This window comes from Schistocerca piceifrons, chromosome 2 (genome assembly GCF_021461385.2).
Source record: "Schistocerca piceifrons isolate TAMUIC-IGC-003096 chromosome 2, iqSchPice1.1, whole genome shotgun sequence".
Lineage (NCBI taxonomy): Eukaryota > Metazoa > Arthropoda > Insecta > Orthoptera > Acrididae > Schistocerca > Schistocerca piceifrons.
This window is the reverse complement of record NC_060139.1, coordinates 998,943,686-999,015,774: the sequence shown is the minus strand read 5'-3', so window position 1 is coordinate 999,015,774 and position 72,089 is coordinate 998,943,686. Positions and strand designations below refer to the sequence as shown.

The following is a 72,089-nucleotide window of genomic DNA, read 5'->3' as shown; positions in this document are numbered from 1 at the left end:
GCCTGACATTACACAATGCAGAGACAGGAATAATGATGGCCGGCCGAAGTGGCCGTGCGGTTAAAGGCGCTGCAGTCTGGAACCGCAAGACCGCTACGGTCGCAGGTTCGAATCCTGCCTCGGGCGTGGATGTTTGTGATGTCCTTAGGTTAGTTAGGTTTAACTAGTTCTAAGTTCTAGGGGACTGATGACCTCAGCAGTTGAGTCCCATAGTGCTCAGAGCCATTTTTTTTTAATAATGATGTCATCACAGCGACGCTGGTTACTAAAATTAATAAATCCACCAAGAACCCTGAGAGGGAACTTTTTTTATAGAGAAAGTAGATACGCAATTGTTAGTATCAATGAAAAAAAGGAAATATGTACTAGTTAGCTCCAGTATAACGGACATAGATAAATTGTGAGCAAAGTTTCAACGGGTTGTAAATCGCTCTCTGGAGAAGAACGTGTCGAGTAGGTAGATTACAAACGAGAGAGGCCCACCGTAGTTTAATAACAAAATTAGGAAAGTGATGAGGAAACAGAAACTATTGCTCTAGGCTGAAAAAAAAATGCGCAAATGAAGACATGTAAAACTTAGCAGACATTCGCGCATCTGTGGAAACATCAATGAACGCTTACAATAACTACCATCGTCGTACCTCAGCAAAATATCTTGCCAAGAACCAGAGAAAATTCTGGTCCTACGTAAAACCGGTAAGCGCTTCAAATGTTATGTTCTTTCTCTCGTTGACTGGTCTGATATAGCAACAGAAGAGGGGAAAGGGAAAGCCGAAGTTTTAAACTTGGCGTGTAACAAATCATGTATGCAGGATGATAGAAACATATTGTCGTTTGGACTTCGTGTGAACTCCCGTAAGGAGGACATAGTAATAGGTTTCCAGAGAAACAACTAAAACACGGGGGCAGCCTTGCGAACCGTGACAAGACGCCTGAGACCACGCGGCTACCCCTCGCGGGCGGCTGTTTGCTGATGATGCTGTGGTATGCTGGAAGGTGCCGTCGTCGGGTGATTGTATGGGGATAAAAGATGACTCAGACAATATTTATAGTTGATGTGATGAAAGGCAGCTTGCTCTAAATGTAGAAAAATGGAAGTTTCCGCAGATGAATAGGGAAAACGTCCCGAAATGTTCGTATACGGCACAGTAATGCAGCTGTAACGTTGTAAAGCAATGTCAGATGAAACGAGCACTTAACAATTGTAGTAGAAAGGGCGAAAGGTCGACTTCGGCATATTTTGAGAATTTTAGGAAAGTATGGATCATCTGTAAAGGAAACCGCGTTTAGAGCACTGGTGTGAACCGTCATTGAGTTCTACCCGAGTGTGGGATCCCCAAGCGTGGCGGATTAAAGGAAGACATCGAAGCAAAGCAGAGGCGAGCTGATACCTTTGTCACGGGTAAGTTGGATTACTACGCGAGTATTATGGAGATGCTTTGTGAACTGAAATGGAAATTCCTGAAGGTAAGTCGACGTTCTTTTCGTGGAACAGTACTGAGAAAATTTACAAAACTGGCATTTGAGGTTGACTGCATAGAGAGACCACGTTTCCGTAAGCACCACCAAGATAAAATGATATAAATGAGGGCTCGTTGACAGGCATGTAGTCAGTAGTTTTTTCTTTCCTCGCTCTGTTTGCGAATAGAACAGGAAAGGAAGTGGTTAAGAGAGGTAGATTGTACACTCCGCCACGCACCATTCAGCGACTTGCAGAGTGTATCCACTAGGTAATCAAATGTATCCGGACACCTGGCTGAAAATGAGTTAGCAGTTCGTGGTGTCCTCCATCGGTAATGCTGAAATTCAATATGGTGTTGGCCCACCCTTAGCCTGGATGACAGCTTGCATTCTCGTAGGCATACGTTCATTCAGCTGCTGGAAGGTTTCTTGGCGAATGGCAGCCCGTTCTTCGCGGAGTGCTGCACTGAGGAGAGGTGTCGATGTCGGTCGGTGAGACCTGGCACGAAATCGGAGTTCCAAAACATCCCAAAGTTGTTCTGTAGGATTCAAGTCAGGGGTCTGTGCAGGCCAGTCCATTACAGGGATGTTATTGTCGTGTAACCACTCCGCCATAGGCCGTGCAATATGAACTGGTGCTCGATCGTGTTCAAATATGCAATCACCATCCCCGAATTGCTCTTCAACAGTGGAAAGCAAGAAGGTGCTTAAAACGTCAGAGACGCCGCGGTGGCCGTGCGGTTCTAGGCACTGCAGTCCGGAACCGCGGGACTGCTGCGGTCGCAGGTTTGAATCCTGCCTCGGGCATGGATGTGTGTGATGTCCTTAGGTTGGTTAGGTTTAAGTAGTTCTAAGTTCTAGGGGACTGATGACCTAAGATGTTAAGTCCCATAGTGCTCAGAGCCATTTGAACCAGCCAAAACGTCAGAGTAGGCCTGTGCCACGCAAAACAACAAGGGGTGCAAGCCCCCCTCCATGAAAAACACGACCATACCATAACACCACCACTTCCGAATTTTTCTGTTGGCACTACACACGTTGGCACTACACACGTTGGAAGATGACGTTCACCGGGCATTCGCAATACGTACATCCTGTCATCGAATCGCCATATTGTGTACCATGAGTCGTCTCTACACAACGTTTTTCCACTGTTCAATTGTCCAATGTTTACGCTTCTTACACCAAGCAAGGCGTCGTTTGTTATTTACCGGCGGGATGTGTAGCTTATGAGTAGCCGCTCGACCATAAAATCCAAGTTTTCTCACCATCGCCTAACTGTCATAGTACTTACAGTGGATCCTGATGCAGTTTGGAATTCTTGTGTGGTCTGGGTAGATATCTGCTTATTACACATAACGACCCTCTTCAACTGTGGGCGGTCTCTGTCAGTGAACAAACGAGATCGACCTGTACGCTTTTGTGCTGTACGTGACCCTTCACGTTTCCATTTTACCATCACATCGGAAACAGTGGACCTAGGGAATATGGAAATCTCGCGTACAGACGTATGACACAAGCTACACCCAATCATATGACCACGTTCGAAGTACGCAGAGCGCCCCATTCTGTTCTCTCACGATGTCTAATGACTACTGAGTTCGCTGACATGGAGTACCTGGGAGTAGGTGGCAGTACAATGCACTTAATATGAAAAAGCATGCTTTCGGGGTTGTGTGGATACTTTTGATCACATAGTGCAAGTGGCTATAGATATAGGTTTGTTTGATGTGAAAATGTCAGACGTTTTCTACTAACTCTGTAATAAGGTTCTACGCGTTTCTTTCCCTTTTATGAACATTATCTTGCGTTTATTCGACTTGCTCGTACAGCGTTACGCGCAGCACGGTACCTTGCGGGATAAGGTTAGTGAAACCTCGTTGTTACCCGCGCGGCGGATAAGCGAGCGTGTTTCGTGTACTGGCGAGCCCACATTCGTTTAGATAAATACCTGTCTGGTCCCTAATTTTCGCCTCAGAAAATACGCTACACAAAGAGCTAAAATACTGTGGCACAGAACAAAGTTTATACAATTCACTGATGGGTGGCGCGCACGACTTTCCTCCCTTTTTCACAGAGAAAGGACGGTAGTTTTATTTCCGACTCCACAAAAACAGCACAACTGACAACTGCGGAGACTGAATAGGCTTCTGGCCACAATGTTAAATAAAATATTTCTGCCAGATCTGGAGTTCAGCAGACCCCGAACTAGACAAGAATATTGCTAAGAAGCGAATAATGCATTTTTCCGTATTTAAAAAGAGCTGACGTGCATTTCATAGTGTTGATATACCGTCGGTTTAGTCTCACATTTCACTAGTATTAACCATGAACGAAAATCTTGATCAGAGAATCTGAGAGTGTTGCGGACTTTATGTGATAAATCGTGTATTTGTAATGAAAATATTGGTGATCACATTTTTTTCCTACGACACCCTTTACAATATACTATATTCCATCATTCAAAAATTCTTCGACCCGATCACGTAACTGAGAATGTACCTCCATTAGTGAGTACAGTGCCTTTTAGTCACGAGTTCTTCACACGAATTCATGCTGCTGCTTTGTAGAAATACTTCTTATCTTCGATCTGTACTGTGCATACGGCTTTTTGAGCCCGTCTGTCACTATCCGGTTGTGAAATATGTAGAACAAATGTAGATTAGCATTTACACCTCATCCATGTTAATCTCTAATGTACTGCGTTGTGGTCATCTGCTGGAATTCCAAATCTTCTTTGTCTCATGCTAAAGACTTCTATTACAAGAACTGACCCTCATCCTACCAATAACATTTTCAAAGAACCCTGAGGAGCGGACAGTGTTTAAGGGCAACGTCTTGCTCTTTGTGTGGTAAACTTTCCCTAAAAGACAGAACTAGCAATGATAAACGCCATGATTTTGCAGAAAGCAATGGAATTTATTGGATTAAAGACACTCAATAGGTATCCACAGTACTTGTGGCTTACAATGTCACGGTGATTTCTCAACTGCAAAAGGATTTCGAATTATTTCTCCATTCGGATCTTCAGGAAAGGACTGCCAAGGGGGTGGTGACCACGAGAAAAATATTAAATTAGCAAAGAAAGGCTAGCATACTATGATATCTCGAAAATAAGATCTTTGCACCAAAATGAAATTAGTCTCCTGTGTTAAGTACGGAACATATGCAGGTCGCTTGAAATATGCAAGCTAAGATCGTAAGAAAAATTCAGACTTTATGCGGAAATAAAATTCTGTTATTTTTCAAAATACAGTAAGCAAGAATTCGGGCACAAAACAGATGACGCACTACTATCGTTAATTAATTTTTGTCTTAGTTTTTTTTAAACACACATGGCTTATATATTTGCATTACTGATAAAATAGATGTGGAGCAGGACTTATTGATGACGAAAATACTGATATCCACACCACACTTTGCAAGCACAATCGACCTTCAAATCAAATATTTCTGCGCCTAAATTGCCTGCATTTTTTAAAATTAAAATACATGAGGTTATCTTTTTGTAATTACTTAAATAAATTACAGATTACTACATAAGTATGGTCCTATCGTTGTACCACGCTTTATATTCATCAGATTACGAGAAATAATTGGTTCTATAACGCTAAAAAAACACACTTGAACACTACAACACTAAGTGAATTCGTCGATCAGAATTACCAAAGTAAACAATGTCATTCCAACGGCGTTGCCACTGACGACATCTTACACCCACAAAAGGTAGTTTCAGCTAGTTCACTATTTATCCATACGTCTTGTCATGCTTGGAATGCATTTAGCACAACAGTGTGATCAGAATTTTTGCTGATAAATCAAACAGCAATTGTCAAAGAAAAACATTTGGGAAGGCGGAGCTGCTGAGACATGTTTCTCGCAGTATCGTCATCTTACCAACATTGCTTCAATCAGCTACTTGGCAGGGATCCTCCTCAACGGAGTAAGTTCATAAGCACTCCATTTCTCCAGGTGAGAGTTAAAGTTCACACATCCAACTTACCGTTCTATAACAGAATTTTTCACGTTATTTTATGCAGCCATTTTAAACTTGAAGCAGTAATCGCTGCTTCTAGAAGTTCCGTATTAGTTGATACTATTTCATTATCATGTGACTTACTGCCTACCACTTGTGCAGGTAGTAAGAAAACTAATCCCTGTACCAATCCATCGTATTGGACATGTTCGGCATCTGCTGCCGATTCATTGGAGACCATCTTTCAGTCGGGAACTTCATCTTCCTCAACCTAATCACCCTATACTTTCTTACTTTTTTCCTCAACCTCGTTATCCTGATCATTATCATCTTCTTCCTCATTGTAATCATCCTCCACCTCCACCATCACCTCCTCGTCATCATCAGTTTATTCGTCATTATCATCTCATCTACTTCTTTTCCAATTCCACCAGTTTTACGCTCTCATAAATGCATTTTCTTCTTTGACTTTAACGTCTTCATCATCTTCATCTTGGTCTGTCTTCTTCTCCTTTCGGAACAGCTGTCCCAGTCTCTGTAGCGGTTGAGAAATGAGTTGAAGAGCATACTTCTCGAATCGCCTCTTCAAGCATACTGAGGTGTCAGGTGTTTTAAGCTGCTACCTCCATCTTGTTGCACCATTATCTTCGACAGTGTTTCTTTCCTTTTTCCACCACCAACGTCTTTGGCGGAGTTGGATGAATGTAAGCAATTCGTATTATGTAGTTTCCCATGTGTATTGCGAAAATATGCAGTTTATGCTATGAATTGCGTTAAAGATTTCGAAAAACACCTTTGTCCACATTTCTGAAATCGTTTGTATTTAAGCTATGTTGTGGTTAAGTGTATGTATTACACCAGGTACTTTGATTAGATTTTCTTGTTATTAAGTAGTTCATTGTTGGAAAAACGGTCTGTAAACGTTTTAGACTGCCTTCGCACCATAGTTCCAATTGGCCAATGTTGCAGCATTCCTTGAATGTTCGTTTTGTACTTCACCTGCAGTACGTTTAGTTCAGATTCAATTAAAAAGAAACACTGGCCCACTAATAACATCGATTATATTTTTTATTGCACGACCTGATGTACAATAGTTATCTCTGCTCCCCCTCCCCCGGCCCCCAACCAACCCCACCTCCTAAAGTGGTACTTCCGAAGGCGAAATATTACTGAAAAACTTGCAGAAATAACAGGTGATGACAGTATGACAGTTTGTTCTATGAACCAGCAAGAATATTTTCTCAGCTTAAAATGACAACAAAATGGTTCAAATGGCTCTGAGCACTATGGGACTTAACATCTATGGTCATCAGTCCCCTAGAACTTAGAACTACTTAAACCTAACTAACCTAAGGACAGCACACAACACCCAGCCATCACGAGGCAGAGAAAATCCCTGACCCCGCCGTGAATCGAACCCGGGAACCTGGTAAAATGACAACACCCTTTACATATCTTTGAGATGGAGGTACCACTGTCATACTTAATAAGAATCATACAACAATGTAGATTCAGAAATATTAAATTTTAGGTTGCATCGTGTATTTCATCAAGTGCATTACTGCAAGTTGTATCTTAAAATTTTTTTTGATAAATAGGTTGTATGTTTGTACGCCGACAAAAAAAATTCAGATCGTTCACATACTTTTGAGCAAGGCCAAGATGGTGGCTCTCGGAGGAACATAATTGGCTGTTTCTTTACAATGACTGATAAAACACTACACTGCGATTACTCGTTTTAATTGACACTGCCGTTCCAAGACATGAGGTTCTTCTTCTTAGTCTATGGATGTCGTCATAGATACGGAGGGTGTGTTCTGTTACGTTATCATAATGACGTCACTGCTAAAGAGAATGTGGTTTGTGACGCTGTAGTGTTTCACCTTCGAAGCTGCTTCGCTACAAATTTTGCCGTCCACAAAACACATGGTGCGCTATGTTTTATTATGTTAAACATATTTTGCAAAAGCTACAAAGTATGAATGTTTTTTATGTTTGTTTCATGTACCCCACGGAGCCTTGACGTCATTGGATGGGTCATCTGATACTTTGTTGCCGAGTTTGAGATGCCAGACCAACATGGAGCTGATTCGACAGCCACAAAGAACAACAAGATGCTTCCAGGTGTGTCAGTCCGCTGTTGACAACTGTTACAAAAATGCAGATAAATGAGTAGGTCTTGTGTAGCAAATTTATGTTATCAGTTATGTTTAGAACGTCATCAGCTACGACAAACACATGTTATTTAAGGTTACTTTATGATTAGTGTGCATATAGCGAATAAGGAATAAATCTTTGCGAAGTGTAAAAACTTATTCAGTGCTTATACATTAAGTTATTGCTGAAGACCTTTTTACTAAGTAGCTAATGACAATATAATCATTGAAGCATTGCTGGCTGGAAATTAAAATCAAAGTCTAAATACGACAATCTCTGCTGTTGTGAATTTTCGATGAACAAAATTGGTGAAAGGATATTTAATACAATTCCAACTAAGTGCATTCATAATACCATGTATCATAGTAAGAACGACGGTAATACATCAGTAATTAAGATGGGAAGAAGCGTAACTGCCAGAGGAAACATTAATTTAATTAATTAATAATAATTTCCAGTCTTAGAGATTATTGCCAGTTGCGACGCAGTAATTAGCAACATAGCAACGAACAATATATAAACGCAGTCATCAACAGGATGAAAATCTTAGGCAAATCTGACAAAAATATTAACTATATACATACAATACACAGTATCTGAGAAACATTTTATCAGTACGACCGTGTCGTAGCGTAAAATCTTCGGAGAAACATTGCTTCACTCGTCCTTGGAAATCATAATAAATTACGAAACTAAGATGCGAAGAAGACACAGCATTTTGCTTGCACTTTCAACTACAATATGTAAAAATTTATGTGTATGGCACTGACCTAGGTCACATGACGTCACAAATGTAAAAAAAAAAGTGATGTAGAAGCCCGTTCGGTATGAAGTCTAATTAAGTTCTGCAGTAGATTTCAGTTAGATGCAGTGAATACACTGTTCAGATATCACATGAGGGGGAGGTATATATGGAAAAGGCCTGGAGACACGATGACATTTCAGCATTACGTCATGCCCAGACAGAGATTCCGAAGTTAGACACTGGTTTGTTAGTCCGGACCCAGATGTAACAATAGACTCCGCTCACCACTTAGTAATCATAAAGTGTAGAATGAACTTTAATAAGAGTATCGTGCCGAAGAATCCATGTCGAAAGAAGTGGTATTCTGAAATAATGAGAAAACTGGATTGTGACATGGCTGGAGTGATGAAAAAACAGCATCATTAATATGTGGCTTAGTAGTATTTCTTGTAGTTTTCCATTACAGTACTTGTCGTGGCAATCAAATTCTGTGGTGTAAAGGTATGTTGATAGAGGAAGATATACTTTTATGAATATGCTACTGCAAAAGCGAAAAATCTGTTGGAATAATCAGACGGTCTGTAGCTTTGCTTCTTTCTTTTAGGTTTCGATCGATAGCTGCTTCTCGCCGGTAATTGGTGTTATCCATTGTTCAATTGTCCTGGCATACTAAACCATCTCAAAGTGTATCACTTGAAAATGACCATATGACCGAAGATCCAAAGTAATGACGAAAGAACAGACGAACTTATTCTGGAATAAAGTATCGTAGAGGAAAGATTTAATGCTTTCAACCATTACAAGCTTTTCTTTTGATTCACTTTTCGTGGAACGACCAACTAATTACAGTGTCGAGAGCTGAGAGAGTAGTCCATGTTTCCACTATATCCCTGCAGCTTCTCCATTTACTCTCCAACTAGCTATGCACATCAGCTATCTTGGGATATGCTTAGACGAAATTTCCAGTTGTGTAATGAATGGCAGCCGGCCCTAAATGTGGAAAAAATGTGATTAATGCGGATGATTAGGACTATCAAACCTGTAATGTTCGGATACAGTATTACTAGAATCCTTCTTGACGCACTCAAGTCGTTTAAATATCTGGGAGTAACTTTTTAAAGCGGTATGAGATGCAATGAGCATGTGAGAACTTCGGTATGGAAGGTGAACGTTCGACTTCTACATCTACAGCTACATTTATACTCCGCAAGCCATCCAACGGTGTGTGGCGGAGGGCACTTTACGTGCCACTGTCATTACCTCCCTTTTCCGTTCCAGTCGCGTATGGTTCGCGGGAAGAACGACTGTCTGAAAGCCTCCATGCGCGCTCGAATCTCTCTAATTTTACATTCGTGATCTCCTCGGGAGGTATAAGTGGGGGAAGCAATATATTCGATACCTCAGCCACATACGCACCCTCTCGAAACCTGGCGAGCAAGGTACACCGCGATGCAGAGCGCCTCTCTTGCAGAGTCTGCCATTTGAGTTTGCTAAACATCTCCGTAACGCTATCACGGTTACCAAATAACCCTGTGACGAAACGCGCCGCTCTTCTTTGGATCTTCTCTATCTCCTCCGTCAACCCGATCTGGTACGGATCCCACACTGATGAGCAATACTCAAGTATAGGTCGAACGAGTGTTTTGTAAGCCACCTCCTTTGTTGATGGACTACATTTTCTAGGGACTCTCCCAATGAATCTCAACCTGGTACCCGCCTTACCAACAATTAATTTTATATGATCATTCCACTTCAAATCGTTCCGCACGCAAACTCCCAGATATTGTACAGAAGTAACTCCGACCAGTGTTTGTTCCGCTATCATATAATCATACAATAAAGGATCCTTCTTTCTATGTATTCGCAATACATTACATTTGTTTATGTTAAGGGTCAGTTGCCACTCACTGCACCAAGTGCCTATCCGCTGCAGATCTTCCTGCATCTCGCTACAGTTTTCTGATGCTGCAGCTTCTCTGTATACTACAGCATCATCCGCGAAAAGCCGCATGGAACTTCCGACACTATCTACTAGGTCATTTATATATATTGTGAAAAGCAATGGTCCCATAACACTCCCCTGCAGCACGCCAGAGGTTACTTTAACGTCTGTAGACGTCTCTCCATTGATAACAACATGCTGTGTTCTGTTTGCTAAAAACTCTTCAATCCAGCCACGCAGGTGGTCTGACATTCCGTAGGCTCTTACTTTGTTTATCAGGCGACAGTGCGGAACTGTATCGAATACCTTCCGGAAGTCAAGGAAAATAGCATCTACCTGGGAGCCTGTATCTAATATTTTCTGGATCACATGAACAAATAAAGCGAGTTGGGTCTCACACGATCGCTGTTTCCGGAATCCATGTTGATTCCTACAGAGTAGATTCTGGGATTCCAAAAACGACATGATACGCGAGCAAAAAACATGTTCTAAAATTCTACAACAGATCGACGTCAGAGATATAGGTCTATAGTTTTGCGCATCTGCTCGACGACCCTTCTTGAAGACTGGGACTACCTGTGCTGTTTTCCAATCATTTGGAACCTTCCGTTCCTCTAGAGACTTGCGGTACACGGCTGTTAGAAGGGGGGCAAGTTCTTTCGCGTACTCTGTGTAGAATCGGATTGGTATCCCGTCAGGTCCAGTGGACGTTCCTCTGTTGAGTGATTCCAGGTGCTTTTCTATTCCTTGGACACTTATTTCGATGTCAGCCTTTTTTTTCGTTTGTGCGAGGATTTAGAGAAGGAACTGCAGTGCCGTTCCCTCTGTGAAACAGCTTTGGAAAAAGGTGTTTAGTATTTCAGCTTTACGCGTGTCATCCTCTGTTTCAATGCCATCATCATCCCGGAGTGTCTGGATATGCTGTTTCGAGCCACTTACTGATTTAACGCAAGACCAGAACTTTCTGGGATTTTCTGTCAAGTCGGTACATAGAATTTTACTTTCGAATTCACTGACCGCTTCACGCATAGCCCTCCTTACGCTAACTTTGACATCGTTTAGCTTCTGTTTGTCTGAGAGGTTTTGGCTGCGTTTACATTTGGAGTGAAGCTCTCTTTGCTTTCGGTTTATTGGGAGAATTTTAGGAAAGTCAATAGTTTTAAGTGTGTTGACTGGTGCTATGTTCGTCAAGTCACACTTTAGCTTTAAACATAATTCCGTTGTCATTCCCTAAGTTCAATGGCAGTGGTCACCAGGCCCGCATTATGATGGGAGTGTTCCACACACAGTTGGTACAGTATGTATGTGGATCACCTCTGCCGGCCGAAGTGGCCGTGCGGTTAAAGGCGCTGCAGTCTGGAACCGCAAGACCGCTACGGTCGCAGGTTCGAATCCTGCCTCGGGCATGGATGTTTGTGATGTCCTTAGGTTAGTTAGGTTTAACTAGTTCTAAGTTCTAGGGGACTAATGACCTCAGCAGTTGGGTCCCATAGTGCTCAGAGTCATTTTCATTTGATCACCTCCATGAAGGCGAATTGAGTACCCCGTTGCCGCCACATTATCCCCTACTTCAGTGTTTTCTGTAACTCATAACCGTACCTTCGTCATGAAGCTAAATCAGGCACGTACATTAGTTTTTGACTTGATTTTAAACCATTTCAGGTCGAATATACTAATCATGAATAACGACCATCTATTTTATATGGCCCGTATTGCCGGATGTTACAGATTAGATATAGACTTGTTCGTAAGTTCCATCATGACCATTTGTGTGCTAAGTCAATAGGATGTTCATGCGTTGTAACCATAGCCAAGCAAGTGCTTAAAATTTACGTCTCAAAAATTTTTTGGAACTAGTCATAATAATGACGATGTTGGCTTTATATTATCCTTCCCACTCCTAAGGTCTTTTTAGGTGATTAAACTTCGTGCTTCAGCACAAAATTTTCCTAGACAGGCCATACGTTGAAAGCACGAGATGTCTTCACCATACCATGACCAACGAATACTTCATAAACGTTAAGACAGTCGATCTAAGTACGTTCTGCACAGAATAACATACACGCCCTTTTCCTCAGCTGTACCTTTTATTTCACTTTACTATTTAGGAATTAGGTTCGCGTCTTGTGGCAAGAAGTAACTATCACGCAGTTTATGGGCAGCCGTAAGGTATTGTGTCCTCCTAGGCGGGCTTCATGACGCTACGGTCAGTTCTATTACAGCTCTCGTGGCTGCCGCATCACGGTCGAGAAGTGGGGCCGAGGCAGTTTCAAATAGGTTTTTACAGTCTGACGATAATTTATAGATCTGTAGTTTTAGCTTGACGATGTCCGCTATGGACAAACGGTAGTTACTTTTATTCTGAAGAATATTGGGTTATCCCGACTGAAACCTAGGTAAATCTAGGTAAACATTGTAACTGAGGCTGTTCGTTATTGGAATTAAAGTTAATATTTATACAGTTGCTGACAGGGCCGCGAAATGTTGAAAATATTATAGGAAAGAGTGGTTCACCTGTAAAGGAGACCGCCTACGTGGTACACTGGTGCGACCTATTACTCAAATGGCTCTAAGCATTATGGGACGTGACATCAGCCTCTTGACTTAGTGCTTCTTAAATCTAACTAACCTAAGCGCATCACACACATCCATGCCTGAGGCAGTATTCGAACCTGCTACCGCAACAGCAGCGCGGTTCCGGACAGAAGCGCCTAGAACCGCTCGGTCATATAGGTCGGCGCGACATATTCTTGAACACTGTTCGAGTGTTTGGGACCCGTACCAAGTCGGATTGAAGGAGGACATCGAAGCAATTCAGAGACGGGCGGCTAGATTTGTTACCGGTAGGCTCGAACAACACATACATCTTATAGTGACGCTTTTGGAACTCAAATGGAAATCCCTAGACGGAAAGCGACGTTCGTTTTGATAGATGCTATTGAGAAAATTTAGAGAACCGGCATCTGAAGATGACTGCCACTCGATTATGCTGCCTCCAACATACACTGCACATAAGGACCACGAATCCTACCCCCATGACCCATGGACCTTGCCGTTGGTGGGGAGGCTTGCGTGCCTCAACGATACAGATGGCCGTACCGTAGGTGCAACCGCAACGGAGGGGTATCTGTTGAGAGGCCAGACAAACGTGTGGTTCCTGAAGAGGGGCAGCAGCTTTTTAAGTAGTTGCAGGGCCAACAGTCTGGATGATTGACTGATCTGGCCTTGTAACACTAACCAAAACGGCCTTGCTGTGTTGGTACTGCGATCGGCTGAAAGCAAGGGGAAACTACAGCCGTAATTTTTCCCGAGGGCATCCAGCTTTGCTGTATGGTTAAATTATGATGGCGTCCTCTTGGGTAAAATATTCCGGAGGTAAAATAGTCCCCCATTCCGATCTCCGGGTGGGGACTACTCAGGAGGACGTCGTCATCAGGGGAAAGAAAACTGGCGTTCTATGGATCGGAGCGTGGAATGTCAGATCCCTTAATCGGGCAGGTAGGTTAGAAAATTTAAAAACGGAAATGGATAGATTAAAGTTAGATATAGTGGGAATTGGAGAAGTTCGGTGGCAGGAGGAACAAGACTTTTGGTCAAGCGAATACAGGGTTATAAATACAAAATCAAATGGGGGTAATGCAGGAGTAGGTTTAATAATGAATAAAAAAATAGGAGTGCGGGTAAGCTACTACAAACAGCATAGTGAACGCATTATTGTGGCCAAGATAGACATGAAGCCCATGCCTACTACAGCAGTACAAGTTTATATGCCAACTGGCACTGCAGATGATGAAGAAATTGATGAAATGTATGATGTGATAAAAGAAATTAGTCAGGTAGTGAAGAGAGACGAAAATTTAATAGTCATTGGTGACTGGAATTCGACAGTAGGAAAAGGGAGAGAAGGAAACATAGTGGGTGAATATGGATTGGGGGAGAGAAATGAAAGAGGAAGCCGTCTGGTAGAATTTTGCACAGAGCATAACTTAATCATAGCTAACACTTGGTTCAAGAATCATTAAAGAAGGTTGTATACATGGAAGAGTACTGGAGATACTAAAAGGTATCAGATAGATTATGTATAATGGTAAGACAGAGATTTAGGAACCAGGTTTTAAATTGTAAGACATTTCCAGGGGCAGATGTGGACTCTGACCACAATCTATTGGTTATGAACTGTTGATTAAAACTGAAGAAACTCCAAAAAGGTGGGAATTTAAGGAGATGGGACCTGGATAAACTGACTAAACCAGAGGTTGTACAGAGTTTCAGGAAGAGGATAAGGGAACAATTGACAGGAATGGGGGAAAGAAATACAGTAGAAGAAGAATGGGTAGCTCTGAGAGATGAAGTAGTGAAGGCGGCAGAGGATCAATTAGGTAAAAAGACGAGGGCTAGTAGAAATCCTTGGGTAACAGAAGAAATATTGAATTTAATTGATGAAAGGAGAAAATATAAAAATGCAGTAAATGAAGCAGGCAAAAAGGAATACAAACGTCTCATAAATGAGATCGACAGGAAGTGCAAAATGGCTAAGCAGGGATGGCTAGAGGATAAATGTAAGGATGTAGAGGCTTATCTCACTAGGGGTAAGATAGATACTGCCTACAGGAAAATTAAAGAGACCTTTGGAGATACGAGAACGACTTGTATGAATATCAAGAGCTCAGATGGAAACCCAGTTCTAAGCAAAGAAGGGAAAGCAGAAAGGTGGAAGGAGTATATAGAGGGTCTATACAAGGGCGATGTACTTGAGGACAATATTATGGAAATGGAAGAGGATGTAGATGAAGATGAAATGGGAGATACAATACTGCATGAAGAGTTTGACAGAGCACTGAAAGACCTGAGTCGAAACAAGGCCCCGGGAGTAGACAACATTCTATTAGAACTACTGACGGCCTTGGGAGAGCCAGTCCTGACAAGACTCTACCATCTGGTGAGCAAGATGTATGAGACAGGCGAAATACCCTCAGACTTCAAGAAGAATATAATAATTCCTATCCCAAAGAAAGCAGGTGTTGACAGGTGTGAAAATTACCGAACTATCAGTTTAATAAGTTACAGCTGCAAAATACTAACGCGAATTCTTTACAGACGAATGGAAAAACTGGTAGAAGCCGACCTCGGGGAAGATCAGTTTGGATTCCGTAGAAATGTTGGAACACGTGAAGCAATACTGGCCCTACGACTTATCTTAGAAAATAGATTAAGGAAAGGCAAACCTACGTTTGTAGCATATGTAGACTTGGAGAAAGCTTTTGACAATGTTCACTGGAATACTCTCTTTCAAATTCTAAAGATGGCAGGGGTAAAATACAGGGAGCGAAAGGATATTTACAATTTGTACAGAAACCAGATAATAGTTATAAGAGTCGAGGGGCATGAAAGGGAAGCAGCGGTTGGGAAAGGAGTGAGACAGGGTTGTAGCCTGTCCCCCATGTTATTCAATCTGTATATTGAGCAAGCAATAAAGGAAACAAAAGAAAAATTCGTAGTAGCTATTAAAATCCATGGAGAGGAAATAAAAATGTTGAGGTTCGCCGACGACATTGTAATTCTGTCAGAGACAGCAAAGGACTTGGAAGAGCAGTTGAACGGAATGGACAGTGTCTTGAAAGGAAGATATAAGATGAACATCAACAAAAGCAAAAGGAGGATAATGGAATGTAGTCGAATTAAGTCGGGTGATGCTGAGGGAATTAAGTAAGGAAATGAGGCACTTAAAGAAGTAAAGGAGTTTTGCTTTTTGGGGAGCAAAATAACTGATGATGGTCGAAGGAGAAAGGATATAAAATGTAGACTGGCAATGGGAAGGAAAGCGTTCCTGAAGAAGAGATATTTGTTAACATCGAGTATAAATTTAAGTGTCAGGAAGTCGTTTCTGAAAGTATGGAAGTGTGGAAGAATGGAAGTGAAACATGGATGATAAACAATTTGGACAAGAAGATAATAGAAGCTTTTGAAATGTCGTGCTACAGAAGAATGCTGAAGATTAGATGGGTAGATTACGTAACTAATGAGGAGGTATTGAATAGAATTGGGGAGAAGAGTAGTTTGTGGCACAACTTGACTAGAAGAAGTGACCGGTTGGTAGGACATGTTCTGAGGCATCAAGGGCTCACAACTTTAGCATTGGAGGGCAGCTTGGTGGGTAAAAATCGTAGAGGGAGACCAAGAGATGAATACACCAAGCAGATTCAGAAGGATGTAGGTTGCAGTAAATACTGGGAGATGAAGAAACTTGCGCAGGATAGAGTAGCATGGAGAGCTGCATCAAACCAGTCTCAGGACTGAAGACAACAACACCAACAGCAAGGATCACGAAGATAAGATGCGAGAAATTAGGGCTCATTATGGAGGCATACACATAATCGTTTTTCCCTCGCTCTCTCTGCTAGTTGAACAGGACAGGGAACCACTAATAGGGGTGCAGGGTACGCTCCGCCATTCACCGTACGGTGCCTTGCTGAGTATCTATGTAGACATAGATGTAGATCTATTTCCTAGTATAAGCGTCAGCTAACGTATTTTCTCTGGATTTTTATCTTAAGGCCTTACAGGTATCTGCAGATACACATCAGTCATTTCGAAACTTTGTGTGAGTCACTTCCGTTCTTCCCCCTGTTAATTATGATTTTTCCTAACAGTGCAGTTCATACGTTCATCTCTCTCATATTTCCGCGTATACTGTGTAACTATTCCCGTGCTCTTTATCTTAGTTCTTAGGTCAGAACATATAAGAATAAAATGCTCAGAGAAATGTAGGGGATCAGAGTTTTGTATAATTGACTTACTTACTTATCATCATTCATGTTTCTGATACTTCGACATGGTAACATCATTTTGTGTGGTTCTGTGACTGAATAGCCATGAACTATTACGAAATGTTCTTCCAACATCAACGTTTATATAACTCAGAACCAGTTTCATGACAGATTGCCTGTACCAAACGCAACCGATATAATGGTACATTTTTACAGCAACTATATCTACATCTACATTTATACTCCGCAAGCCACCCAACGGTGTGTGGCGGAGGGCACTTTACGTGCCACTGTCATTACCTTCCTTTCCTGTTCCAGTCGCGTATGGTTCGCGGGAAGAACGACTGTCTGAAAGCCTCCGTGCGCGCTCTAATCTCTCTAATTTTACATTCGTGGTCTCCTCGGGAGGTATAAGTAGGGGGAAGCAATATATTCGATACCTCATCCAGAAACGCACCCTCTCGAAACCTGGCGAGCAAGCTACACCGCGATGCAGAGCGCCTCTACATCTACATCTACATCTATACTCCGCGAGCCACCTTACGGTGTGTGGCGGAGGGTACTTATTGTACCACTATCTGATCCCCCCTTCCCTGTTCCATTCACGAATTGTGCGTGGGAAGAACGACTGCTTGTAAATCTCCGTATTTGCTCTAATTTCTCGGATCTTTTCGTTGTGATCATTACGCGAGATATATGTGGGCAGTAGTAATATGTTGCCCATCTCTTCCCGGAATGTGCTCTCTCGTAATTTCGATAATAAACCTCTCCGTATTGCGTAACGCCTTTCTTGAAGTGTCCGCCACTGGAGCTTGTTCAGCATCTCCGTAACGCTCTCGCGCTGACTAAATGTCCCCATGACGAATCGCGCTGCTTTTCGCTGGATCATGTCTATCTCTTCTATTAATCCAACCTGGTAAGGGTCCCATACTGATGAGCAATACTCAAGAATCGGACGAACAAGCGTTTTGTAAGCTACTTCTTTCGTCGATGAGTCACATTTTCTTAGAATTCTTCCTATGAATCTCAACCTGGCGCCTGCTTTTCCCTTGCTTTTCCCTTGCTTTTCTCTTGCAGAGTCTGCCACTTGAGTTTGGTAAACATCTCCGTAACGCTATCACGGTTACCAAATAATCCTGTGACGAAACGCGCCGCTCTTCTTTGGATCTTCTCTATCTCCTCCGTCAACCCGATCTGGTACGGATCCCACACTGATGAGCAATACTCAAGTATAGGTCGAACGAGTGTTTTGTAAGCCACCTCCTTTGTTGATGGACTACATTTTATAAGGACTCCTCCAATGAATCTCAACCTGGTACCCGCCTTACCAACAATTAATTTTATATGATCATTCCACTTCGAATCGTTCCTCACGCATACTCCCAGATATTTTACAGAAGTAACTGCTACCAGTGTTTGTTCCGCTATCATATAATCATACAATAAAGGATCCTTCTTTCTATGTATTCGCAATACATTACATTTGTTTATGTTAAGGGTCAGTTGCCACTCCCTGCACCAAGTGCCTATCCGCTGCAGATCTTCCTGCATTTCGCTACAATTTTCTAATGCTGCAACTTCGCTGTATACTACAGCATCATCCGCGAAAAGCCGCATGGAACTTCCGACACTATCTACTAGGTCATTTATATATATTGTGAAAAGCAATGGTCCCATAACACTCCCCTGCAGCACGCCAGAGGTTACTTTAACGTCTGTAGACGTCTCTCCATTGATAACAACATGCTGTGTTCTGTTTGCTAAAAACTCTTCAATCCAGCCACACAGCTGGTCTGATATTCCGTAGGCTCTTACTTTGTTTATCAGGTGACAGTACGGAACTGTATCTAACGCCTTCCGGAAGCCAAGAAAAATAGCATCTACCTAGGAGCCTGTATCTAATATTTTCTGGGTCACATGAACAAATAAAGCGAGTTGGGTCTCACACGATCGCTGTTTCCGGAATCCATGTTGATTCCTACATAGTAGATTCTGGGTTTCCAAAAACGACATGATAGTCGAGCAAAAAACACGTTCTAAAATCCTACAACGGATCGACGTCAGAGATATAGGTCTATAGTTTTGCGCATCTGCTCGACGACCCTTCTTGAAGACTGGGACTACCTGTGCTGTTTTCCAATCATTTGGAACCTTCCGTTCCTCTAGAGACTTGCGGTACACGGCTGTTAGAAGGGGGGCAAGTTCTCTCGCGTACTCTGTGTAGAATCGGATTGGTATCCCGTCAGGTCCAGTGGACCTTCCTCTGTTAAGAGAAGATGTCTGATGTTGGTGACAGAAACGTAATTAAGGGGAGGCACAAAGAAGTCGGTCACAATCCCATTAAGTTTTATCATTCTTGCAAATCTAGATTTCGCATATAAATAGCCATCTTGCATTTTCGTTATATTTCAACAGACTCTCGCCAGTTCATGTCGCCATATGTTCGCACAGGTGTATAGGCCGAAGGACACTGAGGCAGTTCCTGATAGAATCGAAGTTGGTTAAGAAACATAATTTATCTGTAGAACAATGAGCGGCCGCATGGCGCTTTGGGCCACTGATTTGACTATTACGAACTTTCATATATGGCGACCTCAGTTTAACTGACGGAACTGACGGACTGTTATGCCGATTTTGCTTTTCTCGTAGATGTTAAATGGAAAAGATTTCCTTAGTGCACATGGTCATCAAGGAATTTGACTATCAGGCCAAACAAGGAAATGGACAATTTCCTTCATTTAAATGCAGCCCTGTAGTAAACATAAAGCTAAACCAAATGAGATAAATACATAAGCATTTGCATCATTTGGAAGTTGTTTTGTGTCTCCACCATTTACCTGTGTTGTAGATTAAAAATATGTGATTATGCGCGGCGAGTGATGATACGAAACAACGGCAAACACTCCTAGTGACCATGATTATAATCTACCACCACGTAGAATTTTGGAATTCCAGTGTCAAAATGTTCTGTCAATTACCAGTGTTAAAATGTCCTGTCCATTACCACTGAAAGAAAATAGGACTTTGACTGTGAAAGAGAAAAATAAAGTTATAAAACTATCCGGTTTTACTTTGAAACCAGATATTGATTCATAATGAAGAACATTCATAACATAAACCAGGACACAAATTTCATTTTCAATTGCATTATTATTACAGGCCATAATGACTAACGAGATATATATCGTACAAACACTTTTTATTTTCTGCTGTAATTACAAAACATTGTAAGAAATATACAAAACATTTCTGGTGGCACGTTCTGTTTAAGGTGTTGGTTTCAGCTGCTGATGTTAGTGGCTGTATTTCCCATAGCCTCCATAGCCTCCAGCAATGCCTCCAGAGTAGCCACCACCGTAGCCTCCCCCATAGCTACCGCTGTAGCCACCACTGTAACCACCGCCGATGGCTCCTCCGTAGCCTCCACCGTAGCCTCCACCAATGCCGCCGCCGTAGCCGCCTCCGAGACCTCCGCCGACACCAGCTCCGCCTCCCACGACGACAGGTACCGGCTGGTTGACGACGACGGGCTGTGGTACTGGTACAGGGACTGGGCTAGGGACGCTCACGGGTACTGGGACTGGCCTCTGCACGGGGACAGGGTATGGCTGTGGGACGGGCACTGGTACCGGCCTGTTGACTGGCACCGTGACAGGAACCCTCACTGGTACTGGGACAGTACGCTGCACTGGTACTGGGTACGGGACAGGGACCTGCTTGGTAATGGCAATGTTGGTCACTTGACCTCCTCCAACCGCAGAGCTGATGCCACCTCCAAAGCCTCCTCCGTAACCTCCTCCATAACCACCGCCAAAGCCGCCCCCGTAGCCACCCCCATAACCTCCGCTGATGCCGCCACTGCTGTAGCTGCTGGCGCCGATTCCATGGTCGATAGTCGCTCCTCCACCGTAGCTACCCAGGGAGCCAACCACTCCCCGTTTCTCTACCTGCTTCTCCTCGGCCAGAGCCAGTCCAAACAGGAACATGCACACCTGAAAATGACAACAACACCTCTGAACATTAATTTCAGTGCATAATTACTTGCACTGTTACAGCACTCATGACACGAGTGAGTAGTAATTTCTAATAATATAATCCTCTAATACTGAACGTTTTCTGACAAGAATATTGTATCTGGCTGCATAAAACAAAAGCCTTTCAACGTAATACTGATAGCGTTTGTATAGTATTTCTGGATTCATTATATTTCAAGATCATTTAAATTTGTTCCTTATGTGAAATAGCTATCATATTCACTATTTGCAATACTAATGCCTGACAATTCTCGCACTCCCCCCCCCCCCCCACCCGCTCTCTCTCTCCCTCTCTCTGTCTGTCACACACATACACACACACACACACACACACACACACACACACACACACACACACAGACACACACACAGGCAGACAAAGCACTGTAGAATGTCTGCTATTTAATAGTATCTCCAACACTGGTCGAAGACAAGTGTAAGTATTTATAATATGGAAGTCTATAAAGACATTCTACTACAGCATGGTACCATACAACAAGCCTGAATGAAGATTAAATCGTTGAAACTAACTCCCTATAAGTGCTGTCAGATAACGACATTTACAGCAATACAACCACCCCAATAAGCATTACATCTCTTTCACATAAATTCTGTGTTCATGCGTGATATCGGCATCAGTTTCGTGCACAATTACAAGAAAAAATCTTAGCGTACATATTTAATTTTTTTTCTTCTAAAGAAGCAAGAGGCAGTAAAAAATAGAAGCTATAATAATATTGGAGTTGCCCACTCTTTGTCCCCTAAGAATACCATCTAATGGAAAAGAAACCTACTCTTGATACGTTAAAAACTAAACTTGGTTATTTATTAGTGGGTTCAATCGCTTGTTGCCATAATTGCTAACAGAGAAATTATAATGTAGACGTAAGGCTGACTCGGTTCACGCGCAAACACGATCTCCTGATTACGATCCATGGAAATGTAAATAACTAAACTAAACAATGCTCTGAATATCAGATCTGATATGTTTCACTGACCATTATATGCAACATATGAACATCAGCAAGGTGTCAGCTGAATACGACATTACAATAAGGAAATGTAGTTCGTCAAATGAATCAGTTCTTTAAAATAATGCAATCTCTCCTTGCGTTGCACTTTAAAGCAACAATCTTTACAAGACGATGACGGTCATCAAATGCATCGAAAACACTTACACGATTTCTATGCGAGTTCTATGACTCATTTACTTTACTTGTTACTGCTGCTTCAGATCACGTGTTTTTTTTTTTTTTCATCATCAGCTAACAAATACTTGCGGACAAACTACGATGATGTATTGACTCTTATTTTTTCTCGGTGTGATGGACTATAGTTACAACCAAAATATACTGGGGAGTTATTTACCAGTAAATTGTGATAAGAATCCGGGTATTTTCTGTCACTAACATTTTTAATTCACTCAATAAAACAAGGGATGATACTATTTCTAGTACTTCTTCTGCAGCTGCCACTAGGTGAACGTCGTCAACATCATCAGAAGGAGCTCTGGAAAAGTACGTGTGAATCGAGAAACCACTCACCAGGATCCTCATTGCTGCTTCTGAAGGTGGTACAGATGGAGCAGGCAATGACTGATGCCGCTGTAAGGTTTCCGTGCAGCTTATATACATCTTCCATTTCTCCTACCCGTTGGCAGTTAGCGAGGTGTGACGCGCTTTCTCAGAGCGTTACTGCAATTTGCGTAGCATGATGGTGGGGATACAGAGAGGAGGAGGAGGAGGAGATTAGTGTTTAACGTCCCGTCGACAACGAGGTCATTAGAGACGGAGCGCAAGCTCGGGTGAGGGAAGGATGTGGAAGGAAATCGGGCGTGCCCTTTCAAAGGAACCATCCCGGCATTTGCCTGAAGCGATTTAGGGAAATCACGGAAAACCTAAATCAGGATTGCCGGAGACGGGATTGAATGCTCCCGAATGCGAGTCCACTGCGCCACCTCTCTCGGGGATACAGAGACACGGTCTGTTCGACGCCGTAATGAGTAAGAATAAATGTTCAGCATCACAAAGACATTGTGTAACAATGTTTTAAAAATAACTAGGAATCTGTAAGGTACATATTTCTTTATTTCAACACAGCCGTCCAGATGCAGCATTTTCTACAGTTGCGTCCCTGAGAAACTTGTCTGTAAGGACAGTTCCTTCTTTCCACAACGCTCCACTATCAAAATTAATTCCTATCCATGTAAAGTGTTATTATAATGATTTTTTGAGTTGTTTAGGGATTATTAAATGCCACCTGCCGAGCGATTATTGTTCTGGCGAAGCCGTGTTACCAAACACTTTGACGTTGGTGTTAAAATCAATTAGAAAAATATTTTACGCAATATTCGGATTTTAATGAGCGTTGGACACCTACTGACTTCTTTTATTCTGGTGGCTGAATATATATGAGCGCCCAATGTCTGAACTCTGAAGGTAAGTTGGTTACCCATCTTCCCGAGGTTTCGGCAAATCCGGTGGTTTTCAACGTTATACAGTCACTGTTTCACTGACTCAAGAAATGTAAACACTTTCTGACAGTAACAGTTGACCTACTGTGTCGAAAGTTTAACATAAAATTAGAGCTCTTAATGAGTAGATTATGACAGTATTTTAAATTTTTTAATTTGACGTTAACTGAATGGAATACTTAAAATCAAATTTTTGTTGCCCCTATAAGGCATTAGAGTAGGAACTTTCAGAGTAGGAACTGTGCCGCCGCCTAGCTGTTGAGTAACACAGGCTTCGTAATTCAACTGAATCATTTATTTGTAGTACATAAAATTTGTACGCATCGTCTACGCCAGGCACGGGCAACCTTTGATGACAATCGGGATATTCTTGGGCTCGCGGATCGTGTCGTCACATGACGTGACACTAGCGCACCTAGCGCATAAAACAATAATTAATAACGACTTTGCTTTTGGGTATTGCACTGATATCAATGCAGACCCGCCACGGTAGCAAATTATGCCTCAAAACATGCTTTTTTGTGAGTACGTACGATTTGTGTTCACCCCATCTTCATATTTTTACATTTATTGACGAGTCGTGAAAACTGTTTATTCACTGACGATGTTTTACAATACCTGATTTAAAAACTTGCATTGAAAAATTGTGGAACGCCGTTAGCAAAAAAAACAATGTTAGTGGCAAGTAAATAAATATAAGTATATGGAATAGGGTGCCAGGCACCTTGAAATGTCGTCATGGAAAGATGAAAGCCTATAAAAGCAGCTGGATGCAGATAATTCATCGTAAATTGCGCTCAGTTTCAGCAGCTGCAATGTGCTAACACGTCCACAACGGACAGGAATTATTTATAAATGAAATGAAATGATCGTATGGCATTAATGACCTTGAATCACCGCTGGTGAAGTTCGGCCGCCGTGTTAAAAGTCTTTTCATTTGACACCACATTGGGCAACTTACGTGTCGATGATAGTGAAATAATGATGAAACGTTGTATACACGCAGTGGTGAACGGAGAAAATTACCGACCCGACCAGGAATCGAACTCGGGCCTGCAGCATATCAGTCAAACGCTCCGACCACTCAGCCAAGGGGCCAGACATTGTTAAAACGAGAAAGTTTACAAAAAGAAGCTGTGACAAAGAGGTAAGCAATTTCAGTCGATCACCAGTGGAGTAACTTCGCGAGTTTTGGATTTAGGCAGCTCATTCCCTGTTTGAAACTTAGTGTGTTAATATCCACAAAAACTTTTCCCAAGCCTTTTTTAAAATATTTGAGCAAAAATACTTATGATGACTGATCCAACAGGCATGGGTTGTTACAGTAGTCGAGAAAGGCCTGATCCGTAGCACATTTTCTTTGCAACATTCGGCCCACGTGATACGGTATGTAACACCGAAAATGCAGGATGCATGGCACCTGCTACCAATATATAATTTTTTTAAATTGTATGTAAATAGTTGTAATTTAAATGCTTTCTTTTAATAAGTAAGGACGTTGCTTCACTGTATGTGTACGTTTCGGTAGAAGTCTGTTGACGTTTCGTTGTATTTATCTATGTTTTACTGTGAAACTTATAAGCTCTGGGAGAAGGCCAAAAGAATTGTTGTTTGCAATCCACTAGCAACGATAATAGCAGTGCTTGTGCGTTGTAAAATTTTTGGTTGGGCAGTTGTTGCGCGGAGCGCGCGGAGAGAGTGAGAGACGGGTTCCAGCGCTTGTAGTGTGCGGAAGTGTGGTGTTAATGCTCTCGCAGTAGGGTGTGCCATTTCGGCGGCATCATGTACGCGCTCCGGCCAGATGACTAGTTGCAGGAGGAAGGACAGTGGACGGGCGGAAGAGACTGTATTAATCACGATTGCCCATTCCTATAGTTAGCTGTGGCTCCACAATATGCTACCGCCTTCAACAACAGCAGCAGTTCCAGCAACATAGTTTCGTCGTCTTCTCCGAGTTTCGTCGTATGCACAGCACTGGAGTAAGGCTGTTCATTGGTAGAAAGTATTAACGACTAACCCAGCAGCACAACTGAATGTGATTTGTTTGATAAGATTTATTTAAATAACAATCAGTTAAACTCAAGGCGATTGTGTCGTTATTGCATCCAGACATTGTTACCAAGCAGGATCCTTGTTCCTTTGTTTTCCTTATATGCTAACTGAGTGTCATATGAAACAAACTGAACAGTTACAGCCAGTTTATTAATGAATAATTTCTCCTGTAAGAATTTTAGCCTCAGTCTACTTTCAGTTAACTGTTGTACAACAGAGGCTTCAGTATATGACTGAAGAAAAGCAATTTCATTTTTCAAGTTTGAAAATCAATCACTGCAAAAAATCCAAATCTAAAGAAATGCACAAATTCAGAGTCACAAGTTTTATTTATGTTACATATAGCTTGGAGCACATGTCTGTTTGGTTTGGTACGTGTTCTAGTATTTAATTCTGTTCAAGTCAGCAAAAATGGCTCAGTTTTTCTGACAATAATATAAAATCCAATTTGCAAAATAAGTAACGGCAAAGTAGAAAGTGCTTGCTTTTTTTCTAAATTTCTTTGCTTACGTTATGCTGAGGTCACTGAAAGTCATTGTTTATGTAACGAAGTTCAGTACTAACGTACAGTTTAATTGCATATTTTCAAATCATTATTCGATTGCCTTCTTCAAAATTTAATGCCAAACATAACGTCATAGTGACTTCTCAGTTTTCTTTATCATTACAACCTTTAGTTGCCACGTCAGTGTTTAATAATACATGTTTTTCTTTCCCATCATTTTGTACAGGATTTAGGATGTAAATTGCTCTAGTGGGCTGGCGACCGTTAATTACTTCCTTTCCGTTCGTTAGTGCATCTTTTAGATTCACAATCAGTGGTACCGCTTTCTGTCCAGTGTTGTTCGTGAGTGAATGCCCAAAATAACTTTCATTTTCCAAATTATAGCCCTGTTCGGTTTAATTACTTTTATTTTTGTTAGAATTTCCATCAAAAGTATCGGTTGTACACGTTCCTCCTACTTATCGCTATCACTTCTTCGGAAAAGATAGCCTTATACAATTAGAAAAATGTCCATTAGGCATACACGCGATCCACAGGCATATTTTATATCGCAAGCAGGATAGGCCGGCTAGTAAGAGGGAGATTACAAGTACACGACGGTAATCCAATGTTAGAGTCGTCGAGTCACTGTATGGAAACATTTTTTTTTTATTTTCACTTTTTACACTGCTTGCTAAATAATGTTCGAAATATTGTATTTATTAATCTTTTCGTAAAGGGCATGAAAAGGGAAGACAAAGGAACACTTAGGCTTGCAAATAACTTTCCAAGAAGGAATTGTAATTAAACTGTCCTATGACAGAGAGCCTTTTATGAATGTAAGCTACGCTTGTTTTCCTACATAAACTTTAAAAAAAGTCAGTTAATTGTGTAACTGCGGCGTTTATAAGGTGTGCAAGATGCTGAGAAAATTACTGCATACCTCTTTTTACGATAAATATCAACTCAGCACGCGTAAATCATCAGCCGTAAAATAATAAAAGTTTCTAATATTATATATGACGTTCTTACCTACGCCTTACAGGCGCTTCCAGGATTTTTATTTGCCATTCCAACCTTTCCTGTGCATTTCATTTTCATTCCTTTTACGGAAATGGTTTTAATAAATACAATATATTTAGCATATTTCTGTCTATTTGCACTGAAAGCAATATAAAAAATTTTCCACATGGATACTCGACCCCACGACCTTCGGATTACCGCTCTGTAGTCTTTCCATCACCCCAACCGCTGCATGAATCTTTCCCGCCTGTCCAGACCCATGCCAAAAATTCTCCTTATTTTTCTAAACGCTAGGCCATTTAGAGCACCGACTTCTGTCTGCATTCAGGCCAAGCCCTGCATACACCATGAATTTGGACGAAATCGGTGATGAGGAACAGGTGCGGTCCTTTTGTTAGTCTCCAACTGGAAGCGTATTTCCTACTTCTTCACGAGAAACATTTCGCTTTATACTTTCACTTAATTCACCTTTTAAAAGGACTCAAATGATGCTAAAATAAGCACCACTTCATTTAAATAAAAAAAGTTACTATTAGAAACTGTGCAATGAAGCAATCTCCAAGTTTTGTACCACGACATAAGGAAAACCTTATCTATGTCTTGCACAGAAGCGATCGTGTTCTGTAACTAATTTGTTTGCATTATTTCAAAAACCCGTATATATAAAGCATACACAGCGTACCAGAGGACCATGTGCCGAATTAACTGCGCAGTTTATGTTTGGAGAAAAAGTCTGTTGTGTGGACCTCTGTATTCGCCCTGGTCTCTTAATATATTCTCATAAGCCCTATGCAAGATAAGCTGTGGAGAGAGCAGACGTTTGTCAAGTCTACCTCGAATACTGTGTCTGCAAATCTTCCTCGCAGGTGTATATTTAAGAACAGGGCCTATTTTTCAACGATTACCATTGCGTTCCCCACAGTCTTTGTTACGGTTTCGTATGCACTGTATCGAGCCATTACTACTGTAGCAACGCGCCTCTGAATTTCTTCTACGTGTGGTGCCAGTGTTGCTTGATAACGATACCAGATATAAGCAACCTTACTCTCCAATACGTCGGAGTAACGTCTCGTGCGCTGTCACTCTAACAAAGTCATTGCATTTTTCCAGAATCCTCCCAGCAAGTCACTCTTCCATTCGCCTTCTTTACTACTGATATCGCGTGCTCTTTTTACAGGTCAAATTGCCTTGTGGCATGGCTCCGAGATATATACAGGATAAAAAAAAAATTACGACACGAATTGCAGGACACACATTCTTCACACGAAGACCAAGAAATTATGTTAAATGAACATGGGTCTGCAAAACGCGTAGTTTCTATGTTACAACTCGTCTTCTCCAACTCATTAATCATGGCAAACACACAAGAACAGAACACACCAGCATACCACACGCCACTCTTTCTCACAGAAGATGTTCAATATGCCCTCCGGGGGTACTGACATGTATCAACCCATCACGTGGCCAACATTCAGTGTTGTTGCTACCCCTCTTATACTGACACTAGGGCCATCATCAACTGCATGAAGAATTGCCGCCTCCCGTTGCGGTGTCCTCGTCCTTCTAAGCCTCCCCAGGTAGAGAGTATCAGGCTTAAATACCCCATGTTTGTTAAGACCACGATCAACGCCTTCAAGCGTTTCCTGTCGGGGCATCTTCGTCCTGTAAACCTCTGTCAGTACAATCGTTGAGCTCTAGTGACATTGCCGTCAACTATTCCGTGCATTAGAAGGGCATCTGATATCACTGCATCTGTGTACCCTGCCATTGCAGGATATAAGATGAACATCAACAAAAGCAAAACGGGGTTAATGGAATGTAGTCGAATTAAGTCGGGTGATGCTGAGGGAATTAGATTAGGAAATGAGACACTTAAAGTAGTAAAGGAGTTTTGCTATTTGGGGAGCAAAATAACTGATGATAGTCGAAGTAGAGAGGATATAAAATGTAGAATGGGAATGGCAAGGAAAGCGTTTCTGAAGAAGAGGAATTTGTTAACATCGCGTATAGATTAAAGTGTCAGGAAGTCGTTTCTGAAAGTATTTGTATGGAGTGTAGCCATGTATGGAAGTAAACATGGACGATAAATAGTTCGGATAAGAAGAGAACAGAAGCTTTCGAAATGTGGTGCTACAGGAGAATGTTGAAGATTAGATGGATGGATCATGTAACAAATGATGAGGCACTGAATAGAACTGGGAAGAAGAGAAATTTGTGGCGCAACTTGACTAGAAGAAGGGACCGGTTGGTAGGGCACGTTCTGAGGCATCAAGGGATCACCAATTTGGTACTGGAGGGCAGCGTGGAGGGTAAAAATCGTAGAGGGAGACCAAGAGATGAATACACTAAGGAGATTCAGAAGGATGTAGGTTGCAGTAGGTACAGGGAGATGAAGAAGCTTGCACAGAATAGAGTAGCATGGAGAGCTGCATCAAACCAGTCTCAGGATTGAAGACCACAACAACAACAGCCATTGCACGAGCCAAGTCTGTGATTAACTGTACTTAGCAAGCGGTGTGCTTGCAACGGTCGTAGTGATCGCTGGAACAGCTGACGTTAGAAACAAGCGACGTCACACGTTGTGCGTGGCAAGAGGAACTGGCGGTCTACAACGTAACCAGAAGTCACCATGACTACATACATATTCTCCATGATTGTAAGGTTCTGTTGCTGTGTGTTTCCCTTGATTAATGAGTTGCAGAAAAAGAGCTGTAACATGGAGACAAAGCGTTTCCAGACCCGTGTCCATACAACATAATTTCTTCGTCTACGTGTGAGGAATGCGTCCTGCAATTTGTGGCGTACATCATGTTCACACTGATGCTACCAGACGTTTACCACTATTACCGCCGTAGCAAACTATCTCATTCAGTCTCTTTTACGGACGTTCCATTGTGTTTATCCGACCTTCTCAGCTTGCTAGATCGCGAGCTAAGAAAGTACGCCAGAACGGTTCGAATCCACGCGTCGGAGTAACGGCTATGGCTGGTGTATTTGTCATCAAGAAAGTGTTTTTAGGCGGCTTCGCACGTCCGTTTAAGCAAATGCTCACCTCGTCCTCCCTTTCCGGCTCAGAAAATACAATATGCAGACCATGAAAATACGATCACGCAATGGATATTGTTTACACAATTCACTTACATGAGACATTCTCAACTTTCCTGTCTTAGGTAACTAACTACTGCGTAGAGGAAGAGCATACGGCCGCAATGTTGAATGACATAGATTAGCTAAATAATGAGTATGAGGTCTACGCCAAAAATTCTGGAACAATCCTAATTTCGCCCCAATGGTGTATTGGAGAGAAATGCAGTTGGAATCCCTGCGCACGTCTGCGTTTCACGAGTAACTGTTGGAAGTTTCATTGTGGTATGTCTGTTAACTGTTGTTCAGTACTGTATTGAGTAGAACGTTGTGTCAGACAGTTTGCGAATTTCGAGATGGCAGATTTTTATTTTTTATTTTTTTATTGGTAGCTAGTTCCTATGGGACCAAACTGCTGAGGTCATCGGTCCCTAGACTTCCACACTAGTTAATCTAACTTAAACTAACTTACCCTAAGGACAATACACACACACACACACACACACACACACACACATACACACACACACATGCCCGAGGAAGAACTCGAACCTCCGACTGGGGCAGTCGTGCGAACCGTAACAAGGCGCCGAAGACCATACGGCTCCTCCGCGCGGTGAGATGGCAGGATTAGAGGAGCAACGAATCTGCATTAAATTTTGCGTGAAACTCAAGAAAACCCTTACCGAGACATACCAAATGATGCAGGAAGCCTACGGTGATGAGTGTCTAAGCCGTATTCTGTATTAGAAATGTTTGAAACGGTTTAAAAATGCCCGGACGGAAGTCAAAGATGGCCCTCGTTCAGGACGTCGACGTCCACCGACGACACTCATATTAGGAACGTCAACGAAATTGTCAATCGAAGACTGTCTGTCCAAGGGATTGAAGAAGAATGTAACACTTCGGTTGGGTAATCTCATGAAATCCTGACATAGCATTTTGGAATTAATCGTGTTGCCGCTAATTTCGTCACACCGCTCATGAGTCAAGAGCCGAAAGACCTTCGCCTTGCAATCTGCGAAGAGGTTTTGGAAAGTGCAAACGAGAACGAGATGTTAATTAAGAGAATCGTAATTGGTGATGAGACATGAATCTACGGTTATGATGTTGAGACTAAGGTTTAATCTTCCCAGTGAGTCGATAATGTTTCTCCAAGTCCAAGAAAAGCTTTCAGGTCAGCACAAATGTCAAACCCATGCTGATAGCTTTCTTCGACTTTGAAGAATTAGTTCACCTCGAATTCCTGCCACAGGGACAAACTGTTAGTCGATGGTTCTATCAGGACGTATTGTGACGCCTGCGAGAAAATGTGAGAAGGAAACGATGTGAGATGTTGCGAGACAATTAATGGCTCTTGCTTCACAATAACGCACTCGCACATTCACCTCTTTCGGAACGTGACTATTCCACAAAAACGAAATCACTGTGCTGCCTCAACTTCCGTACTCTCCGTACTTGCCTTTTTTTATTTCCAAAGCTGAAAACTCCGTTGGAAGGCCGAAGATTTGCAACGGTAGACGAGATAAAAGAAAATTCGCAGACGGTGCTTCTCGCGATCGAGCAAGAGGCGTACCAAGACTGCTTCTGTAAGTGGAAACGGCGTTGCGAGCGGTGTATCAATTGTGGAGGAGAGTATTTCGAAGGAAACCATGCTCAATAATAAAAGAGTAAGCGCGGAAAATTTTGTGGACAAAGTTCCGGAATTTTTTAGCAGACCTCGTACAGCGAACCTTGGGATTGACTCTAAGAAATAGATAATCATGTGTCTATACGTATTTAAATAAAGCTGATGTTCAGTTCATCATGTTGATATACTGTCGTTTTTAACACACATTTCATAATTATTTGCCATCGACGAAAATCGTCATCAGACAATCGTACAGTATTGCCGCCGTTATATGATAAATCATTTATGTAGGATTGAAATAATTAGTGGTCACACTTCGTTCCTTTTGAGTATTTGGCGTCCAATATAACATACTGATGCAATTAATCAAAAATAATTTTATCAGGTCACCTAACTGAGATGAATTCAGTGTTGTGCAGCGACCAGTGCTTCACATTGTTCTTTATCGAACCCGTGGTGCTGAGCTGAAGAGAAACTTCTTTGGATCGAAGGACGGTATCACGTTTGAACTGTGCTGCGTGCATGTGGCTTCAGGTATCCCTCTGAGCTATATCACATTCCTCTTCAAAATGCCTTCTACACAATCAACACTTTCACACGTCTGCTGGGGTCTTCTTTAGAACCTATTCCCCAGTCTTAACCAAGACATGGGGAGAGTGATCGATTCGTCGATTAGAAGCAATTTTAAAGAGGAACAACTTAACAGAATGCATTGCGGTGTAAGCGCCCATAAAGGGTTGATACTCCGCGAAAAAACGTTGGATTCGCGGGGTAGACATTATGCCGTACTGTATACTGAACTCGGAGCAGGCTTTGGTACACACCGAGTTCTTTTTCAAGTTGTTAATTATTTTGTAAATAAAAGTATCTAAATTGCTAAGTAAAATGTCTTTATTTATTACGACGTTTCGGCTGCTGCCATCATCACACACAAAAAAAAACTCCAAGATTGAGAAACAAGGTTCAGTGTAAATATTAAAATCAATACGTAACCGCGACGCTCAGATTTGTTATAGATTTTGATTTGACACTAAACCTTGTTTCACAAGTTCAAATTTCTTTTTACCTGACGATGGCAGTAGCCGAAGCATCGTAGAAATAAAGACATTGTATTTAGTAATTTAGACGGCTTTATTCACAAAACATTCATGATGATCGCGGGCTCTTACTTAAAGTTAGTTTACTTTATTAAGAGTTATTAACTAATTAATAACTACAGTGAGTGGGAACAGATTTTACTCTCACATTTATACGTACATTTCAACCAATACGAAATAAATTTTATGTTTTGATTTTGAGTACCAAATTTATTTGACAATTCTGTAGACTGGTACATCACTGTTGAAAATGTACAAAATCTGGTAGCATTACAACGAAAATAAAGTGTACAAAAATCAGCTAACGTCTCGTTTAGTTGTAGTTCTCAGCTTTTGCGTTTCCCACTAGTTCTTAGCCGAATTTTGGGACCATAGCAGGCTAAACTACAGCGCCTGTCAGCTATACATTCAGCGAAGAAAGCACAGGATGTGAGCTCCGGTATTTGGTGCGGTGCACACATGGTCCAGTCAATGCTGATTGTTAATGGAAAGTTTTGTAGTTCTTCGATAAGCGTGCTATATGATGTCGAGGGTGCTACATCCGAATTCTCAAAGTCCCATCAAAATTTGAGCCCGGAAATACGTCAAAAATGGAAGAAACTATGAACAAATCGGAGTTTCTTTAATTTTTTGCTTATAACTCGGAGACGACGAAATTTTCGGCGAAGAGGACCGTATATGAAAATAAAGAGAGTATATTTCCCACAAAAAAGGACTGGCTGACACTTTTAGTGACAGAAACCGTATGGCGTGTGTAGCGAGTGTTGAAGTTAGCATAATTTAGGACGCCATTATCAAAATCCAACTCCTCATCCCTCAGTATGCTATGGTGTTTATTCAAACGGTAAAATGATAGCTCGCACCACTGCTACAATTAAAAAGTGCTCAAATAATTTATGCATATGGTATAATAATTATACTTGATGTGATATTTGTTAATAATAATTATCATAATATTATATTTTTTATATAATAATTGTGGTGAAATTTCAAAGAAGGTTAAGTCCCATAGTGCTCAGAGCCATTTGAACCATTCAAAGAAGGTTCATAGTCATCGCACTTTGCGCACCATCAGTTATTGAATCGTGTGCAAAATGATCGGAAATATGGATATGTTACAGTTAAGTAATGACTACTTTCAGTCCATACCAGATAATAGGTAAGTAGCTATTTGTGTCCTGAGACGACCCATCTCCTCACCTTTGAAATCGCACTAAATTCAACACGCGCCACACGTCATACAGCAGTAAATCACTTTGGTTTTGTTGGAAATTTTATACTCTTTACTTAAATTAATAGTCAGCTTCGCCAAAAACCGCGTAGTTTTTGAGCTATAAGCAAAAAAACCCTAAAAGTCCCATTTTTTGTGTTTTCTTTCCAATTTTAATCTACTTACGGCCCAAAATTTTGATGTGACTGTGAAATTTTGTCTACAGCACCGTAGAAAAAATATAAAATCATATCAGGCAACTTCTACGAAACTTTCCGCTATTTGGCCTTTCTGAGCACCACTGACTGGACTAACATCAGTGGCCTCGTGAAGACATCTGGCTGCCGAATGATAAGGACGTTGTGCGGACACGAGGTGGCCGGAATAGAAATGAAATGATTATTTGGCATTTATTGACCATATATCACCTTCAGCGCTCGTCCGCCGTATTGCTAGTCTTTTTAATTGACACCTCTTCTGCGACTTGCGTGTAAAGGATGATGAACGACACACAAAATCCAGTCCTCTGCTGGGAATCGAAGCTGGGCCCCCTTGCATGGGAGGCGGTAACGCTACCGCTGCGCTACGGAGGCGTACAGGCTGGAGTAGAGTTCACTGTAGTTGCGGTCGTAGGAGCCGCTAGCGGGGAGCGCATTTTCGGATGGGTCATGACCTCCAATGGTTTGGAACAACCAAGAATGCAAGAACGTCAATAGCTCGTGCTATGAGGGGCGGTGGGGAGGGGGACCGAAACTGATGAATTTACGGGAATAATGCTGTTTTATTGTGTTGACATACGTTTGCTTGTAATATGACTTAAGAAATTAAACTGTCTTTTAATGGTACTTTTCGGGAATTTTGTGTTGATAAGACCTGGTATACTGCCATTGTTAAGAATGAGTGGATGTGGTGTGTTTGAAGCATTACTGAAAAATGTTTCGAATTTTCTTTTACGATATCGGTGATTTGGGGAGGTTGTTTTCAATGTTTAGGTCTCTGACAGGTAAAGGGACGCATTTGATATTAAATGCAAAATTTATTCTCTACTGTTTAACTTTCTTAATGTTGGTTTCACTCGATTAGTGTCTCGTACGATTAGTGTCACTTGTTCTCATAGAGTAGCTGACAGCGCACGAGGCCAGCCGGAGTGGCCGAGCGGTTCTAGGCGCTGCAGTCTGGAACCGCGCGACCGCTACGGTCGCAGTTTCGAATCCTGCCTCGGGCATGGATGTGTGTGATGTCCTTAGGTTAGTTAGGTTTAAGTAGTTCTAAGTTCTAGGGGACTGGTGACCTCCGATGTGAAGTCCCACAGTGTTCAGAGCCATTTGAACCATTTGAACAGCGCACAAGACAGCTCAGCCTTCGTCTCGGGTTCGATCCTTACTACCGTTCCATATCTAATGTTTGTACTTTTCTATTTTTCGGTTTTAGATAACCAAACGAAGAACACGTTTGGTGACACCTGCTCTGACAGGCCGTTGGAATTTGCGCAACGGTGCAACGCATCGAACCTTTTCCTTAACAATCATGCCTCAGAACAATCTACCCTGCAAAACGCTCCACAAGCTTTGCAGACTGTTTCTGACCAACCTGTACAATTTTCTTACCGTGTCAAGTGCCCACAGCAGGCGGAATTCAGTTTCAAGTTGCGTGGTGGTCATAGTATGTCGTCTTATCAGTGTGTGTCGTCCTTATCAGACCAATGTGGAATTGTACTGCATGATTTGCTACTTACAGATGTTCAGCAGCGAAAATACGTGTGTGTGTGTTCATACTTTACAATTGATAGGAAGATGAATAAATATATCACACTCGACGTGCTGAAAAACGACTTCGTTTCCAGCATATTACAGCATGTCTTAAAAACAAATCTTTATTGTGTTAGACAAAATGAAACACAGAGAAGAGAAATCATCTACAGCCCAGAGAGAGGAAGTATCTTACCGTTTATGGGTACTGTTGAACCTGCCCAGCTGTGTCGGTAGTTTGCACAATGCAGCCTCTTTATCGTGTTCTCGGCTCTGCCTTTGCGAATTACAAAGGGTTTTTGTCTTTTAGAAATCTAGTTAGGATTTCCAGACTTAGGTAATTTATCTGTAATGTGCACGTACGTGATATGGACGCAACATCGATAGATGATCAATTCAGAATCATAATTTTCGACAATATACTAGAACGAATACCACCACAGCTGTATCTAGAGTATGTCTGTATTGTCTCACATCACTAGTTTCGCGGCACATTACCGCCATCTTCAGGCCCAACAATTACCAAAAGAATATTAGATTTGCTTGGCGCAGTCATTGTGGAGTCCTTGTTACTAGTACTCGTGGGCTAGCTTTCCTTAGGAGTGTCTACTCGACGTCGTGTCGTCCCCAATGTAATCACATGTACCTAACAAATTTGGCGGTAATGCGAAGCCGAAACTAGTCGTGTGAGACAATAAAGGCATTCCCAATATACAGCTATTGTGGTACTCTTTACACTACTGGCCATTAAATTTGCTACACCAAGAAGAAATGCAGATGATAAACCGGTATTCATTGGACAGATATATTATACTAGACCTGACATGTGATTACCTTTTCACGCTGTTTGGGAGCATAGATCCTGAGAAATCAATGAGTCAAACAGAGCTTGGATGGCGTGTACATGTACAGCTCCCCATGCAGCTTCAACACGATACCACAGTTCATCATGAGTAGTGACTGGCGTATTGTGACGAGTCAGTTGCTCAGCCACCATTGACCAGACATTTCGGTTGGTGAGAGATCTGGAGAATGTGCTGGCCAGGGCAGAAGTCGACCATTTTCTGTATCTAGAAAGACCCGTACAGGACTTACAACATGCGGTCGTGCATTATCCTGCTGAAATGTAGGGTTTCGCAGGGATCGAATGAAGGATAGAGCCACGGGTCGTAATGCATCTGAAATGTAACGTCCACTGTCCAAAGTGGCATCAAAGCGAACAAGATGTGACTGAGACGTGTAACCAATGGCACCCCATTCCATCACACCGGGTGATACGCCAGTATGGCGATGACGAATACACGCTTTCAATGTGCGTTAACCGCGATGTCGCCAAACACGGATGCGACCATCATGATACTGTAAACAGAATCTGGATTGATTCGGAAAAATGACGTTTCGCCATTGGTACACCCAGGTTCCATGTTGAGTACACCATCGCAGGCGCTCCTGTCTGTGATGCAGTGTCAAGGGTAACCGCATCCATGGTCTCCGAGCTGATAGTCCATGCTGCTGCAAACGTCATTGAACTGTTCGTGCAGATGGTTTTTGTCTTGCAAACGTCTCCAACTGTTGACTCAGGGATCGAGACGTGGCAGGACGATCCGTTACAGCCATGCGGATAAGATGCCTGTCATCTCGACTGCTAGTGATACGAGGCCGTTGGGATCTATCACGGCGTTTCGTATTACCCTCCTGAACCCATTGATTTCACATTGTGCTAACAATAATTGGATCTCGACCAACGCGAGCAGCAATATCGCGATACGATAAACCGCAATCGCTATAGGCTATAATCCGACCTTTAATCGTACCCATTTCTCCTCCTTACACGAGGCATCACAACAACGTTTCACCAGGCAGCGCCGATGAACTGCTGTTTGTGTATGAGAAATCGGTTGGAAACTTTCCTCTTGTCAGCACGTTGTAGGTGTTGCCACCGGCGCCAACCTTGTGTGACTGCTGTGAAACGCTAATCATTTGCATATCACAGCATCTTCTTCCTGTCGGTTAAATTTCGCGTCTGTAGTGTAGCAATTTTAATGGCCGGTAGTTTAACATGATGGAGAATGATATATGTATTTGAGGTGATGTTCCCTGTAGCAGAAACTAACTAGTCCACAGTCCACCGAAAACCGTTCTCATATCTCTGACAGTGGAATATATGTCTTACTACTGTCGTGCTGAGATTATAGGGTAGGCAACTTCCATAGATGGTAGTACGGACCAAAACAAGAAAAACTCTCCAGTAAACATTGGCTCTACAATGCATACCTGTGGACCTATGAGCAGTTGTTCACTAGAGGAGAAGTATTTCTCAGTGAATATGAACAAGTGCTCATAGTTTCTCAGATATGAAGTGAACGCCCATGTTTACTGCACAGATTTTCCCTGTTCTGATCCATGCTACCGCCTCTAAAAGTAATATTATAATAAGATCTATAAGTATTTGTACGCCACCTTCCATCCCCCAGACGTTCTCATCTCTTCCTGAACCACACAGATTCATATTCAGAGTACATGATGACAACCTGACCGAAAGAGTTCTGCCTTGTCATCTCCATTACCTTTAGAACAGTTGGCTGTTTTAAACCGAAAGAGATCTCCAGGAATCTGGCTTCAAAAGTAAGATAACATAGGACAGATCTGCATTTAGAACACTTTTGGAGAATCATCAATTGCTAGACAAACCGAGAAGTGGAACCCACAGACCCTGGACAGAAGAAAGAAAGAGAAATTTCAGAGATTTACAGAGAAGAAAGAAGGGAAGTCATCGGCCACATTAGTTCAGTCAAAGCTCCCAGTTGGCATAAAAGAGGAAAGTGGTTTTCTTAAAGCTAATTTATCCACCTTCGAGTGATATCGAATAATATATATAATAATCTGGCATCAAAAGTAAGATAACATAGGACAGATCTGCATTCAGAACACTTTTCGAGAATCATCAGTTGCTAGACAAACCGAGAACTGGAACCCACAGACCCTGGACAGAAGAAAGAAAGAGAAATTTCAGAGATTTACAGAGAAAAAAGAAGGGAAGTCATCGGCTACATAAGTTCAGTCAAAGCTCCCAGTTGGTATACAAGAGGAAAGTGGTCTTCTTAAAGATAATTTATCTAACTTCCAGTGATATCGAATAATATTTCCATGAATACATCTTGTTCACACTGACGAGACTGTGTCTTTAGTTTCGCTAATCAGAACTGCTACAGTGCGTTGTTGCGTTAAGGTACTTCTTAAAATTGTTCATATCCATCCGTCGTACCTACATTGTTGACATGTTTCCGTCGTTCGAGTAAGAGTTCTTTTTTTCTGTTCTTAGCCAGGATGCAGGCCTCCGGCGTTTCAAACTTTCACAAGATTTCCTTTACGGATCTTGTGTGGTGCACTAATTCGGCACAAGCAGTGGATCGTTACCTTGTTACTTGTCGGCAAGCTTGAGTACTGGGACCTGCGTTCCAACATGTAAAGCTGATGCGTTATTATTAAGCAGCCTGCACATCTGTGTAGTGGGAGTAGCTGTCTCGTCCTAGGCGGTCTCTCAGGGCACAGTCATACAAGCTAGGCCGGCAACAGCCACAGTTATTCCACTGAGCCCACTAACGCTGAAAACAAAAGCAGCAAAATCTTCCTCAAGAGCTCTTCAGAGGGTGCAAAGCCGTTTTTGCAAAATTTAGTTTTTTTTTCAGTCGAAAGGAAATCCCCTTTCATTGTGTCGATAACAGTTTTGAGTCTGGGATAGGCAACAGACGGAGATGACAAGAGTCGTGGGTCAGCGATAATGGACATGCACAGACGGCGGTAGAATCGCGTACACAAGGTAGAAAAGGGCAGCGTATTGATTGAGCTGTCATTTGTACTCAAGTGATTCATGTGAAAAGATTTCCGAAGTGATTACGGCTGCACGACGGAACGCCAAATGGTAGTTGGAGCTGGACGCATGGGACATTACATTCCGAAAATCGCTAGGGAATTCAGCGTTCCAAGATCCACAGCGTCTAGGGTGTCCCAAGGACAGCAAATTTCAGTTATTATCTCACACGAAGGACAGCGCAGTGGCCGATTGCCTTCACTTAACGAGCTAGAGCAGCGGCGTTCGCGTAGAGTTGTCAGTGCTAACAGACAGGCAACAATACGCGAAAAAATTGCAGCAATCTATGTGGGAGGTAGGGCGAACGTATCCGTTAGGACAGTGTGGCGAAATTTTGTGTTAATGGGCTGTGGTAGCAAACGAATGACGCTAGTGCCCTTGCAAACAATACGACATCGCCTGCAGCACCTGTCCTTCGTTCGTGACGATATTGTTTGGAAAACCGTGGCTTGTTCAGATGAGTCCAGATTTCAGTTGGTTAGAGTTTTTGATGATAGTATTAGAGTGTGGCGCAGACCCCACGAAAACCTGCATCCAAGTTGCCAACAATGCACTGTGCAAGCTGGTGGTGACTCAGTAATGGTGCGGACTGCGTTTACATGAAATGGACTGGGAATCTTTGGTCCAACTGAATGATCATTGACTAGAAATAGCTATGTTCGGACCCTTGGAGACAATTGTCAGCAATGATGGAATTTTTATGGATGACAATGTGCCGTGTCACCGGGCCACAAGTGTTCCCTATTGATGTGAAGATCATTCGGGACAGTTCGAGCGAATTATTTGCCCACCGAAATCGCCCGACAAGAATCCCCTCGAACATTTGTGGGACATAATAGAGAGGTCAGATCGTATACAAAATCCTGCACTGCTCACACTTTCAAAGTTGTGGATGGCTTTAGAGGCAGCATCGCTCAGTATTTCTGCATCGGACTTCCAAAGACATATCGAGTACATGCCGTGTAGAGCTGCTGCGCTTTGCCGGAAAAAAGGGGGTCTCACACGGTATTTCTAGCTATCCCATGGCTTTTGTCACCTCAGCGTATTTTATACATGCGATAGGTTTCAAATTTAGAAAAAATCCACACTGAGATGTATGCCGTTTACAAAATAGCTTGTCGATTAGGGACCGACCCGTAAACAGTTCCCACATGCGAGGGGCGGTGCTAGCTGCATGAGGGTTCGGTGCTTTGTGTCTTATGCTCAATGGTGGGTGCCTATTAGCCAACGGCAGCTAGTGGCGCCACTAAACTACTAGCTGCCGGGCCCAGCAGCAGCTCTGTCCTCTTCGAGTTGCCCAACACCGCCACGTGTCTTTGTGGCATGTGGAGCCTATCAGCCGTGGGCAACAAGAGGTGCCACATTCCGCCCGATGGAGCTGCACGCCCATACGACACGCCACTCGAGCGTGCGTTCCTCCCCTTCAGCCTCGCAATCCTTCAATGACGTGTTGCTACAATATACAGAACGTCGTGTTTGTTGCCATGCGTTATGACATTATCACTTCTTTAATAAATAAATAAATGTGGACGCGCCACATAAGGTAGACCGAAAGTGAGGATTATGAATGAACTGTTCGAAAGTACAAGTAGAATAGGTACCTAATTATTGTGACTGAAAGGAAGGCTGCAATCTTGGGTCTCATGATACTCCGGCAAAAAAATCTGAGTTCTTTGTACCATACTGTAAAGAATCTCATTCTAGAACTCGAGGAGAAAGATGTGAGATAGCATATGTTTCGGGTGATTTGTATACAAATCTATCTCAATAGATCGTCAAACAGTGTAATACAAATCTCTGGCCAATTTAGTAGTATACATTGGATGGTTTCTCATTTTCCTATCGTTTCGGCTTTTCTATTTCAATATAAGAGTGAGGAAAAGTAGTGCTCCATAAGTCGTTATTCCCTCAAATCGTTATTTCCCAATAACAAGTGAGATTTAGTTAAAAGTGGCGCCACAAGTTACCTGTTGCATGAAACTTCTGGCATCTAGCAGCGCCACTCGTGACGTCACGAGAGGGGCCAGTATGTCCCTGACAATTAGCAGCCTTCGGATTACGAGAGTAAACATGAATCGTACAGTCTGAGCTTGGGCGACTTTCCAAACACAGCAATACTGCTCTACATCAATACACAGCCAACCGAACGTAAATAGACTCAGGAATGCGTATCAACAATCTTAAGCTTCGTAGGTGTTATTTTCATCGTGCTTCATTTATATTTCTGAAGGGAAATACTCAAAAAATGGTTCAAATTGCTCTGAGCACTATGGGACTTAACTTCTGAGGTCATCAGTCCCCTAGAACTTAGAACTAGTTAAACCTAACTAACCTAAGCACATCACACACATCCATGCCCGAGGCAGGATTCGAACCGGCGACCGTAGCGGTCGCGCGGTTCCAGACTGTAGCGCGTAGAACCGCTCAGCCACCCCGGCCAGCGGAAATACTCAGTTGATAAAATTTCTCGCATCAGGGTAAAGAGAGTATCACGAGAGAGTCGTTACGTTCCTTGTGTTGTTGACTTTAGCCAGTAAACTAACAACAACAACAGCAACAACAAAAACCTTAATGACAGATTACGACTGGATTTGTTTTACTGAGAATTGCTTTACTGGACAAAAAGGTAGTAATTGTATCTGAAAAGCAAATGAAACTGATACGTACCTCGGTGGATGATACAGTTCAACAAAATTACATTCTGTTTTGAGATCATTTTTGTTACCCACAGAGATGTAATCAATATGTCTCGAAAGTGTATCATAATTAATAGTGACAACTGACGCGTATGAATGTATAAGAGAATACAAACCAAATTTTCCTAATAAACATGGTTTTCCAAACGAACCGTTTATGAGATAATTGCCAATTTATGCTTATCGGACACCGCTGACTTCAGTTCGAAGCATTTTGTTCCCACAAATGAATTTGAAATGTAACGTTTTCGAGTCACACGCTGTCTAAATGGGTCCAAATTTCACTCACAGCCTATGGTTGGGAAATATGGAGCACCAGCACACTTTCTGCTAGTGTAAATTGACATCAAATGTGGTCGAAGCGTGGACTGTATCTCAGTCTCCAAGACCACCTGACCTCAATCCTCTGAATTTTTCTGCGCAGGGTCATTTCTAAAGTGAAGTGTGTAGCACTCCTGTAGATACAGTTGAAGAATTGTAGCAGCAGATTTTACAGTCTTGTCAAGTTCTACGAGATGATCTGTGGCCGTTGGAAAATATTCGTAACTCGCTATAAAGACAGGATAACATTGTATCCAGGCGTGAGGACGACACGTGGGGCTCCTCTGAACAGGTGAGTGTCTACAGTGAATTGCAACACGTAACTCACTGAAACAATATTAACATTCTTGTTAAGGTACATCGTGGGTGGAACTTGAGCCCATTTATGTGGAGACGTAGTCGAAGAGTTTGCATTCGAAAGGTAATATTGGCGACTCTCTCCAGCTCCGCACAAGTAGCAAGAGGTATATGAAGTAGCAGTAGATTTGTTTGCAAGCCATTGCATAGAGCTATGCATAAAATTCTTACTAAAATATAAGGTAACTGCATAGCGTCAGTTTCATATAGCTGAAATGATTTAGACAGCGCATCCAGGAAAATTCTTAGGAAGCAAGAACCTTATCTGTTGACAGTTGGCGTCCGGAGTGGAATCTCGTGGCAATAATGAGAGTACATCTTGATTTAAATAATCTGTGCGTAGCCAACTTAAAATATTCTATGGGAATCATAGTTATATGTGTGTCTGTGACTGAAACTGCCTTTTAATTAGAAGCGTATAATGTATCGGAGGCTGGCTGACAGGATCATGGCCGAAGACCACAAATAAAAGAAAATGAAACAGGAGGAAACATGGCCGATGTAGATCAATAGCCGACCATAGGCCTCATCTTGTAAACCTTAGAACTCACCAATCCATTTTTCAGACTGGCTGCCGAAATTCTTTTTCGCGGACTTTGCACCAAATTTATTTACTCGTTCTGTCAAGCAAAGGATCGTGCCCGCATCTAAGTTTGACTGAAGAGAAGCAGAAGGCTCGAGTCATCCAATTCGCTGCTGAAAAATTTTCTTTTTGTAATCGAATCAAAGATGTATCTTTTGCTGAAGTAGTTGTTCGGAAAATTTCTTACTTTATGCTTGGAAAATTAAGACCCACAGATTTTGGATTTCCATTTTTCCCCATGCAGCTACTCTCAAAGGACTGGTTATGATACTTTGAAGTTAATTAACTCACTGCTCATTATTCGAAGAATATACAGTAAATTATGAGTGCCAATTGTGAGTCCAAGTGTTAGAGATGCAGAAACTGACCGTCTGGAATTTTCAAAGTGTGGCCCCTAAACATCTGTGGATATCGATAGAAATTTTCCGTAGTGATCCAATAGATATTTCTCAGTGACATTCCATCTTCTATTTTTAAGGTGTCAAGAAGATCGTGCCATGTCTGTTTCTCTCTTTAAGAAGTTCACAAATCCACCAACGTTTGTGAGTAATGCCGCTACTTTTTCGTTGCTGCGCTTTAGGTTATTGAGTGCTGCACGCGTAATGTAGCCATGAATATGTCATGAGTTCATATAATTTCATATTATTCTGTACATGGTTAACACCACCAGACTGTTTCTCAAAATTTAAAAATTTTGTTTTTACAGATCATAAGTCTGTTTACAGATATTTAGTACCCATAACAGCGAAGGTAGGCAACAGACTAATTTGTCATCCTACGCGCATTTCTCTAAGTGATATTCCTCGTACTTGTAAAAGTGAAGCGCTTTCAGCACTTCCAACCAGTAAGTGAATTTGAATAACTTTGTCTTTTTTAAAGCATAGGAAAAGTAGTAAAATGTTTGTCAAAATACTCTCTCCTCTCAGTAGTGAGTTGTAAAGGTATTGACCCATATCCTTGATATTTATAAATAAATCAGTTTACTTACTGAAGTCAGATATGAACAAGAAACCGTAATACTGATGAGAACGGAGTAATGAAGTAATGCATACTTGATAAAAATAGAGCATTAATATAATTTTTGTCTCAGATCTCATTTATTTTCTGCTATACAGATGTACGCAAAGCATATACAATGAATTTCTGGCGTTGTGTTTCGTTTGACACGTTGAGGTCAGCGATGTTAGTGGCCGTATTTCCCATAGCCTCCAGAGATGCCTGCAGAGTAACCACCACCGTAGCCACCACCGATGGCTCCACCGTAGCCACCGCCGATGGCTCCACCGTAGCCTCCTCCATAGCCTCCACCAAAGCCACCGCCGTAGCCGCCTCCGAGGCCTCCGCCGACACCAATTCCGCCTCCCACGACGACAGGTACCGGCTGGTTGACGACGACGGGCTGTGGTACTGGTACAGGGACAGGGCTAGGGACACTCACGGGTACCGGGACTGGCCTCTGCACGGGGACAGGGTACGGCTGTGGGACGGGCACTGGTACGGGCCTGTTCACTGGCACCGTGACAGGAACCTTGACTGGCACCGGGACAGTACGCTGGACAGTTACAGGGTATGGGACAGGGACCTGCTTGGTGATGGCAATGTTGGTGACTCGAGCGCCTCCAACAGCAGAGCTGATACCGCCTCCATAGCCACCTCCATAGCCGCCTCCGTAGCCGCCTCCATAGCCGCCCCCATAACCACCACCGATGAGCCCGCCACTGCTGTAGCTGCTGGCGCCTATTCCATATCCATCACCTCCATAGCCACCAAGGGAGCCAATCAACCCCCGTTTCTCTACCTGCTTCTCTTCAGCGAGAACCAAACCACACAAGAACACGCACACCTGGAACACACGATCCAAAAAAGTTTAATAAATAATAATAAACGTATTGTAGATTCAGATGTTTTGTGACATATGTATTTCAGTGATGTGAGCATCATAAATCTGAACGGATATGTGCCTGCTGGAGTGTTAATTTCAGTTTTATTTAAGTAGTATAATGAGAACTTTAAACTGATGCTGACAAAGTGCCTGTAGGTCATATAATGTCACACACTAGCATTTAGCAAACAAAACCTTGCATTATTTTCAGTGCAAGTGGGATCTATTTATCTGGAAATGGTGAATACCAATCACTGGCTCAGATAAAAAATCGCAAAGATAATTCTCAAATGACAGTAACAAAAATAATTTCGTACTGCGGAAGTTGTAGCTTTGGTATTTTGCATCAAAATGTACTGCAGTAAATAAAACTTTGAAATATCGCCACTTCTTCTCCATGTGAAAATGACGTTATTTCAGTTTATTTTAGTACTGCATTTCATGACAGTATTTCATTTCTGAAATAGATTCAGTAGCCCATATGAAAGACAAGAAGGAAGTTGTGTGAGATAAAGTGCACCTAAGTATTATTAACTCTCGAAGTGTGGTATATAACTGTCTGTAATAGGATGTTCCATAATTAAGAAATTATTTCTCTGAAGTATCACTGTTTGGCCAAAGAGCTGTATTAAAAACCAACGGTACACATGTGTTTTCTCGAAGACTCTAGAACCCACGCTCTCTAATTTTGAGGCACACAAATGACTAAATAAATGCTCCAGATGAAGGAAGAATAAGTGACAAGTGTCAAATATATCTTTATTGCGTAGAGTGTAAAAATGAAGAAAATCACTGAGAAAATGGATAGCGAAGAATTAATATATAAAAATTTAATAAATTGTATTTAGTCGCAATTTGAGAGTGGAGGAAATGTGAGCAGAGCATTATTCTACCACAAATTTCATCATTTAAGTTATTTTTAATGACTGCCCAGATGAAAGGAAGGAAGAATCTTTGTACCCCCTACACTTGCAGTAAGTTTTATTCCAACCCAATACTTTGAAGTACATTCTCACTAGAGAGAGGGCGATCGATTCACTGCTACAAATCTAGTGGTATTAGAGTGTAAGTTGTTTTAATAAAAGGTTCCAGAACCAAGACAAATTAAAGTCATTATCTGTATCAGTCACGATGACCGATGAAAATAACTGTTTTCCTTTGCCTTGTATCATAAGCTTTGCCAGATATTCTCTTTCTAAACGTCGGTAAAATTTAACTTTGAACGACTACATTTATGTGTTGATACTAACTGTATATCTGCTTCAGTTCTCACTTGCCATTTAAAGAAAGACACAAGGTCACATTAAAAGAATACTGACTCAAATGAAACAAACTATAAGACTTCATTGATTGCTTTTGTTATATAATATTTGTCATCTGTACCAATGCATTAAAATACTAAATATTACTTAAATTCTTTCATTATAAGACTAAAGGTCACAGACTGCCCAAAACGGCAAAAATATAGTAATAGTGTAAAAGATTATAGCTTGGGATTTTGAATAAAATTTACTGTTTTTCATAAACTATATGCTTTTTAAAGGCGAACCATAATACAGTTCCATAAAACTTAAATAATTTCTTTAATCGAAAATAACGCTGCCAGTATTGCTGTCGAAACATAACTGGAATATGAAGTTACTTGTGAAACAGAAGCTTCGTTGACAGCCAAGAAATTTTACAAAGTACTGCAACTGACAATATATTGAAGGATGATTCTTCTTTCCGAATTACCAAAATGTTTATAAGAAAATAGAACGTGTAGATTCAGCTTTCTCAAAATAACATCTCAGTAATTAAATATGTGTATCTCAAATGATTTCATGGGTTTTGCACATTTTCGTGACTGTCGTCAGACGTTATAGAACTTCTCCTTACGAATGTACAATGTGTGAAGCAACTTGAAATACGACAATTGGGGTTGACATTTCCGTCTTCATTGTGAAAGGTTTCTTCTTCACTGTCTTTCGAGACGACATGATCTACTTAACGCTTCGACAAACCTCCTTCGGCTTAATATTACCAGTGTCTGAAAGCACTGTAAGGAAAGCTAGAAAAGGTACTATTTATGAGGCAAAGGCTAAACTGTTTCTATACTGACCTGGCAGTAAACGTTGAGCCAAAATCGACTATTACATTTTGCCCCACCCTTACGTATCAGAATAACTGCACCATGGGCTATTTAAAGTGTAATGCTTGCCAATTGTAATTTTTGTTAATGTTAAGAACTTTAACAAATATTAGCAAGAGAGAGTACGAATTCTTACCAGGATCCTCATTGCCGCTGCTGAAGATGGTACGGTGAGCAGACAATGACTGATGCTGGTAGATGGTTTCACTGCAGTTTATATACCCCGTCCACTCCTACCTGTAACTCTCCCTGCCCCTTCTTCGCGCTCGGCCCACCCAAGCGGTGGCTGCTTTGCGATGTGTGACGCACTCTCTCTAGAGTAGAACGGTAGCACATCCTACTGGGGAAGATGGACGACCTTACATTTAGGTGTTTTCTTTTAATGGTCCATGATGTAACAGCTGTCAGGGGTGGTGCTGAAGGTGCTTACATTGCTTAAAGGAGAAATGTGACTCAGTATCATATCACGATCTTGGACTGATAATGTTGGTCTCACACTTTGATTTTTTCAGCCTCTCGCGGGTAACAAGTTAGTAGTCTCAAAACTTCTAAAGTTTTTCTCACAACCATGCTTTTCTACATCTACATCTACGAGTACATCCATACTCCGCAAGCCACCTGACTGTGTGTGGCGATTCCATTGTAAAGGAAAAGAGTTAATTAGTTAAATTGCGGGTCAAATGAGTCGCAGAGAGATTACAGCTTTAGCTAGAATTAAATGTATTTCGTTTAGTGTAAGTTGAGAACTAGTTTTGTGAAATTCTGCTTAGGAAAGATCTCAGTCACCTGGCCCTCATTCACATATAACCTATAATTCATTGTTTTTAATACGAGAAAGTGGTGGCAATCGAAAATTCGCGGCAGTCCGGGATTTGAATCCTGATGGCTTTTGCAGCACAGAAACTTTGCATTCGTATCCCTGTCTGGCACGAATTTTCATTTATCCCACACGAGTAATCCCACACTAGTAATTACTGACTCTACTGCTTAGAATATACATTATTCTGAAGAAAGTCAAAACTGTATTTATACCAAACTTCCTGGCAGATTAAAACTGTGTGCCCGACCGAGACTCGAACTCGGGACCTTTGCCTTTCGCGGGCAAGTGCTCTACCATCTGAGCTACCGAAGCACGACTCACGCCCGGTCCTCACAGCTTTACTTCTGCCAGTATCTCGTCTCCTACCTTCCAAACTTTACAGAAGCTCTCCTGCGAACCTTGCAGAACTAGCACTCCTGAAAGAAAGGATATTGCAGAGACATGGCTTAGCCACAGCCTGGGGGATGTTTCCAGAATGAGATCTCATCACATCTTTTCGAATCGTTCCGTGTACCTAAAAGACAAATAACGGTACGATTCGGCTATTGAGAGCTACGGTGTGGCGAGAAACCACAAAAAAACTTTACGTCAAACACATCGGAGTCAGCTGCAAAAGCAGAGACGGTACACAACCACACTTACGGCTTTAGAAACGATATCTCGTTTCCATCAGACCTACAAACCACGTTTCTTTTTTAATTTCCAGTATACCTCTTCAGTATGAAATCATGTTTATCGTATACTATTTTCTCTTTTTGTCTCATAGATTTTCCGATGATGCCCCAGAAGGGCGAAACGCGTCAGTGTTGTTTCTCCTGTAACAAAAACTCTTTTTCTTTCGAAAGCTTCTTTTTTAGCTATGAAGAAAACCGCAATATTTCCTTTTGGCTTCACTGAACCCACTGATATAGATTTATTTAACGTAACTATTAAAACGGGTTGCGCTCTTACAAGTACTATACTAATGGCAGAAGTTTGGAGAATATTTTTTCCATACATCCATGGCAAAGTCAATTCCATGTACTGTGGAGAGAATTTTCTCCGGACACAAAAGAAGGCGTTCCGACTAACAAGCTAACAAACTGAATATCATAAGGTGAATCTAGTTGCGTTTTTACCAGACAGCTGCCGGAAAAATCGCTAAAATGGTCAAGGTTTCAAAAAGTTTATCATCCATCAGGATGCTGAAACTGCCTCACAAACTTTGACTAACAATGAAAATCTAGTGCCTTTGCAGCTACACTCCTGGAAATGGAAAAAAGAACACATTGACACCGGTGTGTCAGACCCACCATACTTGCTCCGGACACTGCGAGAGGGCTGTACAAGCAATGATCACACGCACGGCACAGCGGACACACCAGGAACCGCGGTGTTGGCCGTCGAATGGCGCTAGCTGCGCAGCATTTGTGCACCGCCGCCGTCAGTGTCAGCCAGTTTGCCGTGGCATACGGAGCTCCATCGCAGTCTTTAACACTGGTAGCATGCCGCGACAGCGTGGACGTGAACCGTATGTGCAGTTGACGGACTTTGAGCGAGGGCGTATAGTGGGCATGCGGGAGGCCGGGTGGACGTACCGCCGAATTGCTCAACACGTGGGGCGTGAGGTCTCCACAGTACATCGATGTTGTCGCCAGTGGTCGGCGGAAGGTGCACGTGCCCGTCGACCTGGGACCGGACCGCAGCGACGCAAGGATGCACGCCAAGACCGTAGGATCCTACGCAGTGCCGTAGGGGACCGCACCGCCACTTCCCAGCAAATTAGGGACACTGTTGCTCCTGGGGTATCGGCGAGGACCATTCGCAACCGTCTCCATGAAGTTGGGCTACGGTCCCGCACACCGTTAGGCCGTCTTCCGCTCACGCCCCAACATCGTGCAGCCCGCCTCCAATGGTGTCGCGACAGGCGTGAATGGAGGGACGAATGGAGACGTGTCGTCTTCAGCGATGAGAGTCGCCTCTGCCTTGGTGCCAATGATGGTCGTATGCGTGTTTGGCGCCGTGCAGGTGAGCGCCACAATCAGGACTGCATACGACCGAGGCACACAGGGCCAACACCCGGCATCATGGTGTGGGGAGCGATCTCCTACACTGGCCGTACACCACTGGTGATCGTCGAGGGGACACTGAATAGTGCACGGTACATCCAAACCGTCATCGAACCCATCGTTCTACCATTCATAGACCGGCAAGGGAACTTGCTGTTCCAACAGGACAATGCACGTCCGCATGTATCCCGTGCCACCCAACGTGCTCTAGAAGGTGTAAGTCAACTACCCTGGCCAGCAAGATCTCCGGATCTGTCCCCCATTGAGCATGTTTGGGACTGGATGAAGCGTCGTCTCACGCGGTCTGCACGTCCAGCACGAACGCTGGTCCAACTGAGGCGCCAGGTGGAAATGGCATGGCAAGCCGTTCCACAGGACTACATCCAGCATCTCTACGATCGTCTCCATGGGAGAATAGCAGCCTGCATTGCTGCGAAAGGTGGATATACACAGTGCCGACATTGTGCATGCTCTGTTGCCTGTGTCTATGTGCCTGTGGTTCTGTCAGTGTGATCATGTGATGTATCTGACCCCAGGAATGTTTCAATAAAGTTTCCCCTTCCTGGGACAATGAATTCACGGTGTTCTTATTTCAATTTCCAGGAGTGTATAATCGTGGGGCATCCAACCTATTAATCAGATTTGTTACATTCTGATCTGCTGTTCATAGATCTAAATAAACTTTTGCCTCGAACCTGTTTGGAGAACAATCAAAATTCAGAACGAAATACTGACTCTGCGGTGGACTGTGCACTGATATGAAACTTCCTGGGAGATTGGCCGGCCGGGGTGGCTGAGCGGTTCTAGGCGCTACAGTCTGGAACCGCGCGACCGCTACGGTCGCAGGTTCGAATCCTGCCTCGGGCATGGCTGTGTGTGATGTCCTTAGGTTAGTCAGGTTTAAGTAGTTCTAAGTTCTAGGGGACTGATGACCTCAGAAGTTAAGTTCCATAGTGCTCAGAGCCATTTGAACCATATTTTTTCCTGGCAGATTAACACTTTGTGCCAGACCTAGACTCGAACTCGGGAGGGTTGCCTTTCGCGGGCAGGTGCTCTACCAACTTTTTTCTCTTGATTTCATCTGGTTCGTTATTTTTCACTACATTTGTTCGGCCCGGAAGTACCATGATACCTGTTGAAGTTCATTGTTGATCCTTTCACTCAGTTTTTACAATACCGGCTACTAAAATTGCTACACCAGGAAGATGACGTGATACAGACACGAAATTTAACCGATTGGAAGAAGATGCTGCGATATGCAAATGATTAGCTTTTCAGAACATTGACATAAGGTTGGCTCCGGTGGCGACACCTACAACGTGCTGACATGAGGGAAGTTTCCAACCGACTTCTCATACACAAACAGCAGTTGACAGGCGTTGCCTGGTGAAACGTTGTTGTGATGCCTCGTGTAAGGAGCAGAAATAGGTACCATCACGTTTTCGACTTTGATAAAGGTCGGATTGTAGCTTATCGCGATTGCTGTTTATCGTACCGCGACATTACTGCTCGCGTTCCCCGAAATTCAATGACCGTTAGCAGAATAACGTATCAGTGGGTTCAGGAGGGTAATACGGAACGCCGTGTTGGATCCCAACGGCCTCGTATCACTAGCAGTCGAGATGACAGGCATCTTACCCGCATGGCTGTAACGGATCGTGCAGCCACGTCTTGATCCCTGAGTCAACAGATGGGGACGTTTGCAAGACAACAACCATCTGCACGAACAGGTCGACGACGTTTGCAGCAGCATGGACTATCAGCTCGGAGACCATGGCTGCGGTTACCCTTGACGCTGCATCACAGAAGACAAGAGCGCCTGCGACGGTGTACTCAACGACGAACCTGGGTGCACGAATGGCAAAACCTCATTTTTTCGGGTGAATCCAGATTCTGTTGACAGCATCATGGTGGTCGCATCCGTGTTTGGCGACATCGCGGTGAACGCACATTGGAAGCGTGTATTCGTCGTCGCCATATTGGCGTGTCACCCGGCGCGATGGAATGGGGTGCCATTGGTTACACGTCTCAGTCACCTCTTGTTCGCATTGACGGCACTTTGAACAGTGGACGTTACATTTCAGATGTGTTACGACCCGTGGCTCTACCCTTCGTTCTATCCCTGCGAATCCCTACATTTCTACAGGATAATGCACGACCGCATGTTGCAGGTCCTGTACGGGACTTTCTGGATACAGAAAGTGTTCGATTGCTGCCCGGGTCATCACATTCTCCAGATCTCTCACCAAATGAAAACGTCTGGTCAGTGGTGGCCGAGCAACTGGCTCGTCACAATACGCCAGTCGCTGGTATCGTGTGAAGATGCATGGGCTGCTGTACCTGTACACGCCACCCAATGTTTGACTCAATGCTCAGGCGTATCAAGGCCGTTATTATGGCCAGAGGTGGTTGCTCTGGGTACTGATTTCTCAGGATCTATGTACCCAGATTGCATGAAAATGTAATCACGTGTCATTTCTAGTATTATATATTTGTCCAATGAATACCCGTTTATTATCTGCATTTCTTCTGGGTGTAGCAATTTTAATGGCCAGTAGTATATATTACAGAGAACAGCTAACCCTCTGACAGAACATGCTGACCTATCCTTCCGGGGTCAAACTGAACGACTCACGACTGGCCCTCACAGCCTTACTCCCGAAAGTACCTCGTCTCCTACCTTCCAAACTTCCGAACTTGACAGAAGCTCTCCTGCGAACCTGGATGACTAGCACTGGAAGAAAGGGTATTGCGGAGATATGGCTAAGCTACATCCTTTCTTCCAGAAGTGCCAGTCTTCCAGGTTCACAGAAGAGCTTCTGTTAAGTTTGGACGTTTGGAAGGTAGGAGACGAGCTACTGGTCGAAGCAGAGCTGTGAGGGGGGAGGGGGGGGGAGGTTGATTAGTCGTGTTTGGGTAACTCAGTGGTAGAGCTTTTGCCCGCGAAAGGCAACGGTCCCGAGTTCAAGTCTCTGTCTGAAACACAATGTTAACCTGCTATGACGTTTCAACAAGAAATGTGTTATGACACCAGTGCTACGACAGGTACAGACATTTAAAGAGCGTTGACAAAATGCACTAATCTAAAAGGGAGTGTGTAGAATAAGGACAGCACTCTTTTACGTAGAAAACCCTTTCACTGCCAGACCGAGAAATTTTCTCTTTGACCTAGTCAGCAAATTGGCTATATGATAGCGACAAATTGTAGATTCGTCACTGAATCGAAGTCCAGATCGACGCAACAACAGGTTGCTTATGTTCAGAGGAGGAGTCTGCAACATCTTGTATCCGTTCGCTGGATTCACTGCTCAGCAAATGACAACTTGAAACATCCAGATCACTAAAAGTACAACTCGGTAAGTCTTCTACACTTGCTCGGTAAGTCTTCTTCATATTCAGTAACTTGCAGGAATAAGTTTTTATTAACATTTTAAAGTCTATATATAGTATGGATGACACCTCCAGTTATGTTTATCCGCCACATTTTATTTGAATTCGATTTCAGTGATACATTATACCAGCTTTAAGCCCCTGAATAAACATGTCACAGGTCACAACTGTACGAAATGCAGTATCAAACAATCTATAGTTACTTTTAAAATTTATCATACATCATCTCCATGAAATTTAAGCAATTCCAGTTTTAATATGTACATACGACTGTAAAATGCTAAAACCTTAACGAAAGACGAGAGCTATGGATAGTGTCGAACTACATATTCGTAATTACTGCACTAAAACCAGACAACCTACAACTTAGGTATATTATTAGGAAAGACACACAAAGTGATTAAATGTACATGGGACCAATGTTTTGGGTGTAGAACCTTGCTGGGATAGATCAACATTAGGAGGGAGGCGGGAGACCTCTTGTGCCAGTGACAAAATAGTTCAGATGATGTGACGTAGTTAAATTGTTTAATACTATGGTAAAATCTGTCATTGTAATGTGGAGACGTTATTTGTACTATAACACATTATTCGAGGCTGTCAGCTATATTCCACCCACTGTGCCTAACTACCATAACATGTGAATTAGTAAGATGTGTTGTTAACATACAGTAACACCAGCCGTCCAATGATGCGCTGAAAGACTGATGTACGCAGATACCAAACACTCGGTTACTTTCTTTATTCTTCAGATAACTTGGGGTAATGCCGCAGGATAAACAGCTGCCATGGAATGCACCCCGCCTCATTCCCGAAAATTATTTGAACATTTAATACGGTGGGAGGAACTCATGTTTCACGTTTTTCCTTATGTGACACTTATAAAAAATAGGTCAATTACTCAGTCACTCGGTTGCATATTTCATTCAAGGTATATTAAATTGGCCCATGCATGTGCTACTGCAAACAAACTGTTTGTGTGATCTTGGAACATGATATTTCGAAAAATTTAGTTCCGTAGGAAAATTTACTACAAAATTGTACGCCTTCAGAGGTACAAGCAAAAAGAACTAATATTAGACATTGACCAAGCGTCCCTTGTGAGGTAAAAGGGCTTACAAGAAACTTATTTTTTTTCCACTCAATAGATCTCACAATTTTAGTGAAGGTAAGTCAACACTTTTAATTTCAAGTTTAAAATATATGTCGTAAACTATGAACCCAAAAGTAATAAATTTTATATGTTTTATAATCTTCCAGACGGCAGCAAAAGTGCAAAAGAAGAGTTTTCTAAACCAATTACGCGAAAAGATCAAGCTGCGACGAAATATCTTGACTACTAGTGTACCGCCTGCTTCGAGAAAAACTAATGAATCGAATGACACAAAACTTAAAGAGCACGATACAGACTGGCCATTTGAAGATCCTGAAGCGATAGTACAGTTTGTAGGGGCAGCCTAGCGCCAGGGGCACGCCCACTGCGGTTAGCTCGGTGAGCAGGCCAGCAGTAGTAGGTTTGTTATACTTCTGGCACACCTGTAACGCTGCAATACTGTGTAGTTCAAGTAGATAATAGATATCACTTGTAGTTCCTTTCAGAGAAATAACGTAGTCACTTGTCCATTAGAACTAAGAAACACCACTGTATATCATCCGCATGTGGAATTGTAGTAAACTGTAGGACCCACTAACCATTTAGGTGGGGGCTTTCAGTTGTATGGGTAATATTATTATAAATAAACTGAGCGACGATCTTGCTAAATTTTGCAAGTCTAGCACAATTATTTGCTACAATAGAACACTAAAGTTGTCCGAAATGTTCATAACATGGCCGAACCGATTTCTCACCCTTCACTTAAGGGAATGGTCCTCACAAAAATGTGGAATGTGTCGGGTAGAACTTTATACGTCTTCCGTTGATCTTATAGCATACCTGCAGACAAAATTTTAACAAAATCTGAGTATCTGAGAGGGGACCACTTTGCGTGGAATGGAGCAAATGTATGACCACCATGCTGTCCTAGAAATCGTAAAAAACACTTTACTCATAATCTGAAGTCCTTTCTATAGTGATTTTTATGGAAACCTCTCGAAAAATCATCGTTAATGTATTTATTTGAAAGTTTGTTTTACTATGACTCAAGCAGCTAGGTATCCACCTCAGCTAGTTGACGAGCTCTTCCGGATTTTGTCTTAGAGAAAAGCACATACTACTCTCAAGTCCACTTGACAATTTCACTTTCCAAAAGCAAAGTGACCTCTTTCAACGTCTAACATTCTTCGAATATGAGCTAAAATTCAATCAACAGACAGATTCTTGGGAGAACACTATGAATAGGAAAAAATTTTAATTCTTAATTTGAAACCACAGACATTTCTTCGAGTCGAAACTATTCCAAATCGAAACGTTGTTCCGCAGCCATAAATAACTGTAGTGGTACATCACTAAACACGACTGCTGCAGATTCACCCGTCTTTCTTGCGAGCAGCGTTTCTGTAGCCACAAGGTGGAGTAGACGTCGCCATAAACTGACATAAACAATTCATTGGCTTTCTGACCTACAGCAGACTAACGTTGGTTAGAAACTAATGTATGAGTTCAAGGACTGAGTCAACTGATGTTGATCAGGGTTCGCTGAGCTTCACAGTGGCTCTTATTTGTCTCTTTCACAAATTTTTGATAATTTTCCTTAGGATAGAACAAGGTATGGTTACATTACAGTTAAAAATGAGATGTACGATCTTTGGGCTCGGTAGGATAAGGTGAAATGATGTCCTGTGCCTTCGAAATAGAAAAATCCATAAAAATCACTTACTTCTGAAGGATAAATTTATAACATAACGTACACATCTTACTATCTTTCAATTTCTTTAACTGAGTATTCAGTAATGATCTGAACTATTTCAGTATTGGTCTAGTGGCATTACAGATCAGTGACCCTAAGATTGATAGGTGTGTAGAGCGGAACTCTTTACAATCCAACCGTGCCGTACTAGTAATCTTTCAATTTCGTGGGAAGGTAGCAGTCGTAGCAAGTACAATGTCTCCCTCTTCCGTTCGTTTACACGAGGTAATATGTTCGCTCGGGTGACACTCACGTGAGACAACTGGAAGCAGACTTCCAGCAATCAAAGAAACGCTAATAGATTTTTTCCAATTTTTTTTGCGTAACTGAATTATGCGTCAAAGTAGCACACTAACAATTTGAAAAGTGATGATTTGTTGGGAAAAATTTGGAATTCCGACACGGTATCTGAGAAACAGAACATCAACATTAGCTTTGTATCAACAATGTAGGAAAGGGAGGTCGGAGAAGGTTCATAGTCGAAAAGAACAAGTTTTTTATTTTTTAAGTTATAGGACGTAGCTGAGGATTTTGTCTTATAGAAAGGCACAGACTGCTCTCAAGTCAACTTTGCTGATAATTATTATTGAACATGACAGTTAAGTTTCTGAACAGTCAACGATCCAAAGCAGAAACAAGGTTTTCACGTATGGACTCGATAACCAGTTTCTGATACAGTTTCTGAGCGAACAGAGACAGCCTCGAAGACGCGAAGGCGAGACGAATTTGAATATCAACAATTCACTAAGTTATTTATTTCTAACATAAACATTACATGCATTGACTTGCAAGTAAAAGTAAATAAATAAAAATCCAGTTTTTATTTAATGCTGGTAATCTGAGCAATATTTCATTCGATTTAGTTAGTACGGAACAGAGCGGTAAAAACTGTCTACGAAACACTCGCTGAATGGGGTAGCCATTTTCGTCAAAGTATTAATTTTTGACACAACAAGGTGCTTTTACAATTGCGTGCATCTGAACTGAAACCTTTCTGGAAATTGACCTCTTTTATTTACCATCAGATACATCAAATAATTTTCAGAAGCATTTTTGAGGAAAAGATGAACTCCAGAAACACGTTTCCTACTACGTGAATTTGTTTCCAAATGGTTGATCTGGAATTAGTGTTAATAAATTCCAAATTGGAGCCGCACGGAGTAGCCACGTGGTCAGGGGCGCCTTGTCATGGTCCATGCGGCTCCCCCCGTTGGAGGTTCGAGTCCTCCCTCGCGCATGGGTATGTGTGTTGTTCATAGAGTAAATTAGTCTAAGTTAGATTAAGTAGTGCGTAAGCTTAGGGACCGATGACCTCAGAAGTTTGGTCCAATAAGACCTTACCACATTTCCAAATTGGAATTCATTATGGAAAAGTCTAAGAACAGCTGGATCAAGTCGATAGGTATTGAGTCCTCGATTTCGTTGGAAATAATCTGAGAGAACACCAGCGTAGAGAGCTTATACTGGAATTTCGTAACTATCTATGATTCATCTTACTGAAGCGACATCTCGGGAAATATATTTTCGTGCTCCAATCGCTAAGGTATTCAGCATGCAAGGTGGATATCGAAGCACGGTTCTTCTACCAGGTTGTCAAATGTGTACTGTACTGTGGTTAAAGAAACTGAAAAATCATTCCTAATATATATATATATATATATATATATATATATATATATATATATAGTCTGTTTTGTTGTTTAAGCCGTTGTTGATCCTAATTAGGTTTCAGTATCACAAATGGAAATGATCAGTGCATTGAAGGGTTAGCCACAACCAGCACGAAGGACTGAAGTAGCAATCAATCAGATCCCAAAAATTATCAATAATCAGATAAAATGTTTGTTCCTCATAAAATACAAGCATATTTCACAAGTTTCAGTTTGAGTGATGAGCTCCTAACGTCAGATTCCGTTCAGTGGCTGAAAATGATTTGCCGAGCGGTTCTAGGCCCTTCAGTCTGGAACCGTGCGACCGCTATGATCCCAGGTTCGAATCCTGCTGCGGGCATGGATGTGTGTGATGTCCTTAGGTTAGTTAGGTTTAAGTATTTCTAAGTTCTAGGGGAATGATGACCTCAGATGCTAAATCCCATAGTACTCAGGACCATTTTGAAAATGATTTCGTCAAAGCTATTTATTAAAGTGGTGTCGACATAATGTAAAATTACCATAATGTACGATCACTACTAAATCTATAGTACAGGAGAAACAATAGCAGGTTATATTTCTGGTTTTATCTGAGTGTCGCCATATATTTTAAGGGCGTAAAGAGAGACATAACTAAAGAATACGAATTTGTATAACGAAATGTAATATATCTCGTCATATTTGATTCACAAATAAGGTACAAAATAACTTTATATATTTTATTGATAAAGTTAATACAATAATATTGATAATTAAGTTGAAATTAAGCAACTTATTGATCAGTCACCTACTTCTGTACAATATACTATTGAGCTGAAATTGTACACAACTCACTATTTCGAACAATGGAAGCAAATTGGGGATAAGGGAAATGAAGTTTCAAACTTTAGAAATAGGATGCACCCTGTTGGACATCGTGAGACTAACGGGGAAGTGTCACAGACACGTAAGTTACTAATGTAGTGTGAAGTGGAAGGATTGCACCAGCCTTTAGGTTCACGATGTTTTACCTATATTTTACTTTACTTTAATGTTGATGCACAGACACGCTCAACTGATAAAAATAGTCACTGTATTCTGTTACCCCAAGAGATAATTATTTTTGATTGTCAGTTTCATTCCAATTCAACAGAAAAATGTGGCTGAAGTCGTATACTGACTTTTTTTTTCAAAATAAAGATTTTCAAACATGATGATTTATTAACATCGTGAAACAAAGTGACATAAAATATTTTAGCGTTATCTGGGGCAAAATGTTCAGCCTTTTCTGTCTTCTTCGCAGTACGTGGCGAATTTTGTTGTTTTTTCGACATCCTTGCTGGAAGATATTGCACACTCTGATGAAGACTTGCCGTAGGTTTTTCTTCACTGTGTGCCATTCAGTCCTCATAGTCACAGTTACTGACAGTGTAAGGGTAGACCAGACGTGGATATAATTCGAAGAAATAGTATCGACAGCAGTTGAGAGTTTTATACCAAATACACACAAGAAAACGGTTTTGCATAACCTCGGTTCTGAGAGTTCCGGGAGATCAACATAAACATCATTTAAGCCCTTTCTACTGCTAATGAAAACCTTACATTGCATGTTGTACTGCCATAGAGCGACACTTTCAGATGTGGTGGTCCATATTGCTGTACACACCGGTACCTCTAATACACAGTAGTACGTCCTCCTGCAATGATGCATGCCTGAATTCGTCGTGGCATACTGTCCACAAGTTCATTAAGGCACTGTTGGTCCAGATTGTCCCACTCCTCAAAGGGATTCGGCGTAAATCCCTCAGAGTGGCTGGTGGGTCAGGTCATCCATAAACAGCCCTTTTCAATCTATCCCAGGCATGTTTGATAGGGTTCATGTTTGGAGAACATGCTGGCCACTCTAGTCGAGGGAGGTCGTTATGCTGAAGGAAGTCATTCACAAGATGCGCACGATGAGGGCGCGAAATGTCATCCACGAAGACGAATGCTTCGTAAATATGCTGCCGATATGGTTGCACTATCGGTCGGAGGATAGCATTCACGTATCGTACAGTCGTTTCGGCGCCTTGCATGACCACCAGCGGCGTACGTCGGCCCCACATAATGCCACCCCAAAATATCAGGGAACCTCCACCTCGCTGCACTCCTGGACAGCGTGTCTAAGGCGTTCAACCTGACCCGGTTGCCTCCAAACACGATTGTCTGGTGGAAGGCATAAGCGACACTCGTCGGTGAAGGGAACCGGATACCAATCGTGAGCGGTCCATTCGGCATGCTGTTGGGCTCATCTGTACCGCGCTGCATGGTGTCGTGATTGCAAAGATGGACTTCGCCATGGACGTCGGGACTGAAGTTGCGCATTTGCAGCCTATTGCGCACAGTTTGAATTGTAACACGACGTCCTGTGGGTGCACGAAAAGCATTATTCAACATGGTGGCGTTGCTGTCAGGGTCCCTCCGAGCCGTAATCCGTAGGTAGCGGTCACTCATTGCGGTAGAAGACCTTGGGTGGCCTGAGCGATGCATGTCATGGACAGTTCCTGTCTGTGTCTCCTCCATGTCCGAACAACATCGCTTTGGTGCACTCCGAGACACCTGGACAATTCTCTTGTTGAGAGCCTTCCCGGCACAAAGTAACAATGCGGACGGCCATCGATCCGCGGTTTTCACCGTCTAGGCATGGTTGAACAACAGACAACACGATCGATCCGTGTACATCCTTCCTGGTGGAATGACTGGAACTGATCACCTGTCGGACCCCCTGCGTCTAATAGCCGCTGCTCATGGATGGTTGTTTACATCTTTGGCCGGGTGTAGTTACACGTCTGAACAGTGAAAGGGACTGTGTCTGTGATACAATATCCACAGTCAACATCTATCTTCAGGAGTTCTGGGAACCGGGGTGATAGAAAACTTTTTTCGATGTGTGTAAATTAACAAACGACGGAGCGGATCCCCCATAGTATACAAAGCAGATTAGAACACTGTCGCAGAAACAACGAAAAAACGTACTAAATTTAAAAGGACGCAAAATCCCCAAGATTAGCAATCCTTTACAAAAAGCACTATATTTAGCACGGACTTCAATGCAAAATGCTTATAATAGTTTCCGCAACGAAACTTTGTCACGAAACCTGGCAGAAAATCCGAAAAGATTCTGGCCGTACGTACAGGATGCTAGTGTGAAGACACAATCAGTACCTTGTCTGACCGATAGCAATGGAAATACTATCGATGACAGTTCTGCTAGCGCAGAGTTACTAAACACAGCCTTCCGAAAGTCCTTCACCAAGGAAGACAAAATAAATACTCTAGTATTCGAATAAAGAATGGCTGCCAACATAAGTTACTTAAAGATTCTCGGAGTAGTGAAGCAATTTCAATCACTAATAAAAGAAAGTCCTCCGGTGCCTACTGTGTCTTTCAGAGTATGCTGATGCAGTAGCTCCATGTTTAATAATCATATACAACCGCATCCTCGACGAAAAACCCGTTGCCAAAGATTAGAAAGTTGCACAGGTGACACTAATATTCAAGAAAGACAATAGAAATTATCCACTAAATTGCAGGCCCATATCATTAACATCGATACGCAGCAGGATACTGGAACATATATTGTGTTTGAACAGTGTGAACTACCACTAAGAGGATGTTGTATTGACACACAAGCAACACGGATTTAGACATGGTCGTTCTTGTGAAACATAACTAGCTCTTTACTCACCCATTGCGTTGAGTGCTATTGACATGGGATTTCAGACTGCTTACGTGTTTCTAGATTTCCAGATGGCTTTTGATACTGTATTTCATAAGCGGCTTGTAATCAATTTGTGTACTTATGGAATATCGTCTCAGTTACGCTACTGGATTCGTGATTTCCTATCAGGCAAGGCACAAATCGTAGTAAGTGACGGAAAGTCATCGAATAAATCAGAAGTGATTTCTGGCGTCGCCCAAGCCTAGTGTTATACGCCCTCTCTTATTCCTTACCTATATAAACGTTTTAGGAGACAATCTGAGCAGCCGTCTTGGGTTGTTTGCAGATGTTGCTGCCGTTCATCGCGTAATAAAGCCGTCAGAAGATCAAAACAAATACCAAAACGATTTAGAAAAACTACCTGTACGGTGTGAAAATAGGCACATAACCTAAATAATGAAAAGTGTGAGGTCATCCACATGAGACTAAAAGGAATCCGTTAAACATCGGTTACACAAAAAATAATCAAATCTGAAGATCATAAATTCAGCTAAACACCTAGGAATTACAATTACAAACAACATAATGTAGAAAGAACATAGAAAATACTGTAGGAGAGGCAAACTAAATACAGCGTCTTATCGGCAGAACAAATCTGCTAAAACAGAGACGCAACAGATCAACTAAAAAGACTGCCTACACTACGCTTGTCTGTCCTCTTTTGGAGTACTACATCTACATCTGCATCTGGTACGTCCCATTGTACCAGTTATCAGGGTTTCTTCCTGTTCCATCAACGTATGCAGCGGGAGAAGAATGATTTTTTGAATGCCTCTGTGCATGCAGTAATTACTCTGATCTCATTCTCACGATACGTAGGATATTGTAGCATATTCCTGCTATGAGATGTGCGATCTTTAACAGACAGGATTAACAGAGTACATTTCAGTCACCAACTTTCTCCTCTGAATGCGAAAATATTTTGTTGACGCCGACCTACATAAGGAGAAACAATCATCATAATAAAATAAGGGAAACGAAACTCGCAAAAAATATAGGCGTTAGTTTTTCCCGTGCGTTGTTATAGAGTGAAATAATAGAGAATTATTGTGAAGGCGGTTCGAAGACGCTTCTGTCAGTCACTTAAGCGAGATTTGCAGAGTATCCATGTAGGTGTAGATGTGGATGTAGATCTGCTCTTTTTCTGCTAACATATATTTCTACAACGAAGTAGATTGCATGTTCTTGAGTCACAGTCTTCATAAAACCTCGTTTAATAACTTAATTGAGCTCAGTTTCTAAGGGACTTACGAAGTCACATCTTGTTAATGGGAGACTGTAATTCGTTATAGAGATCTGCGATCATGATGTACTTGCACAAAATTTTCTTTCTGGGTCGACAGAGCTGATACATATTCCAAGCAAATTATCTTCTTCGTGTTCTCCAAGATACTACGCAAATAACTGCAAGCATCTCCTCCATATACGACATGGCTGTGAAGCTGTATACCTTATGGCTTTTATGAGAACCTGTGGCTTCGACAATTATTCCTTGATAATACAAAGTGTAAATGAGCACCAAAGTTAGTTATTTGGCTTGAACATGTGGCAATTTGACTGTAGCTGACACATTTATCTGCGAGACAGTTTGGGAACAGCGTAGGTATTTCAAAATGTCACGGCCGGGCCCATACTTCCTATGTCGTGTTCCACGTGTCACAACCTGCACTTGCACGTTATGTATTTCCCGTCGAGTAATGATATATTTTTTGAGAGTCGAGGGGCGTTTTTTGAGAGTCGAGGAGACTGGTAGTGACGAGTAAATACGAAAAAATACGTGCATGCATTTCTCAAGGAACACTTCATCGTACTTCTTAATAAAACAGGCACTGCTCTTTCGTAATTATTCGCCGTTATAACTAACGTACGAACACAAGTTGTGATATGTAGATGATAAATGGAAGGTTCTGTACGGCCGTGATTCGTGCACGGATAGCCGAAGCGGTTAAGGTGGCTGTTCGCGTAAATCTGAAAATCCTGGTACACGTCCGGTCCGGCAAAGATTTTCACTATCATCATTTGTATACAACCGATGCTGGTTCATATTCACAATTTCGAATTCCACTATTTATTGACAGATGTACTCACTGCAGTGCCTGTTTCTTCAGCCATGTACGCGTGTCCGAAGGAACATTGAAACCGTACTGGACTGCTCTTTCTTATTTCAGAATAGAACTGAAGAGATCATGTATGCGCTGCTAGGTGGGAGAAGTCTGCGTTGTGCACCGAACTCTCAATCTTTACCGAATTTCCAACTACCGATTTTTGTTCAAATAAAGAGAATGGAAGGACCGTTCGAACAATTACCACTTTATCAGAGTCTGAGAAAACCTACACACGGCAGAAAAGCGTGCTCATGCAGATTTCCAGCGTCTTCAGCATTTTCTGTTTGTATTGTATATTATTTTCCACTGAATTAATTGTTTCATAAGAGCTTTTTATCTCTACAAGCGATTTTATTGATTAGAAACAAAAATTAATATATTCACCTAAACCATCGGGAAATGCTTTCCATGCTATGGATATGTCTTCTTTAACGAGCTGGAAAGGCTAGAAGAATTTGTCATAAACTCCAATTGCGGCTCGGTTTAGTAGTTTTTACTTCCTACGCCTGTTATTTCAAGTGAAAGCCTTGAATGATACTACTCATCGTTTAGATTTTTGATTATTTTTCACAGTGTTGATCTTGATTATTAATATACCGCTGAGAAAGAAATTGAGAACTGGAGAAAGCTGGAGTTGCTTATCACAGTGTCACAATCAAATACAAAATATTTCTGACGGAACGAAAGTTTTGTCCCAGGCTCCAACTCACTGTGATTCTGTAATGAAACTGGCTGTAGAGTTAAGACTGTGTGAAATGAACTTCAACTGTGACAGCGGATATACTCTTAGCGGTGGATGGAATGAGCTCTCGCTACAAGAGAAGAGGGAACCGTCGAAACCTCGAGGTTCCGCTCTGAACTGAGGCGACAAGAAGTCCGCGAGTGTTTTACAGAATTCCAGTGCTAGTTTTTGTTTAAAGGCAACACATTCAAACTTCCCGTAAATTAATCCTGAATTTCTGAACCAACATGGTAAATTAGTAATAACGTTTGTGAAAGTGGTACCACAAAAGTCTAATGAAGGGTCATGAAATACGTGCCTTAATCCATTTGAACATCTGTATATAGTGAACTACTCTTGAACTGTAGTCGTAACGGTCGGTAAATATAGCATCCAGAAATACTTTGTCCATGAGAATGAGGTATGTTGTGGGAGGTACTCTTTCGGTTAATGGGTATGACAAAATTACTCCGACAAAGCCCACTGCATGGCAGTGGAGGCAGAACCAAACATTCTAGAGAGCAAAATGTGATGGCGAAGTGCAGGAAATTCCTGACATCGTTACATGTGCTTAAAGCTCTCGATTCTATAAAACTAATGCTCCTCGTAAGAATAAAACCTTCTATGTCTCTGTCACTAGGATTACATATTGATGTTTTATATTATAACCTATAAACTGTCACCTAGTAAAAAGACTACAATTATTGGTGACATTTTTCCTCCAAGTTCTGGTGCTTCGTGAACTGACACATAGTTCCACAGTGTGTAAGTGCATCGCATTTGGTAAAACATATACAACTGCGTCTCAGTTTATCTCAAATAGAAATTACTCAGACATAGGGTAAAATACTGAAGAATCAGTGTAGTGGTGTTTATCAGTACAGTTGAATACTTATTTCTGTGTCTGGCATGGTTACCAACACACAGTTACCAACACAGAACTGCAGCTCACCATCCAGGGACAATGAATGTACTGATTTTCAAAGGTGGAACACATGGCCTAACATGCGAAACCGAATACTTCTTTCAACAGGATCTGTTTCACTAAAGACAAAAGTAATTTAAACAGAATGTATTTCGTGCATCTCATTTATTTTCTGCTATACATAAATATGTAAAGCATAAAGAATGAATCTCTGGTGTCGTGTTTCGTTTGAGATGTTGGGGTCAGCTGCTGATGTTAGTGGCTGTATTTCCCGTAGCCTCCATAGCCTCCAGAGATACCCCCAGCGTAGCCACCACCGTAGCCACCGCCGATGGCACCACCATAGCCTCCTCCATAGCCTCCACCGTAGCCTCCACCAATGCCGCCGCCGTAGCCGCCTCCGAGACCTCCGCCGACACCAGCTCCTCCTCCCACGACGACAGGTACCGGCTGGTTGACGACGACGGGCTGTGGTACTGGTACGGGGACAGGGCTAGGGACACTCACGGGTACTGGGACTGGCCTCTGCACGGGGACAGGGTACGGCTGTGGGACGGGCACTGGTACTGGCCTGTTGACTGGCACCGTGACAGGAACTCTGACTGGTACTGGGACAGTACGCTGCACTGGTACTGGGTACGGGATGGGGACCTGCTTGGTGATGGCAATGTTGGTGACACGAGCGCCTCCAACAGCAGAGGCGATGCCGCCTCCATAGCCGCCTCCATAGCCGCCTCCAAAGCCACCTCCATAACCACCAGCGTAGCCACCCCCGTATCCACCACTGATCCCGCCGCTGCTGTAGCTGCTGGCGCCGATGCCGTGGTCGATAGTCGATCCGTACCCACCGCCGCCATAGCTACCCAGGGAGCCAATCAGCCCACGCTTTTCCACTTGCTTCTCCTCGGCCAGAGCCAGTCCGAACAGCAACACGCACACCTGGAAGACACATTAAAGTCAAGCACTGCCAGTGTAACTTTGTAATGTTTTGGTTACTCATACAGTGAGAGTCTCTGTTCTATTTTCTTGAACTACTTCATGTGAGTGTTAATGTCTCATGTATAACTGTGGAACCAGAAGACAAGTCAAATATATAATAGCTTACACATTAAGAAAATAGCAGGATACATATTCCCGGTAATCGTTAAAGAAAGTTAAGTGATGTATTGTGCATTTCGAGTGCAGCTACCGTTTACCTTCCAAGGTAGCTGATTTTCAGCGCGTCTGATTGCAGTACATTGGATGTGTGTCCGTTTGCTGAAAATATAATGTACTTTTCCTGGGCTGAAGATTTATACAGCCTTGTTAGGAAACTCAGAAAGGGGTTTAGTTTTCGAATATCACTACGAGACGGAGTTCGATACCGTATCGATTCCATAGACAAGGCTAAAGAGAGGCTGGTCGACATTTAGCATTCTACTGAGGCTGATCTAGGAATTAGTTTACGTGTCAGTATCATTTCTGTAGCCGTTTGGTGTTTGGATAGTACCACTGACGCTTTTTTTTTTTTTTGCCAAATGTAAACCAGCAACACAGAATAATGAGATTATGAATAATCATTGTCTTCAAATGATTTGTGCCACTCCAATGGATAGACCGCACAGCGGAAATAACTCATTTCTCTCAAGTGAAATCTGTTAACCGAGTTCCCAGGTAACGCTGTGGCGCATATCGTCTACAATTCTGGACAGCCGTTAATGGTCAGTTCTTTGGGGTTTTCAATCAGCCCTGAGGCTGAAAATACGGACAGTTCACTGCAGTGGGCACTCCCTACTGGTGTTGTGCCCTGCAAGTATTTGCAGACTCAGGAATGACTGAGAACGCCATAGAAGTGACTACTAAAGCTATACAATATAGTGAAAATCATGCACCAAAGGGTTAATATCAATTACCCATTCAGCGTCTGACTGCTTAAGATCCTGTCAGTGTATTTATTAGATAACTAATTAACAACATAATTCTAGTTTTGCAATAGGACATCATCTGTAAGGTTTCGAGAATAGTAGTTAGGCAGAAAGGACGGGAGAGATATTGAAACACGAATGCGATAAGTGAAACAAAAGGCAAATAAAACGTTCTCTTTCAAATGATGCAATTCAGAACTGGTATAAATTGAAGTAAAGCAATGCAATCAAATATGCTGTTATGTTACACGCTCCAAGGATAGAGAAGCTGAAAAAGAAAGAAACGGGAGGAAAAATGAAATAGAAAGTATTATTACGAAAAGTGGGTACCTAAAACGTGGTATTCACGACTATGTAATCGAACTCTACAGCTGAAGAAGATGATATTTCAGGGAAAAGTATTTTGAAGTTACCAAAAGTAGAAGTCAAGTTTGAGGAACAGTTGTTTCTTCAGGTAGAAAAATTGTCGAGGAGGATATTAGGGTTTAATGTCCCGTCGACGACGAGGTCATTAGAGATGGAGCACAAGCCCGGATTCGGGAAGGACGGTGAAAAAACAGGGCGTGTTTTTCTCGAAGGATCCAACCTAGCATTTGCCTTATCCTTTTATGGAAATCGATGGAAATCTAAGTCTGGTTCACCAAAGAGGGATTCGAACTGCGATCTTCCTGAATAAGAGTCCACCTGACTCGGTGTCTATAAAGAGAAGTGTTCTTATTTTGTCAATACATACCTCTTGTTTCCATTTTTATTTCGAAAACATATACAGTGTGCTGTCAGACATCACAAAGAAGTTTCGCAGTAGGTAACACTATTAGACAGACTTGATAACTAACACTACTTTTGGTAAGACACATAACTACCTGTAAACGACCTCCGATTTCATCAATATTTAGTCTTTTAGAATCTGTAACACTTGGTTTCGAATACCGCGACCTGGGATGCAAAAATCGGTAGTAAATTTTTAAGAAAATAAAATATTTCCGTAAGTAGATCTATTAATTCTATATTACTTGATTACTGTGATTATTTAATTGATGTTACTTGGTTACTGAAATCTCACTATGGAAAATACGCACACTCGCACGCACACACACACACACACACACACACATATACGCACACACACACACTCACACAACACACATATACATAGACGCAAATGTTATAAACGTATGATCGCCATTTTTCGTCGGAATGATAAGCCACGAGAGAGTAAGGGACATGGGAGCTGTATACTTTTTTGAAGCCCCTTGGACTTCTATGAGCGTAATATTTTCAGCAGACAATCTCGTTGGATGTTTACGACGGATGATTTCTTTGAACTATTCCCAGTTCGCGCTGTAATTATCTTCTATTACGCAAGTGAAATCCACGACAATTACACTGTAGTTGAGATTGTGTTGTTACTCTGAAACGATGACAGCTAATGAAAGTTAAGTTTAATTTTTACTTCCTAAATGGCTGAAGGTACATGATATTATTGGCACAGCATACTGATTTTAGAATTACCGTAATTACCAGATGATATTAGTTACAATGGAATCTCTAGCCAAAACAAATTTTCAGAATTAACTATATCGCCAAATCACTACTGTACCCAAAAATGTCCGTTTAGGGGGTTTTACTACAATCTCTTGAAAATGACAACACAACCGAAACCGTACAGAAGTGAAGAATCCAGAATGAAAGCGTATTTTAACCCTCCTAACTGCAGTCAGTGTGGCAGGCCATTGTCGTGCAGAAAAATACCATGAGAATACCACAGATACAAATGAACGCACTAAGTAGCCCCGGAACGAATTACAAAATGTAAACAGGAGTACGGGACAGCTGGGTGCTTACCAGGATCCTCATTGCCGCTGCTGGAGATGGTAGACTGCGAGCAGGCAATGACTGATGCTGCCGAGGCGTTCCTCCGTGGTTTATATACGCTATGCTCACCACCCCTCTCCACTTCCGTGCACCTCGCGCGTGGGTTTCGAAGTGTAACGCACTCTCTAGAGCGTAGAGCCTTCCTTCGCCTTGCGGGAGAAGCCGTTGGAGATTACGATGAGAATTCTCCTCTGATTATTTACGTAATACTGCGGGTAGGTCTAGCGGCAGAAAGTCATGGGAAGGGTTGTGCATTTGAGGTAGTGCTGCCCGGATGTTCCGATGTAAAGTGCGAATGTAGATACAATGTCTGGACAGTTCGTTACAGAGAGATGTATAGTAAATATGTCACGCCCGTTAAAGGACTGTGAACTTGAGGTACTAATCGGTGCAAGACGCAGTGGTCACAGCACGTTGCAGATTAGATATCGGGTTTCCAGGGTCAACATTCTCAACTTCAATATCCCACATACATAAACCGCTTCATAGAACGATCATAAGTGCTTAGCTTACAGCTGCAAGGCCATACGCGACTTTTGAGTGTATACTTTGACTCAAATCGCGAATGTATAGTGTGACTCACATCGCCACAAATTTGAATGTGGGGCGTCAGTAACCCCTGTCGACCCAGACTACGTCTAGAAGAACGCACAACATACGCTACATCAACTGAAGCCCGATAGCATGTGCAATGCCTTGCACAGTATCTTTAGTTACAGTTATCGCAGATAAGAATGATAGTCCTCACCATTATCACATAAAGAATAAACGCAATGTCACATCACCTGTATGAAATCAGAATGAGTCGTAGTTACGCGAATTGTTTGAAGCCATCTTGAGCAACACATTCTTTCACAAATGGATAAAAAAAATTGAAAACAAAGTTAAGGTTACCAGGTGCGGAGCATATGTTTGGATTAGAGAAGTAATAGAGAGGAGAGATACGCAGGCACAGCTATAAATAATTCGACTTCAATGACTTATAAATTTGAGGATCTGCAGAAGATAAATGCGAATTGTAATGACTGGCAGTTATCTCTCAATATTAATAAGTGTAACCTACTGCGTATAACAAGGCGAAAATCCCCATTAATGTACGAGCACAAAATAAATGCCCAGTCTTTGGAAGCGGTAACGTCCGTCGAGTATCTGTGTGTGACTATTCGAAATGATCTGAAATGGAATGATCAGATTATACAAGTAACGGGTAAGGCGAACTCTAGATTGCAATTTATTAGTAGAATCCTGAAGCGATGCAGTCCTTCAACAAAGGAAATAGCTTACAATACGTTAGTTTCGTTCAGTCTTGGAGTATTGTTCGTCTGTATGGGACCCTTATCAGTTGGGTCTGATTCAAGAGATTGAGAAGGTCCAAAGAAAAGCAGAAAGATTTGTGACTGGTATATTTAGCCATCTCGAGAGCGTTAAAAATCTCATAGAAAGTTTGAAGTGGGACGCACTTGCAGATAGACGACGCGCTAAACAGAAGGGACTGCTCACGAAATTCCGAAATCCGATCTTCGTCTAGGATGTAGAGCATATATTATTACCACCAACTTTCAAATCGCGCAATGATCACCATTCAAAGATAAGGGAAATAAGAGCTCGTGCTGAGGCGTTCAGACAGTCGTTTTTCCCTCGCGCGATCCGCGAGTGGAACAGAGGGGCCGTTGGGGGGAATATGACTTTGGCGGGAATTGTGCCCTCCACCACACACACCCCTTGGTGGCTATCGGAGTATATACGTAGGTGTAGATAAATTTACAGAATAAAAATCCACTTCAGTTGCATGTTATTTTCTTCGTTTTTTCACTACCGATTTCGAACCTGCCCCAAATAATTATGAGAACGTAAATGTGTGGAGGTCGGGCCATGTCATTCAAAACGCCCTGTCAAACAGACGCTTGGGAACGTAGGACAGCCACTACTTCGCGCTGTCAAGGCGAGCGCCGTGGTTACTGACCCCGCTCTCCTGTGCGTTTATTTGACCTGAGTGTGTTGGCCCATGAATGACTGGCGCGACCGGCACACATCAATGTTCTCATTATTATTTGGTGGCACTTGAAGTTGATGAAACTTAAAGCTTCCAAACCGGTCGTAGAATAAATTAAGATACCAGTGCGGCAAGGCCGTTGCACACTTGCAACCGAAAAGGGTAATTATTCTTTTAATACGCTTCTCTGTTGCAGATGTTCACCTGATCAAATATTTTGCCTTACATGTAGGCGTACTGTAGAGAGCCTAAACCAGAATGAGCAGGCAGTGATTCGAAACCTACATTCGATTTTTTATGTAACATCAACGCGCAAGATATGTGCATATGTAAGTAACAAAAATGGGTAA

The 72,089-nt window shown here is 42.2% G+C and overlaps 2 protein-coding genes across 4 annotated transcripts; both read right to left on the bottom strand.

The window, feature by feature from the left end:
- Nucleotides 1–20,230: 20,230 nt before the first annotated feature.
- LOC124777796 (glycine-rich cell wall structural protein-like) lies at nucleotides 20,231–47,908 on the bottom strand. 3 transcript variants are annotated; one of them, XM_047253311.1, is made up of 3 exons: nucleotides 47,861–47,908; nucleotides 44,918–45,554; nucleotides 20,231–20,373 (listed from the first exon to the last, which is right to left on the bottom strand). In XM_047253311.1, exons 1-3 carry the CDS (start codon nucleotides 47,870–47,872, stop codon nucleotides 20,342–20,344), a joined length of 681 nt encoding a protein of 226 aa, XP_047109267.1. In that variant the 5' UTR covers nucleotides 47,873–47,908; the 3' UTR covers nucleotides 20,231–20,341. The 3 variants fall into 3 exon arrangements, with proteins under 3 accessions (XP_047109267.1, XP_047109266.1, XP_047109265.1); XM_047253310.1 differs by lacking the exon at nucleotides 44,918–45,554 and having other exon boundaries at nucleotides 20,231–21,040; nucleotides 47,861–47,893; XM_047253309.1 differs by lacking the exons at nucleotides 44,918–45,554; nucleotides 47,861–47,908 and adding an exon at nucleotides 22,627–22,667 and having other exon boundaries at nucleotides 20,231–21,040.
- An 18,207-nt stretch (nucleotides 47,909–66,115) lies between these two features.
- On the bottom strand, nucleotides 66,116–69,839 carry LOC124777795 (glycine-rich cell wall structural protein-like). The gene is made up of 2 exons (XM_047253308.1): nucleotides 69,717–69,839; nucleotides 66,116–66,906 (listed from the first exon to the last, which is right to left on the bottom strand). The coding sequence occupies exons 1-2, from the start codon at nucleotides 69,726–69,728 to the stop codon at nucleotides 66,223–66,225; spliced, it is 696 nt and encodes a 231-aa protein (XP_047109264.1). The 5' UTR covers nucleotides 69,729–69,839; the 3' UTR covers nucleotides 66,116–66,222.
- Nucleotides 69,840–72,089: the final 2,250 nt, after the last annotated feature.